General features: G+C 41.5%; 3 protein-coding genes and 2 long non-coding RNA genes across 6 annotated transcripts in view; 2 read left to right on the top strand and 3 right to left on the bottom strand.

Moving 5' to 3' along the window:
• The window catches only part of CEMIP (cell migration inducing hyaluronidase 1), a 101107-nt gene extending 90008 nt beyond the window's left edge, over window positions 1-11099 (top strand). For both annotated transcript variants that reach the window (XM_021537589.3, XM_021537588.2), the window contains exons 22-29: window positions 1000-1215; window positions 2124-2335; window positions 2770-2955; window positions 3637-3841; window positions 4583-4669; window positions 4970-5127; window positions 6572-6672; window positions 7939-11099. In XM_021537589.3, the coding sequence (XP_021393264.1) occupies window positions 1000-1215; window positions 2124-2335; window positions 2770-2955; window positions 3637-3841; window positions 4583-4669; window positions 4970-5127; window positions 6572-6672; window positions 7939-8066 (1293 nt within the window). In that variant the 3' untranslated portion in view covers window positions 8067-11099. The remainder of the gene's footprint in view (window positions 1-999; window positions 1216-2123; window positions 2336-2769; window positions 2956-3636; window positions 3842-4582; window positions 4670-4969; window positions 5128-6571; window positions 6673-7938) is intronic.
• A 7141-nt stretch (window positions 11100-18240) lies between these two features.
• Window positions 18241-24159, bottom strand: MESD (mesoderm development LRP chaperone). The gene is made up of 3 exons (XM_021537587.3): window positions 23960-24159; window positions 19327-19559; window positions 18241-18615 (listed from the first exon to the last, which is right to left on the bottom strand). The coding sequence occupies exons 1-3, from the start codon at window positions 24113-24115 to the stop codon at window positions 18351-18353; spliced, it is 654 nt and encodes a 217-aa protein (XP_021393262.1). The 5' UTR covers window positions 24116-24159; the 3' UTR covers window positions 18241-18350.
• Window positions 24160-34495: 10336 nt separating this feature from the next.
• Window positions 34496-36812, top strand: TLNRD1 (talin rod domain containing 1). Its single transcript, XM_021537586.3, has one exon. The coding sequence runs from the start codon at window positions 34974-34976 to the stop codon at window positions 36039-36041; it is 1068 nt and encodes a 355-aa protein (XP_021393261.1). The 5' UTR covers window positions 34496-34973; the 3' UTR covers window positions 36042-36812.
• An 8457-nt stretch (window positions 36813-45269) lies between these two features.
• On the bottom strand, window positions 45270-70963 carry LOC144245862 (uncharacterized). The gene is made up of 5 exons (XR_013340670.1): window positions 70945-70963; window positions 70609-70688; window positions 55281-55406; window positions 48008-48099; window positions 45270-45663 (listed from the first exon to the last, which is right to left on the bottom strand). It is a non-coding gene; the product is annotated as an uncharacterized LOC144245862 (long non-coding RNA).
• On the bottom strand, window positions 55404-68751 carry LOC110474282 (uncharacterized). Its single transcript, XR_004148742.1, has 3 exons — window positions 68718-68751; window positions 60937-60991; window positions 55404-55415 (listed from the first exon to the last, which is right to left on the bottom strand). It is a non-coding gene; the product is annotated as an uncharacterized LOC110474282 (long non-coding RNA).
• Window positions 70964-71537: the final 574 nt, after the last annotated feature.

Genomic DNA, 71537 nt, shown 5'->3' with positions numbered 1-71537 from the left:
AAAAATAATTTCCAGTTCTGTACGACTCAGAAACTGAAGAATCAGCCCCCCTTTATTTTCAACAGTGGTATAATATTAAAGCAGCAGAAGGAAGTGTGTTCTGAAAGGCCTGACTGACCTAGAAGCAGAAAATACTGATTTTGGGGAACAGCCAGTGAAGCTGAGCTGATGCAGGATAATTCCGTAGCCCTGCACACCAGGGTAATTCCAGACTCCAGTTCTGCAGACATAAATGAGAGCAGAGTCCAGCCAAAAGGGGTTTGCCAAATTTTGAATTACAGTATGAACCTCTGGGTGCTGGTCTGAACCCGTCCTGGGGCCTGTTCTTTTGAGTTATTTTTGTATTTGCCTGCAAAAATACATGCTAACTGTTTCACTGAGGTTCACCTTTAGCAGCTGTTAAATCCAGCTGCCAAACATTACAAACAAATAAATAAATAAAGTGGTTGAACTGAAATGATTTGTGTTGCCTAATTTTCAAAAAATTAGCAGGCTTGCTCACAGGTCACGAAAAGTGCTGAGCAGTGCCAAATATGATGGGAAAGGCAAAATTCCCCTACAAGTGTTGGTTGGTCACTCTCACATTGCACAAGGCAGGCTGGTGACATGACATTTATTTATGCTGGATAAAAATATCAGTCACAAGTTGCCTGAGCAGCCATTTCCCAGGGCTGACTGTTTCCCACATTGGTATGACTTCATGTTAGCAAACAATGAGTGAAGTGGCTCTCGTGTAATTGCTCCGTCTCCTGAACCTTCCTCCAGAATTTTCAAACAAATCTTCCCACTGATGAAGCTGAAACTGTGGGGTTTTTTTAACCTTTCCCCCATGGTCAGCAGGGAAATGTGTGTCTGCTCTGCCTGACAAGTCAAACACACCTTTTAAGCCAGAAAATGGGTAATTTGAGCCACTGTAGTGACCAAGGGCATCCTTTTCTTGTACTCTTAAGTGACAAATTCCTTTCTGGAGATGTAAATTTGTTCCACTGTTTTGTTTAGATTACTTCAAGAGTCTTCTTTGGAGAACCTGGCCCGTGGTTCAATGATCTGGATATGGATGGTGACAAAACATCAGTTTTTCATGATGTGGATGGTTCTGTGTCAGAATATCCAGGCTCATACCTGATCAAAGAGGATAACTGGTTGATCAAGCACCCTGACTGCATTGATGTACCTGACTGGAGAGGCTCCATCTGCAGCGGGCACTTTGCACAGGTAAGGCTGCTCACCTTGCAGTATCATTATCACTTTGGTTTCTTTCAAATTTCTTGGTACTTTAAAGCTTGATCTGTAGAAATGATCTTTCTTCGGAGTGCTCAGTGTTTATTTATCAGCATGTCTGCACAGGTGGCTTTGAACATGAGGAATACTGTGGTGTATTTTCTGAAACCTTGGCCTTGGCTGCTGACAGCTCCAACTTCTGCCTGAAGCCTCCTGAGAGCTCCGTGGGCATTCATATATTAATATTCATAAATCCATGGGCTGTCAGCTAGTTATTTCCCCCTGATTTATGGAGGGAAGTGTTGCCCATAGTGTTATGGGAAATGTGCTGATGAGTTGAAATTAGATTTCAGCTTCCGTGGTCTTTCATCCTGTGTGTGACCACCAAACCATTCTTCCCACCACAGGAGCCCTGAGTGCTGCTGCTGTGTGTCCTCACTTTCCTCTGCTGAAGGGCCTGGCTTTGTCTTGTGTGTTGCAACAGTTGGGGTTATTTATGTGTAGTGCCACTAAGCCAATTTCTAACCACTGAGCTGGGTTTCAGGCTTCTGAAATCCAGACAGAGGGATCCTTCATCAGTACAAGTCAGATGTCTGAAGTAGATACTGTCCTGCTGCTGCAGGATGCTGTGGAATATCTCAGCCCTCTAGCAAATGCACTTGAGCTCAGTGGATGAGGAAATGAGCTTTTTTTTTTTTTTTTTTTTTTTTTTCTGAAAACATTTAGCTTTGTTGAAATGGAAGTCTAAGAAATTGAACATAAGTGCACAGCCCACAGGTTCCTGCCCAGCACACAGGACTTGCTCCGGCACACATCTATTGAGTATCTGAACCTTTCAATGTAGTTCATTGAGCCCTTGGTGATCTTTTTTTTTGGTTGTTTTTTGGTTTTTTCCCATCTAGATATACATCCAAGCCTACAAGCCAGCCAACCTTAAAATGAAAATAATAAAAAATGACTACCACAATCACCCACTCTACTTGGAAGGGGCTTTGAGCAAAAGCACTCATTACCAGCAGTATCAGCCAGTTATAACTCTGAGGAAAGGCTACACCATCCACTGGGACAAGACAGCCCCTGAAGAGCTGGCCATATGGCTCATCAACTTCAACAAGTGAGTGAACTGAAGCCCAGCATTCCAGCACAGTCATGTAGCTGCACATTTTTAATGGGTGAGGTCATCACCTCACGAGCTCTTCCAGAATGAACATGCCTGTTACAGGAAGTCTACTGAGTTCATCTTTTCATGAGCCATCTCAGGTTCTTGCTTCCTCCCCCAGAAAGCTCTCTAAGATAACACAGTTCATTTTTGGAAGTTCAGAGCTAATTCATTCCTGGTGCATGGAAGTCAGGTGTAGAAGTCAGGAGCAGACCTGCCCTACTTTGCTTAACTGTTATGTCTAATTTATGTTGCATTAATCCAATCTAAACCATGAAAATTTTAGCTGGACAGGAAAAAACTTATTGTAAATTATTTAGTTTGGCTTCTAGCATGCCAGGAAAATAATAGTTATAACTTGTTACAATGTGGGTCTTTGCTATTTTTAGGAATGACTGGATCCAAGTAGGGTTTTGCTATCCTAAGGGGACGACATTTTCCATTCTCTCAGACATCCACAACCGTCTCTTGAAGAAAACATACAAAACTGGGACCTTCTACAGAACCTCCCAAATGGAGAAACTGGAGCACAGATACCCTACCAAAGGGTACTACTACTGGGATGAGGACACTGGGTAAGATTGGCCTTGCTGGTTTGGACATTGCTTGGGGAATGCTGTGAGCTGTTTGCGTGATGCCACTAGCGGGGATTGCAACCAAACCAGGAAGGTTTTCTGGAAGTGTGACCAGTGTTTCATTTTCCTGGGATTCCCAGGCCTGCCAGTCATTCACAACCTCTGCTGCACTGCCAATTATGCTGGGAAATGCTTTTCCAAGTGAATACAAATTAGAAAAGAAAGTAAAAAAAAAAAAAGACAAAAGCAAAGTGCCGACCACGAAACTTAACTGAAGACATGCACAGCCCTTATTGTTTTGAACAACAACTATTTATAAATCATGGCAGGGATGCACAGGAACTAAGTGCAAAGCCTGTTATTTTAAAGGATTAAAATAATGTGAAAGAAAGAAAGACCTAAAGTACAAAGCCTGTATTTCTACATATATGTATCACTATAGAATAGTGCTCAGAAGGTGTTAAGGTGCTATCTGATTTCTCTGTTTTACTTTCCATGAGATCCCTAAACCATTTCTGAGATCTCCCTTTTATTTGCATGTTGGATGTTGGACACTATAAAACACGGTGCCAAGGCTGCAGTGAAAATTATTACAAAGCATAGGAAAGAATCCACAAAAATAGAATGTTTTTGCACAAAGAAGTTTGAAGCATGCTGTTTGTTTTTTTTTCCTGCCTGCAGGCTGCTCTTTCTGAAACTCAAAGCTCAAAATGAGAAGGAAAGGTTTGCTTTCTGCTCTGTAAAGGGCTGTGAGAGAATAAGAATCAAAGCTGTGATCCCAAAGACAGCTGGTGTCAGCGACTGTGAAGCCACAGCCTACCCCAAGTACATTGAGACACCAATAGTGGAAGTGCCAATGCCAAAGAAACTCTCCAGTGCACAACTGGTAAAGCAGCTGATTTCTTATCACAGAATCATTGCTCATGTAAATATGGCACATACTATGCCCACAGATAGAGAAAAACTTTGTGTCAGGGTTAGTATATGGTGTGCCTCATTTTCTGAAATGGTTCAGGCAGGTGAAATCACATGAGACAGATTCTTGCAATGTGTGAGAGCCATTGCAAGCTGTATACTCATTCTTTTGGGGCTCTGATGTGACGTGCTGTTCCTGAAAGCACAGGGTGAAAACTTATGAGCTGGAAGACAAGTTGGTCCAGTGAACGTGATTTTGAACCCTCCAGCTCTTCCAGGCTGTAAGAACAGCAGTGACAGACAGGGGACTGAATGGTAGAGCTAAATTATTCTCATTTATATAATGTATAACAGTATCCAGTCTGGTTCTGGGGGAGGAAGAGGGGTATTTATCTGTTATTTGGGTTTTTTCACTCATCGCCCTTGAAACAGGAAAACACAGCAAGGCCTTGGAGAATTATGTGTCAGTTCTGCAGTGTTAGAATCACTGTGCCATTCAGTGAAACAGCCTAACTGGTGACAGGATGAGCAGAGAGGTTACCATTGTGCCCAATTCCATTAGCAATTTAATTTGGCAAGTCAGTGCTTATCATGTAGCTTCCTTGTTGATTGAATCTCAGGGTTTGAAATGTTTTCATTGGAAATGCAGCATTCATGTAATGGACATTCTTACTAGAAAATCTGGGTTTTTTTTTTTTTGTTTTGCAAACAGAAGACCAAGGACCACCTAATTGAAGTGAAAATAGAAACTTACAAGAAACAGTACTTCCACCTGAAGGATGACTTTGCATACATTGAGGTGAGCAAATCCTCTCAAAGAACTTAATGGACTGCAATTCTACACCACTTGCTTTATCTTCATGGTAAACTTGCTTACAAAGTTACCATGGAGAGTTAAATTTGGGTCATTTCTGCTTTGTACTTTGCGGTGGGGGGAAAGGCTGTATCTTCTCCTGACAGGCAGGATAGCAGGACCTCAGAATTCTGTCCTTTGAAGCAAACAGCAGTCCCGTGACCCAAGACTATCAGTGCTTCTTACAGGTGGTTGTTTGCAATTGTGGTACTGCGAGAGATGAAGAATATTTTTTCCCTTGCCCAGGTTGATGGTGTCAGGTTTTTCCTCACTGAAGAGGGTATCCAGCTGGTTGTGATTGATGGACATCATGGAAAAGTTGTTGATCGAGTAACATTCAAAAACTCCATTCTACAAGGAATCCCAGCACAGATAGAGAACTATGTCAACAACATCAAAGATCAGTGAGTAAATAACCTGTTCTCACTAAGGTGCAATGTACAAGAATGCTGCATAACACTCATCTTTTTCTTGGATTTTATCACCCAACATGGGCCAGACAGAGAGCAGAGCAGTACACCCAAAGTATTTTTGTGTCTGATGACTCCAGAAGAGCCCAAATGTGTGCAGGACATGCAGCCAGCAGCAAGAATCAGTGCCTTTGATCAGGCATTGATTGAATCCCAGATAATTTGCAGGGCTGCATGTGATTAATAAACTGCAGGGCTGCATTTATATTGTGGGTTGTAAACAAACTGCAGACTTGAATTCTCAAAGCACAGATCCATGCAAATGCACACAGCTTGTGTTTTTTTACTGCATGTATGTTTTCTCAAATTGCAGAAAATTCCACTAATAAAATACAATCCCCTGCCCAGACCTAAAGGCTGGATTATTTTGTATTTTAAGTATTGGCAGCCAGGAATGCAGAGTTTTGGAAATAAGTAATAAGCAGCCAAAATATGTTCCTACATCTTGGAGGACAGTGGCTTCTTCTGATAGAAGGAGAATTGGAACCACATCAGAAACCCCATTAAGCAAAGGGGATGTTCTCACATTAGCTTGTGGAGTGCTCATGAGAAGTGAATATATTTAATTGTTATTAAATCTGTTTGGATTTAAAATCTGATGTGTAACATTTAATACAAATATGAGTGCTTTGTTGACAAATCATCTGAAATAGCTGTGGGCAGATTGACAGGATATTGTTGTGGCAGTTACTCTAGAGAATTGAGGGAAGTTTGAGCAGAGTGCCATGCAGGTGCAGGCAGATGTGTTTCTGTTGTCTTAAATAATTCTAGAGGTTTCAAAAATCACATCACATAGGGAAGCATGGTAATTTCTCTCTTTTCTGTCATATAAAAAAATAAGTAGACTTTTGAGAGAGGCCATCATCCTGTTTTACAGAAATCTCAATCCTGGCTAAATCCAGTTCCTGATCAGGAATAGTAGTAATAACATTAACACACTTTTTAAAGAGAAGCACACTGAAAGGAACCAAAAAGTCAGGCCAACAAAAATCTCAGAGAAGTGAATTTATTCAGGTTTAGTCTGCTAATAAAAGAACAAGAAATTACTTGAGAATTGCTAAGGGCATCCCAGGGAGGAGATGAGTCTCTCTAAGCAAAGCAGGATGGAACTGCAGGTTGGAAACATTTAAATCATCCTAGAAAACCATGATGAAAAATTAAAAAAATGTGGCTTTTTGTCTGCTTTCTAATGGGGTTTGCATGAATGGAAAAATAATGTATGACCAAACTGTTGGAAAGCATTGAAAAGCACTAAAGCTGAAGGCACTGTAGTTTGTGGGTGTGTGAACACCCAGGCAGGAGTTACCAGTGCTCAGGACAAACAAGCAAGGAATGTGTTCTGACTCTTCACCCATTTACACACCTCTGTTTCCTGCAGCTCCATAGTGCTGCTGACATCTAAAGGAAGATTCATTTCAAGAGGACCATGGACTAAAGTACTGGAGAAACTTGGAGCAGGAGAGGGTTTTAGGTTAAAAGGTAACCAGTTTTTAAAAACTCATTTATAATCTCCCATTATTCCAGTAAAGGGATTGTTTTTCTGCATCTAAACTTTGCCTCACTCATTTTTATCAGCATGTGCTCAAACATCCTGGAACCAGTAATTTATTTATTCAGAAAGGTTGTATCCACTGCAGCTTTGGGTAACATACTCCATTTAAAACTGTAAATATAAAAACCATGCTGGCAGTTTTTCTTAGAAGTAAATAATTCAGGGGATTTGATTTTGCAGATTAAATTTAGATGAAAAGACATTTTAATATTAGAAATATTGAGACTTTTCACCCACTAAATGCCCCAAACCAGGATTTTTTACCTGTCTAAACTTGTTTTTAGCTGGTTTTCTCTTGAAACATTCTGACTTGATGGCACTTGATGGCATTCTGACTTGATATTGCATTAGGATACAGCTCCATGTGCACATTGCTGCTTGGCATGATTCCATCTGTGTGTGTGTGTTACACACATGGCTCCTGTGCACCCGCACCCCTCCAGCCATGAGGTGTAGCCATGCACACAGGTGGGTTTGATTTATTAAAAAAAAGGATATTGATCTAGTGCCGATATCCAACTGTGACGGACAAAAACACTCTAACAGTTTAAAGTTAGAAAGTGAATGTTTATTGTGTGTGGGATAGCTCCCAAATCCACACTGCACCTTCAGGTGATTACAGAGCCCTTTTATCCATACAAGTATTGAATACCCAAAATAAAAATACATATTCATAATTTTGGTACATCCCATTCCTTGTTTTGTATGCTAATCATTTCAAAAGCTATTAAGCATGCGTAGTTTGTTCCTTGAAATGGGTTGGTGTCCCTTTCATGGGGAGGGGTCCCAAAATGAGGAAGTAAATGAAGTCTTCCTTCTTCTGACGTTTCTACCTTTTCAATGCAAACATGACAAATGAACTCTTGGTAGAACTCCCATTCCTTGTCTTCAATTGGTTTCAGAACAGAGGAGGTCCACAATTGTCTTATGTTCCTGAAAGCTATTTGTCAGTTTCTATATTCTTCGTTATAAACCCAGCTAACTAAACATTGTGCTGACAAGCAATCAATTATTAGTTAACTACTAACTCTTAACTTCATCAAGGCCTACTCATTTATTTGAATTAACTTGAGTAAGGCTTATCTGTAACTAAAATCTTAGCTCCTCTAAAATCTCTAAATTCCTTAAAATTTACATTTCACGTTTCTGGTGCAGTTCTGGCACGCTCCAAATACATTTGCTCTGATTTGCAGAAAAAGTGGCTTTTGTCGGCTTCAAAGGCAGCTTCCGCCCCGTGTGGGTGAAGCTGGTCACTAACGAGGACTCGGCTAAAATCTACCAAGCGCTGCCAATCCCTGTGGTGAAGAAAATGAAGTTGTGAGGACACCCTGCTGTGCCGGCTGGCCGCCAGCCCTGCCCCGTGGGACGGACGGACGGACGGACGGACGGACTGCTGACCGCCCTGCGCAGGCCTCGCCTGCTGTGCCACCAGTGTAGCATTTTGTTGTGGTTGCTGTTGAAAAAGAAACGTCAGCGTGGGCAGCTCGGTGGCCGAGCCCTGCCGTGAGCGGCGCTCGGGCTGCGCCGGGCCGGCGGGACGGAGCCAGGCCGAGCTGCTCCTGCAGGAGCTGCTTCTGCTCCTGGGACAGGCTGGTGGCACTGCTGCCTCCTGAAGGGCAGCTCTTGGTCTGAAGACCATCAAGGATTGTTGCATCCACCATCCTCTAAGTTGACTTTTCCTTTTCCATAGTGTAAGTAGCTGCTCACGTAGACATGGGATGCCAGTTCAAAGACTGGTTGACAGTCTGGTGTAGAAAGAGTGGATTTGAGTGATTACCTGGGTGCTGGGAAGTGTAAATGGACAGTAAGCATTTTCCCTAAAGCTTCTGTGAGGTCTGATCAAGCTCTTTGGGGTGTGTGTTGTACATGCAGCCCACGGCACATAGCTGGGGAAGAAATGACAGAAGAAGTGGACAAAACATGCCAGCAGAGACTGATGGAACCACCTATTCCTGCTTCCTCAGAAAACTGTGTTTTTCCTATGGATCAAGGAGTTTTAATAGTGGCTGTGCAAATAGGAAATTTTCCTTCAACAAGCAGCTGCAGGCCTAGAAGGAGAGCAATGTCAATTAGCACATGTATTTTCTGAGCCGTCCCCATTCAGCCTTTCCCTCTGTATAACAACCTGCAGGATCAATTTATGGTTGCCAGATAATGCCATCCCAATTCAAGGCTTCCAATTTTTGACTAGGAATACTGGGACTTACCTTATTCAGCATCAAATAGGGTGAGCTGCCCTTGCCTTTCCCAGGACATCAGAGGGAGCAGGATGAGACTGCTCTGCTGTGTGTTGCTTTCTGATCCTGTCTTCAGGCTTAAGATAGTATGTTTTGGTCCTCCTGTAAGTGTTACATGAGACCTGGATGAGGTCTTTCCAGGTAGCTGAAGAATTAAAGTGAGAGTCCCAATGCACTTGTTGGATGTCTTGTACCTCCTTTCCTCCTGCTTCAGACAAAGACCTGGGTGATGGTGGCAGAGCAGAGTGAGTCAGGACTTTACAGGGGCATCTCTTGAACTGGGATGTTACCATTATCTTGTAAAACACTGAGAGTATTTCTAGTGTTCAGTGATATTTCTGTCAGTTGCTCCAAAGTACCACACAGGCATTTCTGGAGGCTGTGGCTGTTCTAAGAAATCTAAGGGCAGGGGGGAAGTGTGAAAGACGTCATGACAATCATTAAAGAATGTCAGTCTTGCCAGTAAGACTTGGGTTCATTTCCCCACTTTATGTCTGCCTGTCTCCCCTGCCACATAAATTATTTCAATTGCTGATGGCTACTTTGTTTATGCAATTAAGTTTTTTTTCCCCACAGTATCAAAAATGTTACCTTGAAGTTAGACTAAAAAGCAAGTTTGTCATTCCAAAGGCTGTGCAGATACTGGTTTAGATCAGTTGCTCTGAATGTCAAAGCAAGCATGAACAGAATTTAGATATACTGTAGGTTACATTCCACTCAAGCCTCTCCTGGGTTTTGAAACTGGAAATGTTCTTTTCAGACTTACTACAAAATTGTTTTGAATTCACTGAATGTCATGTGTATTGTATTTAACAAAAAAAAAAAAAAAAAAAAGATAAAAAAAGGAAGAACCAAACGTTCCCTCCCAGCTTCCCAACAAAAGTCTGCTTATCAATTCTCCTTAGGCATTTGTGCCATTTGCAGAGTGAATGGGCAACATGTGTAAAAGGTAAATAAGATGGGTTGTTTATTCCCCAAAATTGTTATGATAGTTTGGGGATTTCAAAAATTATGTTTGAACCATGATCATCCAAAAAGTTTATCTGATGTCCTGTGATGGCCAAAACGATGCCAGATCCATGAAGTCAAAGGAAGAGAGTGACAGGAATTCCCCAGGGTCTGTCAGCTTGGGTTGTTTAAACCTTTTCCCTGCCCTGAGCCAGTGCTGTTGATTGCAGCAGTTTTGGTGGAACACATTTGATTCCAGGAGATGGACAAAGCAGGAGCATTTCCTTCATGAGCACTTAGCAGATGGTGGGCAGGAAAGCCAGGGCTGGGACATGCCTGGAGTGGGATTTGGCTTTGTACAAGCCTCAGTGCCAGGGTTGGCCCCTGCAGTGCTCCACTGGCCACAGGCATTTCCATTCTCCTGCTCCAAGTGTGTAAACACCCAGGAGCATCCCTCCAGGTGGGTCTGTCCCCTAGACTGCTTTGTTCAGCTTCTAGCAGCGTGTTGCCTTTGTGCTGAAGTGTTGCTTCTGATTTTACTGTTTGGGGAATTCTCAGGGTGAAAGCGTAAGACTTGGGAATTCCCCAGATCTCATGCTCTGCCCACCCTGTACAGCCCTGCACGAGCTGCAGTCACCCTCTCTGTAAGGTTTTATTCCTGCAGATGTTTCCAGGTTTGCCTACACAGTTGCCATTGGAGTGGGTTTTTTTTGGTTGCATTATGTTTGTCTCTTTGTTTGGTCGGATGTTTGGGTGTTATTGCCTCTGTTCAATTGCTTGTTTTACCTGTCGCCGAAACAGCTGGTCCTTTTTCGGAGTTAGATGTTTGTACATTTTCTTAGAGATTTTCCAATGAAAAAAAAAGATATATTTTCTATTAATTTATTACAATGGCACTAAGACAACTAAATTGCAGACTTATGAAGCATTTTTACTGGAGTTGAGCATTGTCCAGTTTGTTAAGGAGGTTGGCAATGTGTCTTTTCTGATAATCTGCTTTGCACTTGAAAGCTCTCTGTGTCCACAGACCATGGTGGTGCATTGACTGTCGGGTTTATGATGACAAGAGCTCTTGGGACTTTGTTTCCAAAAGATTGTGGCTTACAACTGAAATAACACGTAGTTGTTTGGAGTACACAATGTTTATCAAAATAAATATTCAGTGCAAATTTCTTATTTTATTTTTGTCTCCCTGCTTATTTCAAAAGACAAACCCAAGGGGCCGAGCAGCCCCTGTCTACATTTGTTGGCCAGAGCATCTTTCACTGCCTGGTCACAGCTGCAGGACCTGAGAGAGGAGGATGGGAAGGGAAGGAGGTGGGAATGGAAGGGGGACATTGCAGCCATGGGAAAGGCCTGGATTTGGGGCAGGTGGGGCACTATGGGGCGACAGGCCAGGAAAATGGAAATGCACCCAACTCGAGGGGCTCAAAGGGAGATGGGAAGAGGGATCCCCCACCCCAACTCCCGCCAGCACGCCGGCAGACATCACTGCTGTGCCATTGCTGCTCTGTGTCTCTGAGCATGTGAATCTGGGTGGATCTGTTACCCAAGATAAAAATACGACATAATTCAATATGCTTGATAAAATAGAACATATTTTAATATTTAGATTATATATTATCAAGATAATATCAATTATTAAAGGAGTATTATAGACTAGAAGAGAATGGAATAGTTTCTCTTGGAAAACACGTCTAAGGTCACTGAGTCCAACAGTCATAAGCAAGCATTCCAAAGTTCACTGTCCAGAAATGCCACATTATAATATATTATAATACATTATACTTTATTTTATATGTTTGATATTATATTATATTATAATTTATGTTTGATATAATGTAATGTAATATAATAGAAACTATATATAATATGATATATACTATATCATATTATATATAATTATATATAATATAATAATTAATAATTATATTACATAATATATATTATAATATATATTCTAATATGTCCTATTATATATTATATAACATGACATGTAATATAATGTAATGACATGACATGAGATGACATGACATGTAATATAATGTAATAAAATATATTAAAATATATATTATAATATATTATATATTATATTGTAATTATACGATAATACATAATTATAGAATATAATTATTAATAATTGTATTATATATAAGTATATAGAATATGAGGTATATAATATAATACAATATAATAAATACAATGAAATAAATATAATATGATATGGTATAATATAATATAATATGATATGATATGATATGATATGATATGATATGATATGATATATAATATAATATAATATAATATAATATAATATAATATAATATAATATAATATAATATAATATAATATAATATAATATAATATAATATAATATAATATAATATAATATAATAAACACCTTCTATTACATTCTATCTAATTTTTGGCCGGCCCAGGCCGTCGCCTGTCCGCGCGCGCCCTCTGGTGGCCGCGGCCGGGCTCGGCGCCGCGATCCCCGCGCCGGGGCCGGCGGCGCTGTCCCAGCTCCTGCTGCCGCCTGGGATAAGGGAACAGGGACAGGATTCAACAGGAAACTGCTCACGAGGAAACCCCCTACAAATACTTCTCTCTCTTCCTCTGCCAGAGGCTGTAATGTGAGATCACAACGGAACTGCCAGCCCCGCCATAACCCCATCTCCTCTCCTGCTGTGTTGGTGTAGGATGAGTAGAACAAGATAATGTTTCTTAAAGCACCTGAAAGCAAAGGGCCTGCCAGTGATAGCAACACCTAAGGAAATGAATGCAGCTCATTTATTTCTGCTTTCCTGTAGAAAGCTCAAGTGCCACAGCTCTGTCTCTTGGACAGCTCTGATTACAAATCTAAAGCGGATTTTCTCATCCCAGAAAGTGAGACTGTCCTGGTTTAGCATGACTGCCAGAAATAGCAACATGGCTGAAATAATTTCAGGCCTTAGCTGGGTTATGTGAGCTCTGAGCAATATGGCTTAAATGGTGATGCTATGTGGGAACACATACAACTCATAGAGGCTGAGAGGAGTGGTGATAAAAAGGAAAGTGGTCTTGCCCTCATTAGGTTACACAGCTCGTTAGTTCACAACAAACTACCTGCTACCCACGTTAAAGGCAAGACAGTTGTTTTTTCAAGATCTTGTGCTCAACTGCTGTCTTAAATGCCAAAGCATTTCCATGTCTGTGCTTTCATTAAGATCCTGGCAACTGCATCCTATTATAAGTGCAATTATCTAAAGTCCACACAGTGATTAACATGCTGTACAGTGCCTGAAAGACAGCAGCTGACTATCAAGGGCTGGCAAAGCACAGGGTATGGCTGGATACAACTGGCAGGATGAATAATAAAACACTCTTGTATAAAAGTCTCACATAATTTCAAATATATGCTATTCTGGACACTTCTGAAATATCATTTTAGATGAGGGGATGAAAATTGACTAATTTCTAATTTTTTTTTTTTTTGCAAAAAGAAGTTGAATGAAATGGAAGGACAAGTTAAAAAAATCCCAAATATACAAGATGGCCTGCAGGCATGAATCTCAGAGATAATAGCAATGGTCAGATAAATACGCCTATTAAACCTTTTTGCTTGTTTTTATATTGACTCAGCAAGTGCTTAACCATGACCTTGCTTTATACACCCTTGCACTACATTTATTCCTGTATAATTCAGTCTTTCTCACTACAGAGAAAATTTTATATAAGTTACAGCAAGATCCAGGTCACTTCATGGTGCTGTTCAATCCTTGCACCTTGCAAGCAAATTCCAGGGCCTTGCTGCTCACCTCTTTCTAATGCACACAGAGCCCTGATGACATGTAACTCTGCCACTAATTAGGCAGCTGAGCTGATTTAAATATTAATGATTTAATGAGTGCTCAGTGCCTCACACAGAACTGGTGGGCAGGGTGCCAACACCAAAGTCCAGGCTCTGTTCAGACACAACTGATAATTACCTTTAAAAGCAGCAGATGTTACAGGCAGTAAAGATGGGCCCACAGGTTTGTTTGGGTTTTTTTTGGTTTTTTTTTTGAGGTACCAATAAATTATCTAAGGAAAAAAAGAATTAGATAATTAGAAATAAAATAATCTGTGAACTAGAGCATTGCAGTCGCTCTTCTGTAAAAAACAAGGCTGTCTTCAGTCCCACTGCAACACAGACACAGCAATTCTGGAGTAAGAAAAAAGGTTCTGTTTCTGAGAAGTTGTAGCCTTTGTCCAATAGGAGGGGGAAAAGGTTGAAGCTCCTTTAACTGTCCCATTTTCCCCTCCCAAAATACCAATGTCTATGTAATAATATTAACAACAATAACATGTAATACCAACTTAAAAATAATTATTACCATTATTGCTGTTAATTTAAATGATGGTTAACAGATCTGGTTCTGGTGTCACAGAGACAAGTGATATAATGCCACTGATAACCCAGCCAGTATCAACACTGGTCTGTTAAGTAGCATCACACCAAAAAGGGACAAAGCACGTCCCATCCGTCCCTGCCTAAAGCCTGGCACTGTGCAGTGCCTGATTGTTGTGTGCTACAGCAGCTTTTTAAAAGCTGATCAAAAACTGCTCTGCACAGAGCTCTCCTGCTCTGGAGCCACAGTGTCCAACCCCTCCACCACCTGACTACTGCAGGAGACAAAACCCCATCACCAAAAAATCTAAGTGGAGATTTTCCTCCTTGTCCTTCCCAGCAATTTGATACTACCTGAATTCAGTGGGATTTGTCTGTTAAAAGGACACAGTATAAAAGATAAAAAGTGATATTCCAGAATAGTTAATGTTATCCCAGAGTAAGAATTATCAAATAGCAGGGTACCAATGGACCTAGTGGGATGGGCAATCTTAATAAATAAAAACATGACAGTACCAACAAATTAGGCATTTTAAAACCAGAGGCATCCCCTCTATTCAGGCACAGGCTCTTTGAATTTCTCTAAGTATCCAATGCAATTAAAAGAAAAACCCTCTGGAAAAGGCAGTGTTACTCCCCGATTAAAAAAGGAAATGAGCCACAGATGAAAGAATGGAAATAATTTATAAGCCTTACCAGAAACACATCAAGAACAGTAGCCAAATATCAGATAAAAGTAAGTTGTTCCATATCTTTACAAAATGGTGTTTTAATTTATGATTTCCTTTTTGTGACAAAATTGAAAGAGTTCAGGAACAGTGACAGAAAATAGATTCTCTTTGAAGTCAAGGCTGACCTGACTGTTCAGAGAAATGCTCTGACAACTCTAAGTTAAGATCAGAAAACCTGTTGTAGTTTGTGTCAGAAGTTTAAAGAAAAACTCAAACTTTAAATCAACAAAACTCAGAATATCTTTTTCCAGTATTTTATTACATAAAAAGTTGATTGTCCATTGGAAATTTTTCGCAAAGTGCAACCACATCCTGTGTAGCATCACTGGCAAACTGTTTTTTCTGAGTAGGACAGCTGTGTTAAAAATTTAACAGTAGCTCAGAAAAGTTAGTTATAGCACTAGAACAGAGCAGCCACTATAGTGGGAGGAGAAAGGCAGCAGATGTTTTTCTGTTGTGAAAACAGATCATTTTCCATGTACCTCTGTATAGAATTGAAAAAAAAAGGAAATAATAAGAGCTATAATTACTACCCTACTGGTTGAAATTAGTTTTAAAGGAGGTATCTCAATGTTCTGTATGTGGAACCAAAAAATCTGCTATTGAAAGCTTGATAAGCCTCCAAAGGAGACTCCATCTGTCTTCTGAGTCTGAGGTACTCATAGAACATTCCTGGTCTAATTTTTTGAGGATATTTATATATATATATATATATATATATATATATATATATATATATATATATGCGTGTGATAGGGTTTGGGCTTCTTAAAAAATCACCAAATACATAGTTATGTAACACTGTCCCAGGATAAGTGTAACTGTCTCCAAGACTTTACCAGTTTTAAAAGGCAATTCAGGTTATTCTTGAGTAATGAACTGTGATAGCAAAAAAAGATTGGTTGGGGTATTTTTATACCCCAGAAAGACTGACTGCCATATTACACTTACTGGTATATTTCAGTATTTGTTTAGTGTAAAGCATGAAAAAGGGGGAAGAAAAATGGAAGAGTAAAATAAACTTATTTTGTGAAGGCATCATTTTGTGTTTTATATAAAAATCAACTGCCAAGTCATCACACAGATTAAAAACTTAAAAAGACCCAAACAAAGAACAACAACAAAAATAACAAACCCCAAAGACTTTGAAAATTGATTAAGCTATGTGGCACAAGACTCACCTGCATTTGGCATGGGCAACTGACCCAGAAACAACCAAACAACCAACAAATGTCAATTGGCTGGTTCAGTTTCAACAAAGCTCCTTTTAAATACAAAGGGGAAAGACCCAATCTACTGTTAATGTAGATTTATGAATGACTGAAGTATCTATACTCAAAAGCTGGGCTATAGCTATAGTGTAGTAATTCTTTCTCCAACAGTCTCAAACCCAACCTGATCAAAAAGGAAATAACATTAGGAGGAATACAAAACTGCACTTCCATGTCTTTCTGATCAAAATCTGAATTGTCACCTCTATGCCATAACTTTGGAAAGCAAAAACTCATTAATATTTCATTTTTATAGTTTAAACTGACCTCTGTTGTTCCCTTGAGATGAGAAGCAATATTGTTTACAAAAGGTGGTGCTAACCCAGAATATGTGACCAAATGATATATTACTTATGTACAAAAATTGGATTGCACATCAACTATCCAACTATCTACTGAGACTCTTCTCAACTCCGCTGCACATCTGCATTAGTAGTAGAATATAAAAAGTAATAGTTAATCCTGAAGAAACAAATTTTAATTTTCCACTGAAACAGGTACAGGCCTGTTTAATGAAGTGTAGCTGCAAAAGTTTCTTTACTCTAAATTCATACTAATATAATTAAAATTAAATAAAATGAATCAACTGGAACCTTCATCAACATCATTTAGTCCTGACATATAGAAACCAAAGATGAGTTAGTCTGCCTCTTGAATACATAACCAAATGCAGATCTATTTAAAATGTTTTACTACTCTTCAAAACAGTAAGTTTAGTGACATCTTTTATTTTGAAACAAGGACTCAGTTACAGTTTCATACTTTTGATACCGTAGTATTCCACAAGATCAACCATTATGGTTCAATTAGGACCTTTTATCCAAAACACTTGGATTTTAGCACCTTAAAGAAAAAGGAACACCATACTAGTATTGAATGAAGACAGTTGATACTGTGCTCATCCTCTGCAAAATGATGTGGACCACCCTACTTGGTGCCTTTTGTCCCTAACTGATAGTAAGGCAGAAGGGAAACAATTCTAAGCAAAGCAATAACAAAAAAGCAAAGTAATAACAAAACCTCCCCAATTATACAAAGTATTGGCTCCCTTATGTCCAACTTCTTAGTATTCAAATTAAATGGTAATTTACAATAAACCAAGTCAATCAGGAATCTGTACCAAGGAAAAAAACAAAAACTAACCAGATCAGCATCATAACTCAAAGTTGAACTCTGTGCTCTAATGAGTGCATTTTCAAATATTTAAACAAACCATTAAATCAGTAAACGAAATTAACTTCAGAGTTAAATGCTTTTTCTTTCAGCTCACTGCCTGAGTAACAGGGCACGAGGAACAGCTGCTTCCACAGGCACAGTCCTTTAGCAGCAGGAGCAACCTGAATGCCCTGGATTCATCTTCACTTTTCACCCTGACACTGCTCGTGCAGGTGCTCCAATTCCATTCACTTCTGACATGTCCCTCCTGTACAGATCTGCAGTCCATGAGCAGAGTTCCTACCTAGTGTCCATCACACTCCTAAGCACAGATTTCCGGGGACACAACAGATTGAGTTTATTTTAAATAAACAGGCAGTCTCACCAAACACGTCCTATACCCTGTAATTTCAGGCATCTTTGGCCACTATTCTTTGCTACTTTGGGCAGTTTTGTGCCAACTATGTCTATCAAACCATCTTCCAAGAGAAACTTTTCACACTGCACTTGGCTCTCAGCAGCTGTGAACCCATGATTTGCACAACTAAGATGGACACAGCTACTGCAGATAAACATCAGTGCATTCTGAGACCATAATTATTCTTTTCCACTTAAATTTAGTTTGTGATGTTAGACACACAGATTTGTATGGTAGTTTTAAACAACAACAAAGGCATAAAGAATTACAAACTAAAGCAGTCAATTGCTGCCATGAAGCATTACCTTTCCTGTAACTAAACAAATGGTCAACAGCAATGAGTGAACTCGTGAATTTCAACATAAATTTAAGCTTCAGTAGTCTCTGCTTCCTTCCTCCCCAAAACCCAGGACTCATCAGCAGATTCCCTTCAAGGAGCAGCAGAGCAGGATTCAGTCTGGGCACCGTGGCTGTCATAGCTCCTCTCTCTGGTTGGTTGCTCGGTTGTCCTCTTTGACACCGTTGGATTTCTTCTCTGTGTCTTTTTTCTTCTTTGCTTTGTCAGGTTTTGTTTTGTTTTTCACTTTCTCATTTCCATCTGCTCCTTTGCCAGGATAAACCTGACCTTCCAAAGTAACATCTGCACACCTTTCCTGATTTATCAGGAAGTCTTTGATCTCCCAGGCATAGCCACCATCCCGCAGCATGAAGATAGCCCGATTGGAGCCAACAATAAACCTAGAAGAAAAAAAATCCATATTTTTTTCAGTTAACTCTGTGCTTTTCAAACACTCCAGCATTTGCTCAGAGAGCCTCCATGTCTGAGGCACATGTTTAAGAGCAAAAAGCTGGTCTAGTTGTTGCCTGGGGGTGGGGACAAGAGAACAATCTTCTATGACATTTAAGAAAAAATGTATTAAGTATATCAGCAAGTAATCAAGGAAGTTAAGAATAAGGAAACAAATTTAGAACTAATTTGGCACTATGTAAAATCCACTAACGAGCATTGTATTTGCTTTATCCAGTTATTGCAACCCTTCTCAGCCTCAATAAAGAGCACAACATTCTCTGTTTCAAAATTATGCTCTCTCTCAGAGAGAAAAAGAGTCACATTTTTTAACAGGGGAACAAAAAGCCTTTTGTGGTGACAAGTCTTCAGAGTCTGATGCTTTCCATCAAGCACATAGAGGCAAACTACTGCAGCTAGAACTGATAAACAGCTGAACCATAGTGAGATGAAAAGAATCAGGGCTATACACACATAGTGCACAGGCACTGAAGAGGTTTCTGCACCACACCACAAGTTTTGTCACAACTGACAAAGAAACAGAAATAGTAATGGATGATCGAGATAGAGAACAGCAAAGGATGACCAGCTGAGAAGGTTTCCAGGAGGAAAGAAAGTGTTCTGCAAAGGCAAGAACTTCATCCTCGTGCACAACAGCTCACCTCTGCACGTCGTAGTTTGCGTTGAAAAGACTGCCCTGCCACAAGCTGGTGATCTCTTCTGTCTCCTTTTCTGTTGGATTTCCTGACACTGTGACAAACATCATCAAAGTCTTCCCCTTCTTTGTCAGCTTCAGGATGCTTTCAGGTTTGCCTGGATCTATTTTTGAGAAATCTATTGGTGCTGGAGGCCTCTTGTGTTCAGGGAGATCTCCCTCTTCAATGTCATCATCTTTCTGTTTTGAGAAGGACAAGGAAGCTTTAAACTCAACTGTTCCACAATACATTTTGAGGTTTTTTTTTTAATTTATCTTTGTTTAGAGAATAACTGTGCTTTAATAAAGTATCTTTTAGCTGAATGATGCAGATTGTGAAATCAAAAGCGACTGCTGTTTCAAGATACTTCACCAAGAGTGCTCTTTCCATTTATAACCCTCCTCTGAAAATGATGTACATTTTCATACTGACAGGTGAAATCTCATTCTATCATATATTAAGAAATATTTCAGCCTTAAGGCTCATTGAATACAATTCCACCTATGAAACTCATAAAATGATTTTTTTTGTTCACAGTTTGAAAAATATTTATTATGCATGCAAGATGAAATGGGAAAGTTGCAATAAAAAGCCTCATACACACATATATGAAAACACATTAATCTGATACTGCTTTCAGAGGTCAAAACTCATTTCTGGGAATCATGTGATTGCTTGAGAATTTAAGTTCCCTTACTTTGTGTCTTGAAACAATTAAACACGCAAGAATTCAGATCTTCTGAGTGCTTATGCCACAGGAAGACTTTGATTAAAGGTTTCATGACTTTTCTAATGCCCAGATGCAGCTCACAGCCTGACAACATAATCACCCAGAGTAAGTCACTCCCACAGAAAAGAAAAATATTAACCTCTCGATGCCTCTGCTGGGGCTGACAGCCATTTAAATATTTGGAAAGGCACAATCTGCTGCCCCTTAAAACAGCTCACAACTGTGAGCTGAATATGCTGACAACTTACATTAAACCAGAACTTGATTTCTGTAACAGTAAAGTTCATGGACTACAGAACAAAAGCTGTAGTAGCCTTAGATTTTATCCTTTCTTTCCTTATTCATTTTGTCTTTGTTTCAATTTTGCAAGTCTGAAACACACTTTCAAGTAGTTCACATGCCTTGAAATTTCTGAAATTAATGAACCGGGAGGAGAGGAGAGTACAAGAAAGTCCCTGCCACCACTAAGTGGGAAACTTATCTTACAGGAGGCCAGAGAATGGTCAAATTGGTAAAGTACAGTGAAAATATAAAATCTCAAAATCTCATGTGATTGACTAAAAAACATTCTCCACAATTAAAAGAAGCTTAAGACTGGTTTGACTAGAGCAAAGCCAGCTTATTTCACAGTTCTGAAAAAGGCAGAAAGAAACATTTCCAAATACTCTGTATGAAATATAGAAACTGACTTGGGATTTAGTGACAACATGAGCTACTAATATGTATTATCTATTTTTTTTCCTAACTATGTAACTAAATGCTCCTGAAGTTGTGTTCTTTCACTTTGAATGGGAGTATTATCAGAAGATGCCAAGAGCTCCCCTAGATGGCATTTATTTTCTTATTTCCTGTACAAAATGTCATGCAGCTGTGCTTCAAGCTATCTAAAAGGAAAAAAGTGAAGGAAAAGTGTAAGCTTTTGCTTTGAAAAGTCTAGCTGACTGTCCTGGTTTAGGGTAGATTTGGGAGGAAACTTCCAAAGCAGATTCAAGTGGCCCCTCTCTCTACTGGTTCGAGAAAATATTTCCTTGGAGAGAAGTGGAAAAAAACCTGTTTATTTAAGATGCAAAGTACTCACAAGCATGAAGAATGAATAGTATTAAACAATAAAACCTCTCACTGTTCTGAAGAGATGGCAAGTTCAGAATATCCTTTTTGTGGGGTGTAGCTCAGCTCACTCAGTATCTTATCAGTCCCTCCTGCACTGGAATTGAATGGAATTTTCATTGAATTTCTACTAGGAATTATTTTCTTCAATTGTTTTTTCTTGTTAGAACAAACCACGCCAACTTACTTTCTTACTTACTTTACATAGTTCATATCTGAACTATGTTCAGATATGGATCTCAAAGTTACTTGATTCCCTTGGGTAGGTGCAGTAGTCCCTCCTGGCATGTCCCAGGCCCTGGTGGGCCACGGGCGTGAGCTCCTGTGTTTTCCTGGGTTTTAGTCCACAGCAAGGCCAATCAGGTTGAAGAAAAAGAAAATCCACAGTCCAAGGAACTTCTCTGCCTCAGCTAGCTAAAAACTAACTAAAAGCAAAGGAGAGCTCTCTCCTGCTGTCTGTGAGAAGGAAGGCTGAAGCTCTTATCTCTGTTTTTGACTACAACCCCCCAGACATTCCACTGCTTCTCCTTCTCCTCCTCCTTCAGTCTCAGGCCTAGTTTTAAGGGTGCAAAACTTATTTCTGGGCTAAACATACAAAGAGGGATACAACTCAGCATCATGAAGTCACCCCAGGACACAGACTCACTCACTTAAACAGTAACATGAGGTTCCAGAGGAAAAGCATTACATAGACACAGGAAAAACTGCACATTCCTTCACTTGCTCCTCCCCTCAGCTCCCATTTTCAGAAATCTCTCATAAATACCCTGCATTCTGATTTTTAAAAACATTAGTAATATATACTACTTAACTGCTTTACCTATTCAATGATCAGAATCAAGCCTGATAAACCCTGAGCTTGTAACAGTAATGAACTATTTAAAGCACTTGACATTTCAATAACTTAGAGACCTCCAGCCCAGATTTCTCAGTTCTGTGTCCAGCTCCCCAGGAGTCCAGGCTTCAGGAGAGTCCCTTTCCATGAAGAAAATCCCTCAGTGGCTTTCTCCAAGCTCTAGTTGTGCAACTGAGCTGCTGAAGCACCTCTTTGCCCTGTTGCTCATCCCTGTTTTCCACCAGACCACTCTCCTGGATCACCAGGCAGTCATGCACATGGTGCAAGGGGCAGCACAAGACCCTGAGCAGAGAGGTGGCTGCTCCTGCTGGGAAAGCTGCTGGAGCCACACACTCAGGCTTGTGACCAAACCCAAGCATGTCATAACCACCAGCCTCCAATGGTTTTAGACTAATTGCCAGGGAAATAAAAAAATCTTTGGAGCAATTTCATTCGGTTGAAAGTAATGACATTTGATTCTGTACAGATCTATGCCCTGTGCCCCTCATTCCCAAGCACAGTTCCTGCTCTTGCCTGAATTCAGTGGCCCCTTTGTTTCTCATCCCACTCCACCAAGTGCACTCGTGCCCTTTCTCCTCCAGCCACCACCCCCTCAACCCTTTCATGTTCCCTATGTGTCCTGACTCCCACCAGGCAAAATACCCTGCAGCTGACCATGCCAGGAGAGCAAACAACCCCAATTGTTGAGCCCTGCTCTGTGTGCCCCTCCCCAGGCACACCCAGCCCCAGCAGTGACTCCCCAGCTGCTCTGCCACATCTGCATTTGTGCAGCACACCCTGACCTGGATCAGGGTCCTGCTCCAGCTGAAAACAAAAAACCCACCAGAGCCTCCTGACCTGCTCACTAGGGCTGGAGCAGACTATACAGTCAAGAGTCACAACAGCATTAACTTGAGTCTCCCTTTCAGCCATCTCATTAAAAAGAGATGCTCACCTTTTAAGGTTTTTTTTTTTTTCCTACAAGGCCAAATTTGGTTTAAGTTGGGCAATATAAAGCCTTGCATTTTTGGAAGCTGGGTCTGCTGGGTCCTTGGCTGATGCCACCAAAAGAAAAGTGAACTTTCAGCCTTTTATTAATTTTTTATAAAATTGTAACTCAATTTTCTAAGAGCCTCCCTTCCTAAAAGGATATATGGAGTAACAATCCATGGGACGAACAAATCCATAACCTGCCAACCAGGACTAAGGCAGGCATCCATACTTCCAGTTATTTTACCTATAATTCACATATAAAACACACTTCTCCACCTTGACTTACAGCTGCAACTGGTATTACATAAAACACAGGTTTTTCTCTCCATTATTTCTTTCAGGGTTTTTTGCAAAATATTCTAGGGAAAAACCTCACAGGAAAGAATAAATGACAGGGAGGAGTGCTCTGGCATTCATCAGAAGATGATAAAACATAGCATAGTGAAAAGAACTCAACAGTGGCATGACAACCACATGGAGAAGAGAGTGATGGGAAACCACCGAGGAAAGTTAAGGGGTAAGAATGAAGGCAACGAGAGAGAGCTAGAAATAGAAGCTGTTACTATGAAGAAAGGAAAGAAACACCAAACCAAAACAACCTATCTACCCTGTAAACGTGAAATTAATATTCCTTCTGGTATCCACCCCTTGGTCACATAATGTGTATCGCTCAAGGAGCTCGAAAACACCAGACTTTTCAGGCAGACGAGGCTGCCGGCAGCTGCGGCTCTGGGAAGGCGGGACAGGGCCCGCCGGGCAGGGCAGGCTGCGGCCGCTCGCCGCGCCTTCGAAACCCCCACCCACGGGCCGGGGCGAGGAGCGCGGCCCCGGCCACGCTCCAGCAGCTCGGGGCTCCCTCCCCGAGGATTCCCGGGGATTCCCCCGGCCCGGCCCGGCCCCGCCACTCCCGCCGCCGGCCCCGGCGCCTCCCGCACCTCCCACTGCTCCAGCAGCCGGGCCATGTCCGCGTCGTTGTAGTCCCGAATGTCCTTCTTCTTGGGCGGCCCTTCCCGCCGCTTGCCCTCGGAGCCGCCGGCCGCGCTCACACACAGCGCCAGCGCCAGCAGCGCCCAGCCCGCGGCCGCCGCCATCTTCTGCCGGGCCGGGGGAGGAGCCGGGATGGGCCGGGCCGGGCCGGGAGGAGGAGACGGAAAGGGAGCGGGGCGGGATGGGTCGGGCCGGAGGAGGAGCTGGAAGGGCGGATCTTGCTGGGCTGGGCGCGGCCCCGGCCGGGTCCCCGGAGCGACCGAGGCTGACGGGCACGGCCGGGGTTGCCGGGCATTGCCGGGGTTATCGGGCATTGCCGGGGTTATCGGGCATTGCCGGGGTTACCGGGGTTGCCGGGCATTGCCGGGGTTGCCGGGCATTGCCGGGCATTGCCGGGGTTACCGGAGTTGCCGGGGTTGCCGGGCATTGCCGGGGTTGCCGGGCATTGCCGGGGTTGCGGGGCATTGCCGGGGTTACCGGGCATTGCCGGGGTTGCCGGGCATTGCCGGGCATTGCCGGGCATTGCCGGGGTTACCGGGGTTACCGGGGTTGCCGGGGTTGCCGGGGTTGCCGGGGTTGCCGGGGTTGCCGGGGTTGCCGGGCGCTGCCGCCGCCCCGCACCAAGCCCCGCTGCGGGCAGCGCAGCCCCCGGTGCGGTCCTGCAGGGCCCGGGCAGGCAGTGAACGCTGGGCATTGAGAGGATAAACCGAATAAATCAGTGATGGGCCCAGCGCCTGGCGTCTGAACTGTGCGGTTGCTTCGTGGTGTTTTTAAAAAACAGGATGAAAAGTGTCTGGGTTTGCTGATCTGTGGGATGGGAACTGGGCCCATTGCATGAGTCTTCTGATTTTGACTACTGTCTTAGCAATATTAGGTTTCTAAAAGAAAAGTATTGAAGTTAAGGCTGTTTGATACTAAATACAACTCCAGGACATTTGACCACCACAAAAAAAAAAAAAAAAAAAAAAAAAAAAAAAAAAAAAAAAAAAACCAAAACCAAAACAAAAAAAAAACCACAAAAAAACCCACAAAAAACCAAAAACCAAACCCAAAAAAAACCCCCAAAAAACCCCACAAAAAACCAAAAACCAAACCCAAAAAAAACCCCCAAAAAACCCCACAAAAAACCAAAAACCAAACCCAAAAAAAACCCCAAAAAAACCCCAAAAACCCCAAAAACAACAACAAAACCCCCACAGGTTTTCCTTTGTACAGGCTGTATTTCCATTATCTAAACCAAATTACATGCATGGATGTCTGCACAGCCTTATTTCACTCCAACCTTAATTTTTTTTCCTCATGGTAGCATTTTAATTACAAATAACACAATCTTCTACCTTTCACCTTCGATTGCAGCAAGTTTAAACTTGGGAATTCAAGGAAGCATCACTGTTATTGCTGCTGGTAGATATTAATTGCAGTCAGGCTGATTAGTGAACACACTGCTTTTCCAGTTCAGCACTGAAGGCAGACCAGGTTCAGAGCAGAGCAATGAATTCTATTGACAGAACTCTTCAACCCCAATTCTGTTACCTTATCACAGAATGTGATTATGAATATGATTGCTTCTGTAGTCATAGAATAGTTCGGGTTGGAAGTGACTTTAAAGATGATCAGTTTCAACCCCAGATGATCTAGTTCTGGCCCCATAATGAAAAGAACCCACTGCTTTTATGGGCAAGGTGTGGAAACAGCAAAAGCAGTGAGGAGGCAGGGGTGTGGGTTTGGGAGGCTCTCCCAAGCCTGGCCGGCTCGAAGCCAGCAGACACTGCAGGGCCCCGGGGTGCTGAACGCCAGGCACACACGGCACCTGAAGGAGCAGCTTGCCAAGCACACGTACCGTGAGAAACAGCAGAGGAGGATGTGGGATCCAAGATTCAGCACCCCCATAAACAACCAGCCTGTGCTGCAGCCTCCAAGCGTTTTATAACATTTCAGACACGCTGCCAGTGCCTGAGGAACAGGAAGCAGCCCAGAGCTATTCGTGGAGCTTGTTAAATGTACATAGCTGAAGCAGGGTTTAGACAAGTACTTCTCACAGAGCTGTCCAATACCAGAGCCAATAATGAGCACATTTGTTCGGTGATCTCTCGTTAAATATAATGAATATCAGGTATACTGTATCAAACTGCCGTGATTAATGAGGTTTTACTAAAATAGGTTTCTGCTAACTTTTGTTATTATTGGATCGTGCATACATTCACTGGAAAAAAATAAAGATTCTATCTTGGAATGCTGGATTTGCAGTGTAAAGTATTTTCATTGAATTTCTACTAAGAAATATTTTCTTCAATTCTGTTTTTTTCTTGTTAGAACAAACCAAGCCAACTTTCTTTAATATCTGACATACATCCAGATATGGATCTCAAAAGTAACTTGATTCCCTTTGGTAGGTGAACAAGTTGTTCAGTATACCCAGGACTACACCAACAACAATATACGTTTCCTTGTTGTGCCAATAAAAGCTTTAATTTGAAAAGGAGGTAGTTTTCATGCTTGGCTCTGACTGCTACTACCTCTGTTCAGGCAAAATTCTGTGTCTGAGAAGACTCGTTCAAGTGTGCTGCTGGTGAGGTCAGCTGCAGGACAAACACCTGCTCAGGCCCTGTTCTCTGCTGTTCCTCTTTCCCATGCAAGAAACAAACGCAATGCAGCACTTACCACCGACAGGAGCAAATTAAATTGCATTCTCTTTTTATTGAAGCACATTGTGTTTTGATCAGAGCATCCACTGAATCATGCCAATATGCTTTTTATAGCTTAAGCGTTTTCACATTTCTCAACAGTCTTCATAGTCCTTGCAGCTAACACTATTAGGATTGCAACACAGAATGTCTCAGATAATAATACATGGCTACTTTCATTGTAGATTGCAAGAATAAGGTGGCAAATGCTTTACCTTGTAGCTAAAAGTCCCATCTAGTCATGCCAGGGAAGGTCTCAAGTAGTGACTGTCATTTTTGCTTCTGCAACACTCAAGCTTTATTAGCATTACCTTTGATTATAAAATTATTTCTTATCAGAAAGGCAAATCTATCTTCCCTTGTAAACTCTTTTCATTACTGAGTAGGGCTGGGTTAAGCTGTAATATGAGAGGATTCAGGATATTCTAAATTTCTGTTAATGAAGTTTGAGATTCTCCCTTATTTTTCCATTTTTGGAACTTATTTGTGCAAAATGTATTTTCCATACCATTCTTTCTTATAAGATGGGAGAAGAATGTGAATTTTTAACTGCCAAAACCTCTCTCAAGTCTTAGCTGGTGGTGCAGTTTTATATGCAATTTTCTATTTTAAAGTGGATTCTTGTTCATCACATTTTGCTTTTCATTGCACATATAGTACAGGAGAATCTTAAAGCTTTTCCTTGACAATCCTTGGAATTAAACCTTAGAAAGAACAGAGAACTTGACTTCATTAAGGAAATGGCAGTGCCTGCCCTCTTGGAAGGACATACAGACAATTAAGACAGAAGATGAGCCCTAAGCATGCAGAAAGGAGAATGCACATGCAAGGGCTGCCTGCTATCAACATTTGCTGTGTCTGGAAGAATCAATTCATTTCAATAACTCTACTGACACAAAAAGATGATAACAGAAGCCCAGATGAATTAAGTGTTGTGCAAGGCAGTCTTGTAGTGGTAATTTTGGATGTCAAAAATTACTGTGATCTGAATCTTATACAACCTGACAGGCTTTTGCACCTACTGGCTTAGAGCAGGACCAGGTAATATTGTTTTAACCAATATTACCAGATAACCAGATAATATTGTTTTAACCAATACAGAAGACTTGCTGAGTAAGAGACCCAGACAACTTCAGGCAGGTTTTGAGATGTCCCAGCATTCAGCATATTCTTCCCTGTTTGAAAACACTATCATGCATTTTACAAAATGTCAGGATGAGTTATTGCAGGAAAACATTCAAAATTATTGTTTTCATAGGTCAAATTATCTCAAGTACCTTAAATGTTCCCCTGCAGAGAGAATCTAATGCCCGAGCTCTCATGCACAGACAGTGCATGTGTTAATCCAACCCTCTGAATTTACTCACAGGCAGAATTAAATTTGAAGAATCAGACCTGAACATGTTATCTTTAAAAACAAGAAAATGTCTAAGAAAAAAAGCAGCACAGCAAGCAGAATATGCTGTCATCTAGAGCATGAACATTTGAATGATTCAGAATAATTTTAGTCCTCAATTCAATTTCATGCATAAGACAAGAACACTTACTTGCCATCTATTAAGGGAACACATATTTTTGTTCCACAGCTAGTCAAATCTTGAATTCCTGGATCCAATTTAAAGAACTAAGTCTTAATTCAAAATTTTCCCAGATCATGGATTAACTATGGTGATTTGGATGTGAAATTCTAATTCACGTACTAACCTTGAAATTCAGATTCAGACTTGTGCATAAAATAAATCTTCACCCTGAATTTGTGTTATCCCGTGCAGATGCATTTTATAAATTAAAATTTATTGATGGGATGGAGATGTTTGATAAATGACACCACAGCTTTGTGTCATTACCTACCTGCTCAGGGTTGGGGAGGAGGTATGGTGCCTGCCTCTCTAGTCAGCTGCATTAGAGCTACACAGTGTGATCCTTAAATTCAGAAATACCACAGAATGTTCCTATTAGTACTCATCTTATTGCAAGATTAGCTACAAATCTGTGCTGGTTAAAACTATGTACTGGCTACACAATTTAAAGCTACCCTATTAAAAAAAGAACTACATTAAATCAATGTCAAAGAAGATTTACACAGTTCCCACAGGAATTCCATTTATAGTCTAATTTTTCACAACCTAAATTAAATTAATTTTGTAGTCCCAATTTCATTTTAGGTTTACAGGTCAGTTTTGGCACCTACATCTAATGTAAGTAATACATTACATGAACTTCAGATGAATTAGAGGTGCTCGGCTAAAATTGTTAATGATCAGCAGCCCTGCTCACAAAACACAGAGGCACAATGAGAGCAGTGTAGGACCAGAGACTCCTGTGAAAACATCTATTACATTTCTCTCACGATGCTTTAAAAGAGGGCAGGGAGGGGAGAAACCCAAACCCTTCTGTAGAGTATTACAGCTGCAGGACAGAACATAAAACCAGAAGTGCAATTCAGGAAGGGTGGGCCCTTGCACATTTTGTTCAAATACCATGTTCTCCTTTGATCGCAAAAAAACCCAGACATAAGAGTCTAAGGGAGGGTCCTGGATTTCTGTTTATGCTGGACCACTCTAACCAACAGCATTTGCCATTCTTCCATTGAGTGCTCCTGAGTTTCAGGGCTACAAACCTGCCTCTGGCCTCCTCACCTGCTCCAGGGAGGGAGAATGGACACAAGGAGCCACACGGCACCTGGGCAGCCTCGAGACACACGAGGTGCAGCAGGGATGTGTGTGTGTAGATGGCAGGCAAGAACAAGAAGCAGAAAGCCATTATTGGCTGTATTTACATAAAATATGGCATTTTTTTTTGTAATTAAATAAAAATTTTGTCTGTCCATTCAGTGCAAGAGGAGTTTTGTAGCTGCATTTTCCTTTTCATAAAAATGTGTCTCTTTTCCATGCTGATGTATTAAATATCCATGGTAACACTAGGGGACAACAAATTGATTATATACAGCAAGTGGTGACAACAGTGCAATAAATAATGAATAAAAGGACAACAAAAGAAAAACCTCTTTTGCTGTATTTGCTGTATTACCTTTCAGTTGAGAAACAGGAACTGACCAGCATCCCACTACTGGGATATTTACATTAATGTAAACATAATGAATTTGTTCTTATCTTTGATACTGTGTTTTTGACTATGCCTTATGAAAAAAAGAACAAACACAAACCACCACATCAGGACACCAAGGTTAATTAAACATGTATGTGAAAGCCCACCCACTATCCTAAAACCTATTTATTTATAGACAAAAGAAACAAAATTTGTGACTATGTTTGCACTTTGCTGTCTCAAGTGCCTGTTAACTGTTCCTCCAGATCTGTTTCTGGCTACAAGCAGATCAGTTCTCAGGTTGCATCCCAGTGCATCACCCATGGCTACCACTGCAGACCCAAGACAGGCCCAGACCTCACAGTTTTAGTCTCTCATGAAGTAATGGCTGTAAGTACTGACCACAAAACACTTACTCAGCACAAAAACATTTAAGACAAAATAGATCTTAAGAACAATAAGCTGGTCTTTCTTGGAAATTTGCCTTTCCTTCTGTGTGACTTACACTGCTGCAGAGAGGAAGGCTCATCTTCAGCCACCCTCTTCTGCAAACTCTGCCTTGCTGTTGCAGTATTCCTTCCATCAGTTCCTGCCAGCTTTATCCTCCTTTGATTTTTAGTTTACAGCCTGATCCAGCTGCATCCCTCAAAACTGGAGCTATCATTCCTCTAATTACCACCTCATGGGTTTAGTCACATACAGCTGACACAGGGGAACCACTGAATTGCCTTTTATTCCTTCATCAGCTAGCTCCCTATTAGGTTAGATCAATACATCTATACAGGAAAGTAATATAAAGAAGTACAACCCACCATATAGTAACTTCCTCTCACCCACCTGGCCACATACAGTGCTCATGAAATTATTAAACTTGGTATTTTTCAGCTATTACTCAACAGCGGCTACACTGGCAAAAATCAATTCCTCCTTCACAATAAAATATTTTACTAAGCAATAAAAGGGCCAAGTTCTTTCAGATATTCAGGAAAGAAGACTTCAGCCTCCAGCTTCTGTTGTACTAAGCACAATGCAAAATAAAGATCAATCTGACAAAAGAAGAGCTCATACAAGTAAGCCAATCTTCTGTACACTACTAAGCCACATTAAAAAGCCTTTTAATCCCTTGTATCTGACAATGCCTGCTGGTTTGAACCCCAGAGAGTTAATTCATTCAGACTCTGGCAGTGAAATCTTTTTAAAGCCAAGCATGGCCACCTGAATTTCACATTGTCCAAGTTTTCATACCAATTCAGTGAGCTGCCCAAGTCCTGTGGATCACCTTTGCACTCAGCAGCCATGAAACAAGTGGGTGTGAACACATTTTCCTTGTAAGAGATGTGCAGAAGATGAACCAAGGAAATACCCACGCCAAACATCACTGGGTACAAGTCTCCTGCTCAATCACAGAGATGTGATTGGTACTGGCACTTCAAAGCACGAACCTTGCTCAGGTTACCAGCCCAAGAGAATCCATCTCCAAGACTGTCTTTTGGAATGAGACTGAATGTTCATAGAAAACACAGACTAGGAGGGAATCCAGCTAGGCAGCAACCCTACAGTCTGTAGGATGGATCTAACACGGACCTGCTCCAGGAAAAGCCACTTGCATGGTAAAAATTACTAATGAATGACTAATGATGTATTTTCTACATTACTTTTTAAAAAAAGAAAAAGTCAAGTCACTCTTCCCCAAACATTTAATATGCAGAAAAGCTAAACACCCAGGGCTACTATGGGAGGAGAATGGCATTTGGCAAGACTTCTTTGGACACTGTTCACATGCAACACCTACTACAGGACAAACATTATCAGTTTTCCCCCTTGCTAATACCAAGGCAGATAAGGACTGGATCAGTCTTGTGGATGGGTTATAAGAGCTAGAAAAATATTTACTTTTTATTGTAGCATTTACTAAGAGCTTTGGTCAGGAACTGCCACGGGTAAGGCCCAGCTGGGTTTCTGTGGAAGGAGACTGGTGGAGGAGGCACTGCAGGACCTGTCCAAACCAAGGATCTCTCCCCTTTGTCCTTGGGGAATGGCACAAATCACACAGAGCATCATGGCAGGCAGCAGCATCTAAAAATGGAAAAGATTATTAGGTCATGTAACACCTCTTCTAGCCAGGGATGAGACCTACGTTTTCTAAAATGAAATCTTTCAAACCCTAATTAAATGTAGTCAATCCTCATTAAAGGTAAACTAGGTTAATATTTATGAGAGACATTCCTTGTGCTGCACAATATCTCACCTCATTTAAGGATGTATCTGGAAATACTTTGAAATACAGTTCAGCTGGCTTCTTCTGCCCATTGATTTTTATTTTCAGAGTACTCTGAAATCATTCTTATTTATACTCTTGAAAACAAGTTGCTGGTAGTAAGCCAAAATTGTTTAGGCCTAAATCATGACCTTTCTTGAAACTGCTATAATCTGACTCAAATAAACAGAATTTCCCTCACACTGTTGTGAGGAGGGATGGGTGGAGAACTGCCCTATTTTTGACACACCCAGAGACCAGTATCTACCCCTTTCCTCAAGCCTGGCTTTATGGCAAGGGCTTCCCCTGCCCCCAAATATGTACATCCTGTTAAGCCCCCGCTTTCACCTCTGTGCTCATCCTGCTCACATCCTGTTCTACAAGGAGAAGGGCAAGGGTTCTTCTAGCTAATGGCTAAGAATATGTACAAATAAAGTTGCCTGAACCTCTTTAAATGTATGGAATCCATTTGGTAGGCTCTATTTGTGCCAGGATATCATTGGATCTGACCTGCAAGTGAGGAATCTGGTCCAATTTCCATTTATTTTAAGGTCACTTATACCCGTGCAGCAGTAGGAAAGTAGCAGGATGTTAACTGTGAATTGGGACAAATGTACTTCTCGAGTTCTGCAACCTGCTAAATGCATTGGAAATGCCTAGAATTAGGTGGCTGACTTAAAAAGAGAATCCTGATTGAAAGGAGAAAAATAATGCTATTACTTAGCTGCAGCTTAAGCTACAGCAAAATACGTAACAAATGTAAGATGTGGTTTCAACATGGGCTTTGATTAATCAGAATTATATTGACGCAGGTACTGTGCAACAGGACAGAATCTGATGTGTGCCTCAGGTTTACCAAGCGTAACATCTTGCTTTGGACAAAAACCATCTCGAAAAGTTCTCGGTGTGCTGCAGAATGGAAACAGATCCGAGGAATCTTTGTAGAGCTTTCAGTACACAGCAGTGTCAGTAGGTTTACATTTTCCCTGCTAAAGTCTAATAAACAGTATCCAGTGTTTAAAAACTGCGACAGAAACGGGAGAGCAACACACCAAATTCGTCTTCATTGGTTTAAAATCTGGGTCAAGGCCTGTGCTGAGAGCACTGTTCCTGGGTAAGGAAGCCGCAGCCATCCCCCATCCCGCGTTTTCAGCACTCCCGACGGCCAGCCCGGCTCGGGTACCCGGAGCCCCGCGGGATGCGGGATGCGGGATGCGGAGCGGCGGGACCGCGCTCCGGCCGCGCCGACTCGGGCGCTGTCACTCGGTGCCGGCTGGCACAGGAACGGCTCCTGCCACCCGGCCCGGGCCGGGCCAGCCCTGCGGGCCGGGAGCTCCGAGCGCAACACTCACCTGGCGGGCTGCCCGGGGCAGGGGCCGGCCGGGGAGCGGCAGCCGGGCCGCCTCTGCCCCGGCGCTGGGGCGGCGGCTCCTCGCCCCCCGGTACCCGCCTGCTCCGCGCGCCGCCGCGCACCCGGGCCGCGCTGTCCCGGCGGCCGCTGTCCGGCTGCCGCTCGCCTTCCTCCCTCCGGCATCCCCCGCCGCTCGCTCGTTCGCGGGGCCGCTCCGGAGCCCCGCGCGGCGGGCGGTGCCGGCGCTGCTGCCCCCTCCGCCTGGGAGGAGCGAGCGGCGGCGGGCGCGGAGCGGCGGCGGGGGGAGGGCAGGATTTAAACGAAGGGCGGTGACACCGCACAAAAGATTTCGATAGGCTCAAGTGAGGTTACAGCAAAGGCAGCGGGGCGGGGGAGCTTCCCCCGGAGCCGTGCAGCGTCTGGCTGGCAGCGCCGTCGCAGCCGCCGCTTCCCAGTAGTTTGTCTGAAAGCCTGAGAAAGAGAATTTAAACGAAGATTTCCTACCCCTCTTTTTTCCTTTTTTTTTTTTTTTTTTTTTTTTTCCCTCCCTGGGAGTTGGCCGCTCAGCCAGGGAAGATGGCAGGAGGAGCGCAAGGCCGGGCGGGTCGCAGCATCCGCGGCTGCAGCCCGCGGCCACCACCCTTGTTTGCGGGAAGAGCCTAACTTGGTGCGGCGGCGGCCACCGCGGGAGCCGGCGAGGAGGGCCCGGGGCGCAGGGGATGGACGGCGGCGGCGGGGAGCGAGCGCGCAGCGGCCGCGTGAATGATCGCGGCAGGAAGGAGTGAGGCAGCGGCAAAGGAAGGGGAACGGATCCGCCCGCCCGCCCCAGCACCCGGATCCGGTGCAGCTTTTCTTTAATTTTATTTTTTTTACCCCCTCCTCTGTTTCTTCTTTTTTTAAATTATTTTTTTCCCCTTCCCCCCGCGTCCCGGCTCCCCGCCGTGCCCCTCTCCCCTCCCGGGCCGGCTCCCCGCGGGTGCGCGGCGGGGCCGTGCGGGGCGGGCGGGCCACACCCTCCGCGGCGCTTCCTGCGAGCCGGGGCCGCGGCGGGCGCCGGGGGCGGCACATGGTGCGCAGCCGCCGCCCCTCCGGCCCCTGCGAGCTGCGCCCGGCGGGCGCTCCCCGAGCGGAGGCGCCGGGGGCGCGGTAGCAACTTGGAGGGCTGCGCCCCTGCCCCAACTCCGCGCGGCGGCGGAGCGTCCCCGAGGCATTGCGTCTGGTAAAGGGAACTTCGCGCAGGATCCCGCAGCCGGGGAGCAGGACGAGACGGTGGAAGGAAGGCGAGCCAGCGTGCGAGAAGGAAAGGGAAAAAGAAAATTACGTATTTTTAGCTAAAGGATGCCAGACCGGGGCCCGGCGGCGTCCGGCGAGCGCCGCCCCGCCGCGGGAGCGCCGTAGGAGCGGAGGCTGGCGCCGGAGCGGGGCGGGCGCCCCGGCCGAGCTCGCTCCCCGAGCGGCGGCAGCCCCGGCGCCCAGAGCCTTTTCTTGCCTCCCGGCGATTAATGGAATGATGTTGCGGAAAAGGCAGAGCGATCCTGCCGGGCTCAGTCGGGACTGCTCGGGCGGCGGCGGCGGCGGCAGCAGCGGGGTAGCGAGCGGCATGCGAGTGCCCCCCCGGCGCTATGGCTAGCGGTGGCTCCGGCAAGTCCAGCAGCGAGGTCTCCGGCGGCGGCATCCCCAGCAGCAGCTCCCTGCAGAGGAAGAAGCTCATCTCTATCTGCGACCACTGCAAGATCAAGATGCAACTGGTGGCCGATCTGCTTCTGCTGTCGAGCGAGACCAGGCCGGTGAACACCGAGAGTCTGTCTGTCTTCGGTGAGTCCTTTGAGAAGTGCAGGGACACGATCATTGCCAGGACCAAAGGACTCTCCATCTTGACCCATGACGTCCAGAGCCAGCTCAACATGGGACGCTTCGGGGAGGTGGGAGAAAGCCTGATGGAGATGGGGGAGCTGGTGGTGTCCCTGACCGAGTGCTCTGCCCACGCTGCCTACCTGGCTGCAGTGGAGACTCCAGGGGCCCAGCCTGCCATGCCTGGCTTGGTGGATCGCTACAAGGTGACCCGGTGTAGGCATGAGGTGGAGCACGGCTGCGGGGTCTTGAAGACCACCCCTTTGGCAGATATGAGCCCTCAGCTCCTGCTGGAGGTTTCTCAGAACATGTCCAAGAACTTGAAATTCCTGACAGACGCCTGCGTGCTGGCCAGTGAGAAATCCAAGGATAAATTTGCTAAGGAGCAGTTCAAACTCAGTGTCAAATGTATGAGCACCAGCGCCTCTGCCCTCTTGGCCTGCGTCAAGGAGGTCAAGACCTCGCCCAGCGAGCTGACCAGGAACCGGTGCGTCTTGTTCAGTGGGCCTTTGGTGCAGTCTGTCTATGCTCTGGTGGGCTTTGCCACTGAGCCCCAGTTTTTGGGTAAAGCTGCCACCATTAATCCAGAGGGCAAAGCTGTGCAAACTGCCATCCTAGGAGGAGCCATGAGTGTGGTATCTGCTTGTGTGCTCCTGACACAATGCCTCAGGGATATAGCCCAACACCCCGAAAGTAGCACCAAAATGAGCGATTACAGGGAACGGTTGAGGAACTCAGCTTGCGCCGTCTCGGATGGTTGCAACCTGCTATCTCAGGCACTAAGAGAAAGATCTTCACCCAGGACTTTACCGCCAGTGAACTCCAATTCTGTGAATTAACCCCCATATCTTCTGTTTAGATCCCAGTCGTTGCTAAAGGAAAATAATATCCCACCTCCTCACCCCTTTTTTGTATACCAAAGAATTTGCTTGGATGAGCCCAATCCTTTGATTTCATGTGGTGAAGAAGCAGAACATATTCAAACTATATGTACTAATAAAGCTAGCCAGTTTTGGCTTCTTTCTATTTTACTTTAAAGTTAAGCAAGTGTCTGCAGATAAATTTTCCTTTATTCAACAAGGTCTTCACACAAGTGGTAAAACTGTTTCAAAGTTTTTTTATATTTGGGGAGGTGGGGGTATCTTAGAAAAAGGAGAAAAAAAAAAGAGCTTTAATCGCGCTGGGTGCGGTTTTTAAAGTTTGTCTTGTCTTGTCTTCCGAAATTTCCCTTCTAAATTTTGCTGTTCGGTTGTGCAGGAAAAAGGTTACCTCAGTTCTTACTCATTTAAAAAAATGAAAAAAACCTAACAACACATAGATGATGGATGTAGCTACTATTTTGTTTGTTTTTGTTTTGTATGACTTTTTTTATTTTGCATCAAGTGTTAGGTTAGAATTGCATTTGGTGTGTAGGAGTGGAAGGACTGGAGGCTGTGATTATGTTTTCCATGTGTTGATTTCCAAACTGGGGGAAAAGCTACTGTGAGTGTTTAAACAAACAAACAAAATTACACTATAACAAAAGTGATTTTTAATTTTTTTCCAATGTCAGTTTTTATCTTGCATGTACTGGAGTATTTATTTCATCTATTAAAATGTTATGTTTCTCAGATGCTTTTCTGTGAATCTTTTAATACTTGACTAATTGAACAACTAGGCCTGTTTGTATTGTATGTCATTTCCCCCAGGGAATGGGTGGTACAAACGTAACTGTAAGTTCTAGACAGCAGCATACAGGCTTCAATTCAGTTCTTTTATTTTCATAAATACTGTCCCGCTCCCAGTACTACCCCTAGAACACAGAGCTACTCCAGTTGTGTCTGAGGGCAGCTGGGCAGTGCTGCCTGCACTGGGATTGCTGTGCACTGGGACTGCTCTGCAGAGCGCTGGTGACTGCTGCAGCAGGGCACAGCCTGGCTTTGTCTGTGTCAGCATTTGGTGTTACCTTTTGAGAAGGTTTTGTATTTTAATTCTGGCAGGTGTTGTAGGCCATCTGTGTGTTAAATCTATGAGTTTCAGTATGATTTCGTAGAAAACTTTGCTGGTTAGCCTGGTGTGTGCCATATGTCTTCTTGGGATTGTGAAGGTTTGTTGGAGCGTGCTTTAATTCCTCAGAGGTTTGTGTTGGAGCTCCTCAGTGGAGATTTGTGTCACAGCAGTATGAGTTTGATGTTGGAGATTACAGGAGACCATGGCTAACTTTTGAGGTGCTGATCTCCAGTTGAATGCCTTGAGAGGTGTGAGTGGAGCTCAGTGCATACTGCAGTAGTTCCCAGAGCTGCAATGCTGAATGGTGTCAGCCTGGCCCTGTGAGATTTGCTGCCTTCTATATATTCTGGTAAATAGAAAAGCAAGTCTTCTGGAAAGGAGGTTTTTTTTTTCTCTGTCTTGCTCCATCTTATAATTGTGGGGTTTTTTTTATAGGTCTGCAGATCAAACTACGTTGAAAGCTATTGGAGGAGGCACCTTAAAAATGTTGTTACTATGGCTTAAACCTTTACAAATACTGTCCTATTTATTCCTTTGAAGAAGGAAACCTTTGGGCTTTGGGTATGGAATGGACTTGGAGTAGCAAAAGTCTTTGTTTTATAGCATTATTGTTTCTCTTGCATATGATGCTTTTACTTAAGTGGAGTGAAACATTACTGGGTAGTGGACAGACACATCTGTTGGAGGAGATAGAAGTTATATCCATGTCTTCAGGGTTAGAGAGAAATAATTCCTTAAGTACGGTGGACCTCTGTGTTAGGTTTTGCTTGTATTTAAATGGAAATTTTCTGACTTCAGTGAATTGTATGAACAATTCTTTGCCATAATCAGCCCGGGCTGCACTCCTGCAGGGTGTGATGTTCTCGCCATGCAGTGCGTGCTGCAGAGGCACAGGTGCCCACAGCTATGTGGTGAAGTATAAAAGTCCTCTCACTGTTCTTTAATAAATAAATCTATGCACACAGTGTTCTAACTTTGAGATGCCTCCACAGGTATTTCCTACAGGCTCTCACGTGTGCACACACAAACATTGTCCCATCTGTGTGGCAGGAGGGACTCGCAGGAGGCCAAGGCCATCTGCAGGGAGGTGCTGTGGCTCTGTGCTGGGTGCAGTATCTGCTCGCTGTCCTTTGTGTCTCCGTGGGAGCTGAGGCACCTCCCAAATGCCTGTTCCTCCTTTTCTTTTCCGCAGAGGCTGTGGGGGAAGGAGGAAAAGGGGCGTTCAGGATGTGCTATCTCCTGCTGCAGACAGGAGGTGAGGAACCCGCCCCACCCTTCCTTTGCACAGCTCCTGATGGGGCAGGATTCGTGCAGGACGTGCAGGGCTGGGGCTGGGAGCTGCAGGGATGGGACTGGGAGCTGCAGGACTGGGGCTGGGAGCTGCAGGGATGGGACTGGGAGCTGCAGGGCTGGGGCTGGGAGCTGGAGGGCTGGGAGCTGCAGGGATGGGACTGGGAGCTGCAGGGATGGGACTGGGAGCTGCAGGGATGGGGCTGGGAGCTGCAGGGATGGGGCTGGGAGCTGCAGGGATGGGGCTGGGAGCTGCAGGGATGGGACTGGGAGCTGCAGGGCTGGGGCTGGGAGCTGCAGGGCTGGGGCTGGGAGCTGCAGGGCTGGGGCTGGGAGCTGCAGGGCTGGGAGCTGCAGGGATGGGACTGGGAGCTGCAGGGCTGGGAGCTGCAGGGATGGGACTGGGAGCTGCAGGACTGGGAGCTGCAGGGATGGGGCTGGGAGCTGCAGGGATGGGGCTGGGAGCTGCAGGGCTGGGGCTGGGAGCTGCAGGGCACAGGTACAGCGAGCATCCTTTAGCTCCAGGCCTTCTCAGTTGCTGGGACCTCCACTGGTGTGGCCTCCTCCTGCCAGATACAAACCAGAGCATTCTGAAGGGCAGCTAAAAGTAATGTCCCATTGGCTCTTTTCATGTTTCTACTTACTAGTTTTTGGTGCTGCTGAACTAATTAGATCCTTTTTGATTCATTTATACATTATTGAGGTTATATGGATCACAGCACAGCCTCCTTATTACCTCTGCATATGAAAGGCACTGTATTATTAACGATGATAATGCTGATTTTTGTTGTGGCGAGATCTTGTTTGAAGTGGTTTAGTGCAATTTTTGTTTTAACAAGATTACTGTAGCGTCTTCCTCCCCTTTCTTAATATTTTTAAGTGAAGTACATGCATACATATATAAATAAGTACGTATCTTCTTTTTTAATACTGAAAGAAACCAGACTGCCTTAGTTGCATTTGAGCTCTGTGAGTTCAGGAAGAAATCAGTTTTATAAATGAAGTGGGAAATGTAGCCAGGCCATGATTTTTTAACAGGCTGATAAAAAAAAATACATATACACAAATAGTAAATTCACCAAAGTAACTTCCTGTAACATTTTAAAACAATAGTATTTTTAACAGTTCAAAATGTTCAATCGTTTCTTTTGAGAGTACAGCTTGCACAAAGGGAGGCACACACTGCACCCTGGCCTCAGCTCAACACTGTATCTGTCAAAATCTGTTCTACTCAAGTAATTAGCACAGCAAAGTTGAAAAAAAAAGTTTTGATGGCAACAAGCACAACTTGCACATTGTGGCATTTTTCTGACCTGAGAAAAGTGGGGTCCCACTACTGACTGTGAATACATGTATCTATTTTAAATGCTGTAGTGCCACATTTATAAAGATTTAATGTATATTGTGATAATTTATTTGGACTTTATTCCTATAGACTATTAATTCTGACACATGACATTAGTTCAGTAGGTATATTCATGTTGTTTGCTTACTTTGTGCTATCTGGGCCAGAAAACATACAAAATGGACAAGTTCTCAGGGTGCACTTGCAGGGCCCATTGAGGTCAGTGATTATCACTTGGCACTGTACTTATGCCCCTGTTCCCAAATCTTCCACACCATTTAAGTTAGCAGGTACTGTGAGTATTGCATCATAGGCTTACACAAGCATGAGATGTTTTCTGATATGGAGTCTTGAGGGGAAAAAAAAGTTTTAGGGTGCTTACATCGCATATGTCATAGACTAATAGTGCATTTAATAAAATGGTTAACTTATTTCTAAAGACATTATGCAATGCACATTTGTAGCCAAATCAACCACAAGAGAAGTAAGCTTGTTTTTTAAATGTAATAATTTTTAACAGGGAAGAAGCTGCCACCTTTGTATTGTCTGTAAATTTGATACTATCTTGTGGTTGCTGCTTCAGCAAAGGGAAGGTCATTATTGATGTAACAATACAGCAGCTGAGTTTGAGTTTGAGATCAGAGCAATGTGTTTTCTGATTCTAAAAAATGTAAGTTCTGTAAGGCAACCAGTAAACCAGCAGCAAAATGCTATTGGAAAGCAAGTACACTATTTAAGGGAACTTGCAAATGTAAAGCCATGTTATTTTTCAAAACTAAGAAAGAAAAAAAAAAAGACCCTGGGTCAGATAATTCCCTTCACTTTTTACCACAGGAAATGATCAAAGTAGCAGAAAATCTGCTCTTTTTGGCCAAACTTCTGTCAGAGACAGAAGGGGTCCAGCCAACACATGGTGTATGGAGCTTTGCAGTAACAGGGGATGTGGCTGATGGGAAAGGAGGTGGGACCAGAGAAAATCTGTAGGGCAATACCTCTTATTAAACCCACAGGAATTTTCCTATTCTAGATAAAACAGTGGCTGATCCAATAAAGCAAATCTCAGCTCAGCCTTTCTTCTGGGGCTGTCAGAAGGCTGGGAGTGAGGATGTGGGGCTGGCAGTGTTTGGGATGCTCTGTGCTCAGCAGCTGTGCTGCTGTAGGGAACCAGAGGTCTCTGGGGTGGCCCTAAGAGATGGAAGAAGTACAGGCACAACGTGTACCTGCCAGAACGGTTTGGTGGGAAACGAAGGGTTGGGTTTTATCTTTGCTTTCTTCCCTATCGGGCCCTCTCCAGACTTCACAAGCAGAAGCAGATGGTAGGGGCCAGTACATTTTACTTCTTTGTTCTTGCTGCCTGTAAAAGGTGCCAGATGGGCAATGATAAAGATAGAAATTCTCTTCCTGTAGCCCAGGGATAGCGGAAAACGCAGAGCTTCAAGGCTGCCCTATCCTCACAGGATCACCATAACATGTTTTTTTGCGCCCACTGTTTCACTCTTTGATTTTTTGCCAAGAAACTGACAGAAAATCCCAATGGCAACTTGACAGGGGCATTGAGGACCAGTTAAATATTTCCCATATGACACCAAACCACCACCAGGTTTGGATCGCTCACAAATGATCCAAAAAGTGGATGGGCTAGCTATGAAGTGCAAGGCCAGATCCTACATATGAATAACTCAGAAAATTAAATGCTGTATACTCTGAGGTGTTTACTTACTTGGGAATTAGAATTATCATATTTTTTATATGTAAGACTAGTTCAAAAGTGTATTTAATTTACATAATTAGCAGCAGTACTTAGAACCATCTTCTTAATGAAGACAGACATCTGTGGACATAAAGGGCCTTTTCCTTGACTTTAATTAAATACTGCTGTTTTCCAAACTATGTTCAAATGTTAAGGGTTGTTTTTTATGTGGCAAAGTAAGGAATTACTATTGATTTTCATTAATCTGAATATTTTCCTAGAGTTGGTTTTATTGTGCTTGAGTCCTTTGAACCTAAGAGGGTTCTTTATTTTGTTTTTTTAAATCCATGCAGAGTATGATGCTATATTTCAACAAGTCAAAAGCAGCATTTCAAGATTAATGCAGAGATTCCTGGGGTCTTTTGTCAGCTGGCCAGGCTCTTGTTCCTGTTCTAACGTAATTCTTTATAATTTCCTTTTATGTTAATAAAGACTTCTTGTGGCTGTAAAAGTTGAAGTTGTCTCACTCCATAGACAGCCTGGTTCTTATGTAGATACTATTTAGATTATTTAGAAATCCTGCTGGTTGCCAGATGGAGCTCTTCTGGTTTTATGTTAAATACTTGGAGAGCTAAATAGTTTGATTTTCCTCTCCTCCCTCCCTCAATAAAATAAATACTTGAAAAGAGATTACTAACAACTTGCTTAAATTCAATTTTAAAATCAAATTATTTTCAGCTGAAGTGACTGGAAGTACAAGATGGCTCAGAGTAGCTGGGTTTTGGTCTGACTTATCTACCAAGATCTTAAACCAGCAGTTTTTCTCCAGTTTTGTTTGGGCAGCAGGAACATGAACTTTAGTCTGGGGATAGAGAACACAGCCCTGGAGCCTGCTGGGCACTGGCACTGATGAACTTCTGTTTCCCACTGATGCACACCGGGTGTTCCGCCAGGTCACGCAGAAGGTGCTTGGGAAGCACTGGGAGTCAATGTCCCACTAATCATAATTCTGTTGTTGTCAACTTATAAAATGTCAAGAGAGCAATTCTGGCCCTCAGGGTTATGGCCTTAAGTACAGAGTAAGAAATTGCCTTTTCCTAGTCAATTTTTTTCAGTATGTATTGATTCTGTCTGGTTCACATTACATATAGGAAGTCTCTCAATTGGCTGTTCAGGTGCACTTTGGCCCCTGTTTGCATTCTGACCATGCACACAATGAAAAAGTGAGAAAAGTCATCTTGATCTATATGTGCAGAGTGACAAATTATAGGCCCTGCAGCACTTCTGAATTGGTGTGCAGTTAATGTTCTGGTCTTATTTAAATGCTTCAAATTTAGTCAATGTTTAAAAATTTACTTTCTGTTTAAAAATTTACTACGAAATCAATCTGTTCTGGCTATATTAGATTCATAGTTCAAAAACTTTATCCTCTTTCATCATCTTAAAGTAGTCATTGGTCTAAAACTTCAATTTCTGGGTCTGGCTTAAAATAAAAAAAAAAAGAAACTGAGCCCTGTATTTCAGTTTTAGTATTTTTGAAAGTTTTAAAGCTAGTGAATTAAAGCTAGTTTTAAATTACAGAGCATGGAAAAACAATGGTGTATTCTTTTTCATGCTGAAGTGAGGTATTGTTTCTTTGTTCATAATTAAAAACTCACTTTTTAGAAACTCTGATAGGTCCTAGGCATTGCAAGAAAGTCTGTAAGTGAAATTGCCTGCATGAAATTTCCCTAATACTGAGTTTAGACATGGATTCATTCAGGATCAGTAATCTTGTTTTGTCTCGTGACTGGCATTACAGGAGTTTGTCCCAACAGGCTGTAAATGGAGCTGGTAACATGTGAGTGGGCTGAAGAGCAGTTGTTGAAGTGAGTACTACGTGCTCCAGAGACACCAGCACTATCTCTGAAACTCCACATAGTGCTGCTGCCTGGGCACTGCAGGTTGTGATGCTCTTAAGAAATTACAGAGAAATATAGGACTGAAAAAAGCTATGAGCAAGAGAGGCTCAAAGGGATGACACAACTTGGGCTTCTTAAGGACAGAAAAAGGGAAAATATTTGGTCAGAACTATTGGAGTATTTGGGGGCTTAACTCCCACTCTTTTGCAGTGGCAGGTGTATGTCTGGATGTTTTGTGGACCTGGTCATTTCTGATGAACTTTGAATGCCTGTGGGTTTAAAATTAATTTTGCATGTTGGGTAGACTCTTACTGAAACTCTAGGAAGGTAGGGAAGTTGAAATACCAGCATGGGCCATAATTGTGTTCTGCCATCCTGACCCTTCTGTGTGGGTTACAAGCTCTTGCCATCCTTGCAGGCACCCTGCAAGGCAACAGAGGTCCAGCTCTACCTCATGTGTCTTTATGGCTGCCAGATGCCAGCACTGCGCATCTTACTTTCACACCAGAATCACAGATTTCATCTCTGTCCCTCCACCCTCTGCTCCTGGTGTGACACCCAGATGTGGAAAAGAGATTTCTTTGTGCACATTATCCCTGTAGAGGCCACGTGTATGAGGATAGATCCTGGCAACCAAGGGCCAGATGGCGTTAGAAATGTCCCTGTTCTCTCTGGGTGAGAATTGCAACCACCTCCATGCCATGTTCATCCTTTCAACATGTGTCTTGAACAGTTGCCCCAGATCTGTGTTCTCTGGATCTGCATTTCACACATCTTGTCAGAGCTCTAATGCTCCTCAGAAGGAAGGGTAATCTGCTTTAGATATTTAAGAGGTGATTTGAGTTGTGGGGGGGCAGGGGAGCTGGATAGTAGGTTAGTGACCAGATTAAAGTTATAACCCTTAAGGTATTCCTTTGGGCTTTTGTATAGCATTTTCTGCTTCTATCTTACCTAATTATGCTGTTTGCTGACCTTGTGTATTGAGCTGATTTGCAGCTTTGAGTTCAGCAAGACAGAGGAGACATCTGAATTTACACTGCTCTGTAATATCTATGTATTAAAGAATCTCCTACAACTTTCTGATATTGGACCCTGAGGCTTCTTTTCTTATCTTGCCATGAGTGTTTTGTTTATGCAAATTACCTTAGGCTTCTCTCCAGCTGAATAAAATAACCCCAAAGAGAAAGGAAACCCTATTTGGTGTATTTATCCAGTTCCTTACCTATCTTCCTTTTATGGACAGTTTCAAGATAATTAGATGAAAATTACTTTTTTTTTGAGAAAGTAATTTTACTCCTAAATATCAAAGTCATAGCCTGAAACTTGTGAGCATTTTCTTTTGTATGTGATTAAACCCACATATGTTCATGGGGTAGAACAGAGGAAGAGCTATGCTTTTCTGTCTTGGTATGTAAGACAACAAAAGACCAAATGTTCTTCTTTGGTTCACTTTCATGACTGTACTCTAGTACACAGAAATGTCTGGCTGCATCAACAGTGCTGGTTTGGACACTGAGTGTCCTTTGATTATAGGCCCAGCACTTTGCAGACACTTGTACTAGGGGAAAAATATGGTAAAGGACTGTGTTAGTATATTATATTGTTCTGTATTAGGTTTGGTTTTCTTTAAAACAAGAAAGCTCAAATCAGAATTATGTGCCAATTCTTTATAAGATCCTACTCATTTGGCAAAGGAATTGCATTAATTACCTCTTGTTTTCTGTACTGTGTCATTACAGAAGAGAGAGCACATGCTGCACTTCTGAATGAAATAATTCAGTCACATCTTTAAAGCCTTTGCTGTATTTTTCCCTTTTCCTTTGAAAATAATGGTGGTTTGCAGAAGACTTTCCCTGGATGATAAATATACTTTGCAGATGTACAGTGGTGATCAGGAAGAAGCTTGAGTAAAACAGACTTCTAAAATCTAGTAAATCTATATGATAGAAATGTTAAAAAAGAGTCAAAGTACTTTTTAAAAGCTTTTCCCAAAGGTGTATTACCTTAGCCATAATTTTTCCTGGGTTGCTGTTACAGTAGTTTACTGTTACTGTGGACATCTCCTCCCCACGAGTGATTTTAGAAGATGGACAGGTTTCACTTATGGAAGATGCAGTTGCTCACTGGGTTTGGGTCCTTTTAAGACTGTGATCTCTGAGATTTTGCAGGTTCTTTCATGTGAGACTGCGTTTCACTGAAGTGATCTGGAGTTTCCATTAATTACTGATGTCCAAGGAAAATCACTCCTGTCAAGAGAACAGAGCATAAAGAATGTAGGAAAATGCTGTAAGTTGGACACTTCTCTTTCAATAACTCTGAACTAGCCTTCCTACCTCAGGACTATTAATTCCAAAATTTAAAGAATTTCAGCTGCCAAAAAAATTTATAACCTACATGATTCACTAAAGCCTTCCTTCCCATTTTGCTCTTTTCAAAGTCTATTTATCAAAAATAACAGGTTAAATGTTGGGGGGGGGGGGTTATGCCAAAAATAGCAGGTTTTTTTCTATCAATGGGGAAAAAGCAAGTGCTTTAATTTACAGAGTGGGCTACAAAACAGTATTTCTTTTACTCATTTAGATGCTCAGTAACTAAGTTATTCTACTTCTCACATAGTTCTAAAATAGATTTTTACTGTTGATTTGCATTGACATCCTACAGCTTTATTTTAGACAAGTGCTCAGCTTGCTTATGTGCTTCAGTCATAGTGACGATATACATTTTGTCCTCAGAACCAAAAAATCCTGGTTAGTGGCAGAGTGAAATGAAGTTAAATTTATTTCTAAAGGACAAAGCTAGCACTGTGTCAAAGTCAGATTAATGATAATTTCAACCTAGTAATTTTAAATGCTACTGTATCTGTAGTAGTGTTTGAGGACTCCTGTAAGCCTGAAGCGTATTATTTTAAAACTCCTTAATTCCACCACTCCAGAAAGTACAGAATTCTCAGACCATTTTCTGGGGGGGAATTACAGACCTTTAGAATGTGCTTAGCAAAATGTTCCTAGTTAGGTCTAGTTTGCAGAGTGAGTCCCACCTGCCAATATGGAACTGGGATGTACAGGTTTAACATGTTCTGAGAGAGGCCATTGTAATGTTGGTGAAGAAATGCACTACCTGAGGTTTGGGTATTTTGACTTTTCAAAGAAACATAGAATTTTTTTATTATTTATAAGCAACCTTTTATATTAATTTTTTGAGATGAAAGCCCTAGAAGTGTCTGACTAAATGGCTCATCCCTCTGTAGTTCTTGTCAAATAGTTCCATTGCTTATCTATTTATTTAATTAATTTTTAAATACACAGCACAGTACCCTGTGCAAATATGAAGCATTGATGTTGGCAGCAAATCAGCTTCTGTTTTCAGAGAGGACACAGTTTATATCATGATTCTCTTCACTGGATAAATCCCTTGTGTCTAACATCTCCAGATAGACAGCAGATCTACCAAATTACTACTAAATACTCATTAAATACTAAGGAATTTTTAAATTGCTAACAATCTGCATCAGAACTAGCAGCTAGTTGAGGGACTATATAAGCAGGGGACTATATGGAAATATATTTGGTAATTAGGTAAATGCTTGCCATCATTGTGCCCTGCCAGTGATTTTGGGTGTCTGCGTGTTAGGACTGGGAAAGAAGGTGGAAACTTGTTTGGTCAAACAGTACAGCTCAGTTCTCAGGGAATAAAAAAGCCCTTGCAGAGTTGGCTTGGATGAGCTGATAAACAGGGAGCTGTAGCTTGTGATAACTGAGGGGTTTGTAGAGCACATGGAGTCACAGGAACTGTTAAGGGCAGTTGGGCCAAGTCTGCTCACAGAGAACCTTTCTTCTTCATCAGAACAAAAGCTCTGTTGTCTGTCCCAGGCTGTCGTGTATCTTCACCTTTGAGGACTGTGCCTTTTCTAGAAGCACAGATAAAAAACAATGCATCTGTTTCCCATTAGATATGTCCCAACAATCATCACTTTTTGTGGCCGTCTTGGTCCTGAGCATGGCACCGTGTAATACTGTCCAGTGATGATTTTTTCCACCTTGCTTTTTACACTGTCACTCATGTATTCCTTAGTACACATCATCTGACTAGAAGCCATAATTCACCTCTATTTCTATTTCTTCTCTAATGCTTCCAAAGACCTCTTGTACGGACTTACAAAAACAGCTGGAGCTGCCACATCACTCCATTTTAAGCTCTGAATTGTGTTAGCCATTACACTGGTTCTGCATGCTGCTTGGGTGGAGACATCAGTTAAAATTCCCAACACGGCCAGGAATTCCAGCTTTGTGTAAGTGGTGGTGACTTCCTAATTTTTAACTACATTACATTAAAAAATAACATTTTTCCCAGAGCAATTTACAAAGAGGGGGAAAATGGAAATACTGTTTGAGGATGACCTTGCACCCTGGTGATCTGGGGGTGACGTTGGCTGACATCTGTTATTGCTCAGCTTCCCTGCAGTAGTCAAGTGCTTTGTCACTGCTACTGAACAGAAAACTCCTGAGCTCACTGAACAGTTTGTGAGGGGTTTGGGAAATAGCAGAAGGAATTATGAATGCAACTGCAGAACAAAATATTCCTCAAGTTTACCTGAAACAAACATGGGTCCTTTCTGAGCAGATTGGAATGTGTCGGTTCTAACAATTTCTTCAATCTGAAGTGCTATTCCTGACCCCACGATCCTGAGAAAGAGAAAAGGAGAGATAAAAAAAGAAGGGAATTACTTTGCAGCACTCCAGCATGGGAGCAGAAAAAGTGTTGTTTTGATTGTCTCCAAAAGAGAGGCAGTGCTGTAATTCTGTTTCGTTTTCGTCCACAGAACTTGGAAAGATTTTTCCTAGAAATGTGTAATGGGACTGTCAGAAAACAGACCCCTCCCCTTCCCAGTAGTTTCCTGCTGAAGTCATTTAAGGCCTCTCACAGCTTTCATCTGTGTAGGCACTGAGAGCTCATGAGCCAAGATTTTTTTTTTTTTTTTTTCAAAGGGAATAATAGCAAAACTGAAGCGTTTTTGAAAAGTCGTTAGGAACAAAAGTTGGAAGTTTCTCTGCATGTGAAGCTGGCTCTCCACTTAATCACTTTCTCATTTCCGTTCTGTTTCCGCCAGCCCCACTGAAGTGGCTGTAGGTGTTTTTCTTGTTTTAGGTATTGCTAAAAGCATTTATGAGAGCTGCCCAAAGGGGCGGAGAGGGAAGTTGTTTCTTACTTCACTTCTGGGACTGTCTGTTCAGAGCTTTGCACAGGAGGTGACTTGGAAAGGCTTGTGAATTCCATCTACTGTGCCCTCAGACCTGATGATCGCAGTAGGCTGAGCACACAAAACCTGCTCTGCAGGCAGCAGCCCTTATGCAGTAGCTATTTAGGAAAAAAACACCCTTTGTGGAACTGGCAGATAGCCTACATTTGCAAAGATGGGAATTTTTGTTGGTTATATATACAGTGTTTAACACAATGATCAAGGCAATGTGATCTTAGAAGAAACCATTAGTAATCTGAATAAATGGATGCTACTCAGCTTGCATTTTCTGGTTGGACTGAATTCAAGCCTCCCATTCTGAAATGGATAGCTTGTCTCTCAGACAAATCTGTAGCGTGGATTTGTTCCTTAGATGAATGATACACATTTCATCCGGTTTCTTTCAAGCTGAATTCTGCCTGGCACAAGAATGATAAATGTTTTTTTCTTTCTTCTTCTGTTTAGAAGACCATGTTGTATTGTGAAAGATGAACTTCATTCCCAAGAGAGATGAACTGCATTCAGAGGTGGATTTACTGGTACATGTTTGTAATGCTTCAGCAGTGCCATATGCACCTCATCAGACAGACATACGCTGGGGTAGTCTTGAGCCTTAGTCATACTGCAGGCATCAGCTCTTCTGTAAAGCTTTAATTGGAAGTTATGTGTCCTTAAAGCCTAGAGGAGTCTTCTCTCTAGGGAGTGAATTCCCCTATCTTGTTTTACTATTAGTCTTTGGGGGTAGTACAATGTACAAGTATAATATACAAGTATTTCAGCCTTGGAGCATGAAGAGCTTCCTGATGTTAGCTGGCTATTATAAATTACACATACATTGAAAAGAAGAAAATTCTAGTATTTAAGTAGGCCACCAGCATGCTGTTAATGCAATCCACTGCATTCATATGACATTTAAAGTGTGTATTTGCATTTGCTATGAAACTGTGCATACCTAATGTGTAATTTTTTGGGCTTTCTTTGATCCAGTGGATAAAGAAGCTCTGTGAGTTTAGTACAGCCTAAAGAACAAATCTACTGCTTTGAATTAAATTCTTGATCAGGCCCCAGGATCATATTTGGGACTGCTGAACTAATCAGTACACTTGAAGAAAAACTAAATTTCACTCCCAGCATTTGACCCTTATGCTGCAGTACTGGCAAGCCCTGAGCATTACCTGTCCCAGACTCCTCCCCACATCCCATCTGTCCTTGTGATGAGACCATAAATTTGAGGCCAGCCAGACAAGATGTTCTGTGGCCTTTTTGATAAGGACTGATGAGATCTGAAGTGACAATATTGCACTTGTAGATATTCTGGATACAGGTTGCCTGCAAGGGCCACCTGGAAAGGAGAAATTAGGTTGTGGCTCAAGACCTGTTTCTAGGAGTGGCCTTCTCAGGTACAATTTAAGCAAATCTGCTTAATTTGCTATGGTTCTATTTGTCCTGAAAGCTTATCCAGACTTTCCCAAGGCTTTAGATCTTTACCTGCTTGCTAAGATATTCTTGTTTGTCTCTCTTATTACTGGAATTATTCTTGTTGCTTAATTACAGTGTTGGCAAAAGTTGTCGTACTGAAAACAAGATTTGAACTGAATCCAAAGACTGTGGAGTTGGTGCAGCTGTATGATGGGGAGGAACTGGCATATGCTTTCTAAGATTTGAAATCATTAACCATATATTCAAGGAAATTGCATTTGAAATGTTCTTATTTCAGGTGGTAACTGATAATTTTAGACAAGTGCAGCTTTTGATGCCAACTAATTTGTGAGTTAGCAATGGTAATTAGAGATGCCTGGTCTACTTTACTGTGATATGTACATACACTGGTAAAGACTGATAATGGGAAAGTTGTCACTCAGAAGCCATTCTGCCAAAATGTCTGCCTGCTGTTTGGCGCCTTGTGTGACAAATGGCGCCAGTCACCACAAGTCACTGGGGGTGACCTAATGACCAGTCACCACTAGTCACCACCTAGTCTCAGGGCAGCAGCATTTTGATAAAGAATTCCTTTCTGTGAAAGCCCTTCTAAGAATCAGCAGAAGAGCTGGCTCAGTAACTGAGGCATACAATGCACAGGGGTGACAAAAAACTGTACAAGCAATGCAAGCCTTCCTTGTGAAGAACAGAACAGTCAGAGTTGCTGGCAGGAAGTGCTAAGAGTGTCAGTGGCTGCCTAGGTTAGGAGAGGATTGGGTGTGTTCAGTGAGGGGGATAGTGTTTGTTTAGGTTTTTCCTCCTGGGACTACTTTAGTATTTCAAGCACGTTTGGGAACTTTCTTTTCCTCCAGTGGTCTGAGATGTGAACTGGACAGTGTGTACAGATCTGAGAGAATAAGACTTAGCAATGCTTCAGAAAAAGCAGTTGCATATCCTACAATGACAGCTTTGTTTCTGGGTGCCTGTGTAGACTCAGTTTTTGTTTGCTGACTTTTCTTTCAGCTTAAAATACACAAGAAGATGCCTGTTGGGGCTGAAAAACCCTGAAGATAGACAAAACTGTAGAGTAAAATGGAGCTGAATCCAGCCTTGTCTGGGAAGTCCCTATGTGTGTTGTATCAGAGGGAACAGCTGGGGTCTGCTACTGACACCATTATGAAAGTCACATTACTTTCCACCTGACTGTGTGCTGAGTGTGTATGCCCTGTCCAGCAAAATGGAGAGCTGATGCTTGTTTCCTTTTTACTCAGTGTCTGTGGGAAGGTAATTTAGAGCAGCATTTGCCTGAGTCACTTTGTCACAAGCCTATTCAAAAGGCATTTGCTGTATGTAAACTGTTCCAAGATGAGGAGTAGACACAAAGGGACATGTACAAGTTACTATTCAGAGATCTTGAAACATAAAAACACATAGCTTTGAAGGAAAAGGCCAAGACCCTGATAATAACTGGCCAGAGTAATGGAAATTGTTAAAATAATGATTTGGAGCAGACACAACCATTTCCAAAATCATTACATTCATCAAGCTGAAAAATGAGCCTGGTGGTAGCAGTACATCCAGATGGCCAAGGACTCCACGGAATATTAGTAATCCATCCATTTTCCTGGTTGGAATCTTGTCCACACACCAGCTCAGGGGGACACTGCAGAGGGGTTCCCAAAACCCCAGGCACTTGGGGGAGCTGCAGGGGACTTGGGCTCCCCAGCAGTTGCTGAGGATACCGCAGGTGCAAGGGAGCTCGTATGCAAACCTGGGGTGCTGATGTTAACTTGGCTTGTCCAGAGCCATTCCAGACTCTTCATTCCTGTGCCTGTGTGTGCTGCCAGTGTGGCTGGGTGTGTGCCAGCAATTAGGGACCCCAGGAGGTTTCTGGAAACTGATGTACAAGCTTGTGCAGCTCTCCTTGCAATACAACTTTTCCCAGCAGAGTACAATGGCTGTAACATGGGAGGGAGCTTTGCTCTATGCATGCTAAGCACCCTTATCTCTCAAGTGGCCTAACTAACATAATTAGATTAAACTGAGAGGAATTGGGCCTAATCTCATTTCTGCCTTAGATTCTGCCACTGCTTTTCAGACCCAGAGAAAGGACTTTGAGTCCAAAAGCCTGCCTGTTCTTTCCAATTATATTAACTGGCCTAAAAAAAGATTCTTTTGTTTATGTTCTTTTTCTACAAACTCTGTTTCATTCTTGCTATGATACAATTGTTAGTTCTATCCTGGAATGATTGGCATGTATGTAAATTGGAATAAAAGGCTCTGATCTGAACTGTTAACTAAGTTTAAAAAAAAAAGCAAAGCTATGCACTAGTGTAAGAAAACTGTCATTAAAGAGGCAGTAATACAATCAAAAGTCAAATGATTACCATAATATTAAGTAATTATGGTTACCATATGGTTACCATAATATTAAGTAGTTCTCCCCACAATTCACCTATCCTTTTAATTAGGACAAAACTTTCTCCATAAAGCATCTACTTTATTTTTAGACAAAACTGTGGCTATTTAATGTCTAGCTCATTTTAAAAACTACTAGCAAGGCGGAGCAAACAGACAGTGGCATTTCAACAAAACCCACTCTTTGTTTTTTTTATTGTTAACCTTTTCTGTGATACTAATATTACGTTATGATTTCTTTTTTACATTGACCAACATCCTCATAAACAACTGCAAAGACTTGATGTGGTAACAGTGAACACTAGAATAATTGAAACTATCCTGAATGTCCCCATGCAATACATCAGCACTATGAAGTGAGGTGTGTGTCACCTGCATTAGCAAAGTAAATCTGCAGGACAGGGACATCCTCTCTCTCCTCCTATTTAAGCAAACATTTAAAAGACAACAAACCTCCTCTCCAGTATGGAACCCAAATGTGTTACAGAATGATTCACATCAAATAAATAAATGCTTTGCAGTTGCAATCACTCCCTATTGAGTTGAAGTGGTATTATGCTGTTCTAATCTCATCAGTTCCAGAAAGCACGCACAAATGAAAAGAAGTGATTTTAGCACTGTAGGAGGGGGAATAGCAGCTTGTGCAGAGCATCCAGCCAAAGGAAGAGGAATAATTTTACAATGACTGACCTCAATTCTATGCCAGTTTACAAATTCCACTACAATTAATTTCATTATAATTTCTCCACTTCGTTCTTGAAAAATTAACCCTGCATGGTAACTCATCATTCTTTAACATATCCACAGTTTCCAAACTTTTTGCCACAGAATTTAAAACACTTATAACCCTTTCCTAGTTTCATCTGATTGCCACTCCTACCCACCTTCACAGGGAAATTCATCTTCTGCTGCTATCTGCAACAACAATTAGCTCTAGAGGGTATCAACAAACATAGGCAATAACCTTTTGAAATGGTCCTTTTAGGCTCAAATACACATGCAGGAACACTCCCTACCTAATTCTGAAACACAACCACCTCTTTGGTGAGCAGCATAAGTAATATGACAGCTTGTAGCAACACTAAATAATCATCTACTTAGCCTAGAGCAAAAATTGAAGCAGTGGGATTGTATAGCATTTGAATCAGCATTTGTTGGGGAAACATTTTTCTTGTCACACAGAAACCTCATTGACTGCAAACATCCAGAAATTTCATAGTGCACTACCTAAAGCTGGTAAATTCAGCTATAATTACTTCAGTAGTCTTGTATCTTGTTGATAGTACCTGTGCAATTTTGGAAAGATTTTTTCTTACAAACACCAGACTTCTTTGGGAAAATTTTTCATTTGTACAACAGGAAGCTCTAGTCCTGCAAAATGATAATATCCTGATGAGATTATAGCCAGAGACGGTGCAATCACAGTCATGACACTGATTTGTCATGTACAGCTAAATGTTCTGCTTGAATGAATCCCTCCCTCTCTAGACTCAGCTCTGTACTGCAAACACTTGGTTTGAGGACTGAATTTGTTCTTTGCTTTAGTACTTCAATACTCCCAGAGAGCTGAGGTCTGATGCTCCTCTTCACGTGGAATAGTATCTAATTTCCCAAGGTGTCCATTGATTTGAACAGGATCATTTGGTATTAGACATACCATGGAGATGTTACAGATAGCATTTCTGAGGTTTGTATATGCTGAAAAACAGTTCTGTCAAGGACTTTGCTCATTAAAAGAGCAGTGAAAAGCAAAACTTGGTGACACCTGAGTGCATTTAAATTAGTATGCTTAATAAGTATACTCAAACAACAGCAAAAAATACGTAGGTCATTTTCTTATGCTATTGGTAATAACCCAAAGGTGTATTTCTAGCTTCATTTAAAGTTCAGTTTTTGATTGGTTTAGGAATGTCCTTAATACAGAAAAACAAACAAAAAAAGTCTCTAATATCCCAGTGGTGCTTATTACAGATGCAGACTTGTCAAATTGCCACTACAGTGCAGAAAGTTACACAAATCAAAAGCCTTCATACACTGGAAATTTTAACAATTTGGCAGGCAGAATATACAACTCATATAGTTAAGAAGAGAGAGTAGGCACCAAAAGAATGGAAATCTTGTTGGTTTGAGGGCTTGTTATTACAAGAACATTGTCTTGAAACATTATTCATAGATACCGGCAGGTTATCTTAATTCAGTCCTACCACCATAGCTGCCTTCTTCTTGGAAAAAATAAATGCTAAGCCATTACAATTAACTAAAAAAATTTGTTGTTAATTTGGAAACTGCACAAAACTAATTGCAATTGTAAAATTTCAGATCAAACTGTTTAATTCTGTAACAAAAAAAAAATATATATATATATAATTAGCAGTGTTGAAAAGTCTAACCAAATCTATTTTGATAGTAGCCAACTGCTCACTAGTAAATATGCTCCACCTCTCTAACTAGGAAGCATCAGATGAATTCTTGCAATTCTCTTTGTAACTCTGATCCAAGTCCTTCTGAAGCCAGTGGAATGATTTATATTAAAACAGCTTATTAGATCTGAATTTTACGTGTTTGTCTCACTGAGATGAGTCCTTATTTCATCTTGATATTTTAGAGCTTCCAAACTCAACTGTACAGTTTGTCAAGAGCTGGTTTTTCTCTTGAAACTGAGATAATATATTAAAAAGAGCAGTATTGTATAGTAACAGACATTTGTTACTGGTCCATGGCAAGATACCAAATGGTATCAATGCTAAGAATATAATTTCAATAAATTTTGAAAGAAAAAGTCATACTGACTGCACAAAATGTCCTTAGGTGACACCCATAATGAAGAAGTCACTTTTGATAGGCAGTTCTTGCTCTTGCAGGTGTACTCTCATAAGGCTGGGAATGTCTTTATTTTTGGGGGTTTCCATGGTAATGCTGGCAGTCCTAAATGGAAACAAAAATATTTAAAAGGAGATGTTAAAAAAAAACATTATTCCAATGTGACTGAAGTTTGTATTTTTCTAAGAGTGGGAAGCAGAAATGTTGTATATGGGTTTAAAAATACTATATAAATTAAATCCCAAAACAGATTCAGACACATTTTTACAAACTCTTGGGTTTGGCATAATGAAAGATTATTTAGAGGCAGCCTTTTGAGACTCTGCAAAACCAAAGTAACTCTTTTCATTTAAAAATGATTTTTCTGAACCAGGCAGCCATTTTCTACAACCTGAATTTCCATACAATCAAAATCATCTCTTCAAGGGTGCAAATGCTTGCTCCAAAAGTACGTAACACAGAAGTCCAAGCAGATTCCATAGATTTTTAGAAACGGCGTTTAGGCACTTTGAATGATTGAAGCAAAACTTAGGCTGCCACCTTAAAAAGAAGCCTGTGACACTGGAGAGAGTTTTAGATTTACTTTTTGCTTCTGCTAGTGAAACCTTGTGAGTGACAGGGCAGAGCTCAGCGAGTGCTCCCTGCCAAGCCCTCCATCCTCCAGCCCCTGGGAGGCTGCAGGAGGAGGCTCTGAGCTGTGACCAGTTCTGCAGTGTCCCCTCCAGAGGAGAGCTGGGGTGAGATGTTCCAGCAGGAGGAGGCTCTGGAGCTGTGACCAGTTCTGCAGTGTCCCCTCCACAGGAGAGCCAACAGCAGACCTGGAAGGGCAGTCCTGGCATGGCCTCAGCAAGGCTGTGGAGGTGGCACAGATCCCCAAAGACCTCAGGAGGGACCAGGGAAGCCTCCTCCTCTCTCCTGCTCTGCCCCAGCAGGCTGGGAAGGAACATGTGTGAGCCTTTGCCTGTGCTCCCTTTGCCTGGAAGGTTCACACTCAGCTGGCCCAGCACTCGGGCAGTACAGGGACCTGCTGGCACTGCTATTTATACACCCTGCTTGAAAAAGAACACTTGAAAGTGCCTCTGTTATAAAGTCTTACTTGTAAAAAAAAAGCAATTCCACATCTGTGAAACCTTCCAAAAATTGCTTTCCTCAGTGTAGAAGCCGGATATATATTTGTTGAATTAGGCTCTTGATTAGGTAGGACACAAAGGGCTTTCTCCCCCTGCAATACTTCCTGCCCAACAACAGAGTTCCCCCTGCTAACCCTGTGAACATTTCATGGGGAACATTTTTTTTTGTGTGTTATTAATATTTAATTCCACTGTAGAAATCAGCATCTGAGCCCTTTTCTTCTCCCTTCCCCCTCTCACATTTTAATTTCAGGGATTTTTTCAGGCCAAAAGACCCCTTACTTGGTCTGGTCTTTTCATTAAAATAAATTCTTCCAATGACCCCCCAATCATTTGCCCTTCCTGTCCATTCTTGGTTATGCCAAAACTGTTAGTTCACAACAGGAAACTAATAGCTTGTGCTATCAAGAGACATTTCCTTCACAGCACAAAATGTCTGAATAATAATTTCAAGAAAGGCTTCACCCATTTCCTGTGAGTGGAGGGAAGTTTGCCTATCCCAGTCCCTCAGAGCTCTTTGTTTCCATCCCTTCATGATGTAATGCTTTCTACATAGGGAGGATGGATCATTTTACCTTACCAGCACTGAATTCAATGTCCTGTGTAAAGTTTTGATACAGCTCTCCAGCAATAAAACATGTAACATTTACAAATAATAAAAAGTTAAGCTCTAGTTTATACTTGTGGAGTCTCTCTCAAAAAACAAACTCAGCTTTTGGTGTCTGGAAAATAGCTATAATGAAAACACAGAGGCTAAATACCCTCTGGTTTATAAAATGTTTATAAAATGTGTTACTTGCAGGCTATTTAGCACTACAGCTCTAACTACTGAGTATCCTCCCAGCAGGTAGGAGAGCTTACCTGGGATCATTTACAAAAATAATGCAGATAGATAAACTTAATCATCAATTAAGCCTTGCTTAGTTTCATCCCTATATAGCAAAACATGCATTGACCAAATAATGAAGAGTGACATTTTAAAGTGATATGATACATCAAAGCTTATTATAAGGGCAATGCTAAATTGCAAAAAGGGGAATACCAAGCAATAAATGTTAGCTCTTCAGTGCTGAAATATTTAGGATGCATATTTTTAGGCAACAACTGTGTCAAGCTATTCTTTATCTAAAAATGTAGGCATAGAAAAATGCTATATGGGAGCTACTTTTCCCCATTGAGCCCTACTGTGGTGCTTCCAAAAACTCATTTTTGTTAAATTATGCAAAGTGGAATCAGAATATATATTTTATTTAATTTTCTACTTTTTTTTTTTTTAAACAAGCTTTTTTAGGGCTTGCAATTATGACTTTTTGTCACATCATATGATTTTTTTCCACTGTTGGGGGAAGCAAGAAAGCTTAGAAGGAGAATTTGTCAAGGAGTTTGAGCAGCTTAAAAATAGCTCTGTCACACTTGTTTTTATAGTGCAGTCTTAATTACAGCATTTTCTGTTATACAAAAACCGTAATAAATCTCCCATTATTCTGAAGACAATAAAATTTTTATTACATTTGTGTCTTCTCTGTGATTTGAAATGTTCAAATCAACATGAATTTCTCCATCTCTTATTTTAATTAATTTATTCCCATCATAAGACTGAATCAAGTTACTGTTTTCATTCCCCCCTTAACCAGCACTGCCTGCATGTCCTGCTGCCTGTCTCCTCAGCTGGGATGCTGCAGGAGGCAGGCACCTTCCTCCTCACAGATTCTAGTCATGTTTCTGTTAGGTAAATAAACTGATTTAACACCTCTGCGCAAGGAGCTGTGTTTAAGAGCAGGAGCTTTGTGTTTCAACATCTCTTGCTTGAAAGGCTGGAATGGAATTTTCTTGCTGCAGACTGGCAGAGCCTTTGCATTTTGTGTTTTCCAGTCCATTTCCAAAAGTGCATCTGTCAGTTATGTACCTCAGCAGCAAATTTCACCCACACTGACCACCTTCAGTCCTTCTCATCAGTGACTGTAAGACGTGAGACAATGTCATTCTCTTTCTATTTGTTTCAGAGGTACTATAAAGATGAATTCTGGTTCATTTCACTTTGGGGCTGAGGAAAACATTTCCCTCTCAATGCCTTGTTTCTGAAGGAAAAAAAATCTGTAACATATCATTCAGTCCTTTACCCAATTGTTCAACCTTAAACATGAATGTCTTTTTGAAAACCTCCTTTGAGGCTGATACCTCAAGACTATTGCTGCATTTTGCTCTTCTTTCTTTCCCTTCCCAATTTTTGAATCCCCTTTCATCTGGCCATTTAAGTATGATTAAGTTACATTTAGTGGTGTACTAAAACCTCAAGTGGTTGTTCATTCAGCAGTTTGTAAAGCCAAATCTGGAAACTTTCTTTGTTCTGGCCATCTGCCTCCAAAGCGGAATGGCAGGTGAGCTGGGGAAAAAGCAATGCAAACACCAGTGCCCAAAGCCACCAGCTCCTGTAAGAATGGACATGCTGAATATGTCTGACTGTGCCTAATGGCAAGAAAAGCTAGTGGCAGTGTTATTCTATTGACTATTAGAAAATACCAATGTCAAGGTATAAGCATGCATACCTAAAACAACAAAACATCAAGCCAATCATGAGAAGAGGCTTCCTGTCAATCCCATGTTTTAATACTACAAAAAGATCTTTTATAGCAGCTGTTGGAACACAATGTCCTTTTCAGCTTGTAAAACTACATTTGCAGAGCACTCTGAAAAAGTCTGTGGGTAATACCACAAACTGTCAAGAAGTGACATCTTTCTTCCTATTATTAACTTGTATAATACTGTATGTACTCGAGTAAACTCCACTAAAAATCCTACATGAACAGGAGTTTGTGCAGAGTATTTCTGTTTTGCTATGGAATATCACATCAGTTAAAAGACATGAGAAAATGAATGCTCAATCCTAATTCTCTAGTTGGCGAGCTGAGACTTGGAAAAACTAGGAAACTTGATAAAGGCTGCACAGAGAAAGAAGCAGCTCACAGTCTGTTAGCCATTACAGGGGCTGCAACTGCACATGCCAACTTTTGGGATGCATCACACAGTGCTAATGTGCAGAAGGTTCTAGAATTCTCTATAGAATACATGTCAAAATTGTCAGAGCTGTCTAGTGGCCTCACTGCAGCAGCATTGATGCTGTCTGACATGGCTGCAGGGGAAGGGAGCAGAGGTGCTTCAGAACAACCCCAGCAAACAAGGCAATGCCAGTAGCTGGGAATGATCAAATGTCCCTGCTGAACTCACAGAGCTCCAAAAGGAGCTAATAGCTGACATTTTAACACTGGAATTTTCAGGCAAGTAAAATCATAATTTTATCAGAATAGTGATATCAACATTGTATCATGTATAAATCTTGGCTTAAAAGTCCTGCTAGACAACAGAGCAGTCCTGGAAACTAGATACCTTTAAAAACCATGTCCCTTAAATAGGTTAAACCCCTCTAACACCTTTCACAGCAACATTTCTTCTGCTTGGACCTCAGGCTCTCATTATGTTTGACATTTTATTTCCAGTATAGAGTTGTCTTTTCTTTGTTTTTGCTCACTCATGGGGCATACTGGCCAGCCTACAAAAAAGTAATTTGAATGTTTTAAACTAGACTAATATATTTTGACTGTATCCTCTCTGACACAGAAGACTGTAATGCAGCCAGCTGTTCATTGTTACTATGTTAAATAAAGTAGAACTCCCTTGTGGCATTCCATATGCTAACAAATGATGTAATGAAATTCTGGTCATGTGAAAATTCTAACATTATCCCACCCAGCATCCCCCAAGAGCACTCGGAGGCAAACAGACTTGTCTGAAAAGCCCCATTAACACATCCTCCTTACAATACAGAATTGCAATTAGTTTAACCTGATGTGCTGCTTGTGTTTTGTTTTTCTTTTTTCCTGTGTGCTGTGTGCTTCAGTAGTACAAGTACACTTTTCTCTGTATTGGTGAAAAGGTGCACAAGACAAAGACAGAAAACTTTGTTAACATGGTGTTAACTTTGTTAACTTCTGTAAACACAGGGTGTGAGGAGCTGATTGCAAGAAATGTGATCTACAAGTGGCAGGTGGGACTGCTCAGGTGGGCAAAGATAGAGAAGGAGGGAGAGAAAGCCATGCAGGAAGAGAAGGAAGGTGAATCCTCTAAGAGACCTTGGTGAAGTCAATTTAAGAAGTTTGTTCTTCCTCCCTTCCTCCCTCCCTGCCTTGATAAATGTTGTACCATTTCAGTGATCCGGTTTCTAACACAAGCCCACACACAGTTGTAGGATCACAGCTAAAGAAATAAAGAAATGTTGAGTGGGAGTAAGACCAAATGCCAACTGTTAAAGTTTTACATCAACACTGAAACCAGCTTTCATAGAGCTGTGCCTGAAAGTGTGAAAAAAGAAGCAAGGATAAGAATGAAGGAAAAGAAATAGATGAGCTTTACCTTGGAAAATGTGGCTAAAATTTAGAAAGAGAAACCTCAATAGAAATTTTAACCTTGATTTAGGTGATTCTGGGTCACCACTTACTCACATGAACCAGGGTGGTGAGAGGTACAGCTCAAATGGACTGGAGGCAGCTGAGGAAGCTGACAAAAGCAAGCACAGTGTTTTTACCAGGGGAATTTTCAGACAAGATAAACCAAATAATAACAAACTAAATTTAAACTTTTAGAAGTTGCAGGTGAATGACTTTACTTTGAAGTCAATATGTGGGGTACCCTCCAGCCAGTCACATGTTGCACAGGAGACCTGGTTATGGAACTGAGTCCCTTAAATCAGCCAGTCAGCTATGGAAACTGGGCACTGCAATACAGCTCTGAATTCCCTGGAGATGTACAAAGCAACAGTCCTATGAAGTCCATACTTCTATTATGATATTATGATTTGAAACATGTATCTCTTGCCTTCTTCAGAGCCCATACAACCCACTGTTGGTGGGCAGCAGATGCTGTCTGGAAAGCAGTGAGGTGCAAAGGGGAAGGTTCTGGGCTAGCAGAACCTAGCTAAGGAGAAAAGGACAGAGAGCAGCCATTCCCAGTAAGCACTGGGGCTTCCAGGGCAATCCTTGAATGATTCTGGGCTTTTTGATCATCAGAAGAGACTCTCCAGAGCAAGAACAGGAGCATTGCATCATGCCTGACTGTTGGATGGCAGTATCTTTCATTAGAAATGAAGATATTGGAAGATCCACAACTCTTCCCATTGCATGATCATAATTCAGCACTCCTAGCAACAGTGAGGGCTGATTTCTCTGGGGGAAGGATGTGAGTTTGCCTCTGTGATTTTGTCAGTTTGTTAGAATGAAAGGCAAAAATAAGCTGAAGCATTTACTGAGACTATAAAGTTTGAAATTAGAAGAAACCCTGAGCATGTATGAAGACAGCAAAGCTTTGTGCCCCACATGGCAGAACTGTTTGAGAGTTACCTCCATTCTCCTGCAGCAGGCAGTGGGGCTGTACAGCCCAGAACAAGGCCACACAGAAGTAGCAGCACATGACAATTAGTCTGATGCAAAGCCCCACTGGCACAGCTGTACTGGTTCAGGCTCTGGAGGAAACTTGCTTGTAGCCAAAACAGGTATCTCTACTGAGCAATGCAGACATACCCCAAGAACCACTGTAAACAAGTTAAAGCAGCCTGGATGCATCTCTGACAGCACTGGGATATGTTTCTTTCTATGATTCACAAAGGACAGACAGGAACAATAAGTCAGGAAACACCAGTCCCACATAAGCTTGGCCTGATTAAGGTTTTCAGAGGAGTGATATAGGCTCGTCTGAACTTAAGCCTGACTATGCTGCAGTTTTGTCTTGTTGTTTATCTGTTCTTTCCTAGAGAAATCAAGGCAAAAATGTCAGCAGGCTTTCACTAGTAAGCATGGGGGGAGGAAGAACACCATATGGCAATTCCAAAATGTGTTCACATGCCTTTCACATGTTTACATTTCTTGACCATGGTCTGAGTCCAACCTCAAGGTAACCTTGAACCTTGAAAACTAAATACAATCCTGCTAGTGCAGCTGGAACAGGTGAGAGAGCCAGATAACACTGAGAGAGCTTAATCTAGAGTCTTGAGAAAAGGAAAAAAAAATTACTCTTTAAAATCTGTGCTGCTAGAACCACCCTTCTTGCTACACTGACAACTTTTTATTCTGGAAATAGCAGTGCAGTATGCTCACCACCACACATCATGGATCTGAATGAAAAATCCAAGAGTTTTATTGCTTAAATAGTGCACAGAATAAGGACACCTTAAGGACAGAGGCAGACTGCTGACTCACCCACCCTTGCTTCCAGCTGAGCCATAGCCTTGAGGAACTGTGCAGCAGAAAAGCCATTATACAGATCTGCTGCTAGTCTGTATTCTGCCTGAAGAAAATTAAGTAGATATTCCCTTCCTGGAGCTGGATGGTGTCTGTGAGCAGGGCGAAAGCTCTGCAGCTCCCCCAGAGCTCCCAGGAGAGCTGCTGACCCAATAGGAGCACCTGGGGGAGCACTATATTTAAATTCCCACCAGGGGATAGGATTGAGAAGCTGTGGGCTGTGATCCAGGGTCTGAGCATTTCTGAAGCATTTTTATTCCTGCAACATAATCCGTGATGTAAATTAATTGGCACTGAAACACCTAAAACAATTGACTGTTGAATTATAAAATACATGCTAAATAATATTTATTTTCTTTTTAAATTCACTGTAAGAAGAAAAACAAACAAAACTCATCTCCCCATTTCCCCTGAAATACAGATAACATTTTGTGAAGTGTTTTGGCAGAAGACACAGGTTGTTGTATTTATTGGTGACATCATAATGAATTAAAGTAAAAAGAGAAAAATAAAGCTATTACAAGAAGGTCAAATTCCAGTTATTTGTCTGGAGTAAGGTTCAGTTTTGAAGTAATTTTTTGAAAGCAATTTTATAGTTATAATTTATAATGAGGTTTATTTGAAACTGAATTTGCTAATCATTGGTTTGATACTCTTGACACTGCAAATGTGTTGCTTTCCTTGGTGTGATAATGCTGTTTATCATCTTTCTTTTGCTACTCTTTCAAAAGAATATTTTAAATTTCAGTCAGAGGCTCTGACTTTTATATTCATGGAAGATTTTGCTGTTCCATTATCTTAACACTGGAAAAAAAAACCATCTCTGGATGAATCACAACAATTGAAGTTGGTAAGGATGAAAAATAGGATGCTGCCTGCTGAACACTACCCATTCAGGATTGCTATGCATAGGCTGGGAGTGTTTCCAGAGAACTGACCATAAATTCCACCTCATCTAAGTTGTTGGTCAGTTTGTTTGGAGTTTTTTTAGTTACTTTTTTTTTCTGTGACTTTTCTGTTATCATTTATAGAACAACTCTTGGGAAGTAATGAGTTTAAATATTTTCAGAATTTGAAGCTTTTCATCCCCTGACTTTGAAGCCCATATGAATTCTAAAAGGCAAAAAAAGTGAAAATAATGCTTTGCCTTCCACCTGTAGGCCACTGAGCTGAATCATGCTGCCTTGCAAGTGTTGTTCAGCAGAATACTTGAGTGGTGCTTACACCTTCAATATTTCCTAACTTAGAGTTGTTAACAATATCCAAATGCCTCTTCTGTCCAGCCCTACACAGCCCAAGTTGTCTGGCAGGGCTTAAAAAGAGAGTGAGAATTGAGAGAGGCAGCAGCTCTAACACAGATGTTTACTATTCAATTAATTAACTCTGTCAGCATTAGTCACTGGCACATTCAACTCAGAGAATGAAAACATGCAGGGGGGGAACAACACAACAGAAAAAAGAATCACTAAGAAAGGAACCCATTTCAATATGAATTGTGCAGAAAATACAATAAAGATTTCAATCCAAAACCTGTGTGCTCTGCCCACAACTCAAAACTGACAAAACCACCCTGCAATATTGTGGTTTCCATGTTTTTTCTGAAACCCAACACACACAGAGGCATTGCCATGGAGCAAGTCTGTGAACACTGAGGGTGAACAGTCCTCCTCACCCTCCTCAGTGTATCTTCCTTCCTGCAAGGCTTCACCCCTACACAATTTCCCTCTTTTCCCATTCCTGCCCAACTCACAGGAACCTATGACCACCTATGAATTAGCCAGCATCCTCTTCCACCCACCTCTTTTCAGAGGCCTGGTGAAATACATGGGTCTACAGGGAGGAACTGCTTCCCTGTTGGGTGTTTTACTCTCTGGACCAAATTGTTCTGAGCTGCTGCTTTTTAAACTGTGAGAAAATAGCTAATGCAATACAATGGCTACCTCCACCCTAAAGCCTGTGGCTTTCCAAAACCACAAACTGACTACATGGTAGCCAAGTTCCCTATTTTTAATATATATTTATGTATATATATATATATGTATTTATAGTGATAAATTTATATGTGCATTACAGTATATTTATACTCACTTAATGGATAACGAATGATTCTACTGTTTTATACACAGAAGATGTTGGTGTAGGCCACTTTGGATGCAGAATAATTTGGATATAGAGCTCCGTGAATTTTGTTGAGGAAAAAACATCAAAAATATCTCTGTTACATAGTTAAACACACTTCTGAACTCTGCCTAACCAATTACTTTTGTACATTGGCTTGAAAGTACAGCTGCAAGCTGTACAAAGGAAATGACGACGGGATATAAAGGACTAGGGAATATTCAGTATTTACTAAACAAAGATCTTACTTTGAGCATGTGTTCAATCATACCATAAGTATTTGACAAATACAGCTCTCTGTGCCTGGATAGTTCAGATAGTCATTGCTGTAATTTTGCAGTACAAATACAATAACTCTCTTTGCATTAAAGGTACATGCAATAGCTGACTTTGTCCTTCCCTCTTAAACTATTAATTCAAGCCAGAAAGGCTCTGGCAAGCCAAAGGCATTGATAAATATCAGAACAAAACCTGGAACCCTGAAAGACCATGAACATTTTGAGAAATTAATTTCATACCTTAGTTGTTCAAAGGAATATTCTTCAAAGGAAGAATTTCCAAGCTCAGACTTGAAGACAGGTTAAAATCACACCAAATTGTTGAAAGGGATTTTACAACTTCATCTGACTTCTTGGGTGACTAGAGAGCAGTTCTGATAATTTTTAATATTACCAGATGAGAGTTGCTCCTTTAACACAAAGTGTTACGTCTTCTCCTTGGGAACTGAAGAAAAGGGCTATTGTAAAACATGATTATTTATGAACTGTGTTATGGTGTTTGCCAGATGACTGTGCAAGGGGCCCCTGTCTAATCAGGCTGTACAGAGTTTAGGCATTGTAGCTACAGACTGCCACATTTTGGGAGCCTTTAGTCTGCAGAGGCAACAGAGGCAAAAGGTCGGAGCTATCACCCCTGCTGGAGATGGCCAACAGTGATTAAATTACTTGTCCAGCTTCAGAGACTGGGATCTACCATAAGGCAGGAAACAAGCTCAGATGTCCTGAGGCCCATGGTTGCATCCCTGATGTGCTGTGACTCACAGCTAATTCATGGTTGATTAACAATAATTAGGATTTCAGTTTTGAGGGATCACTCATCTCCTCTGCCCTTCACATTTTCTATGACTGCTTAAGTGGTCACATTTTACTGGCACTCTTTTTTGTAGAAATTATTTTTGAGGCCCAGATATTGAAGCATCTGCAGACATCTTGGTTCACAAAAGATGATAAAAGACAGGAGAGAAAACTGATAATTCCCTGCCACTCATCTGAGCCACTGCAAGCAAGCAGCAATCCCAGTTCTGATAAGATTTATATGAAAAGACCTTTTATTTGTCAGCTATAAATTTGGGGAAACTCTGATCTCTTTGCAGTAGTCTTTGACTAAAATAAGAGCTATAGACCTCTAATAGATTATTTGCTAATTCCTTCAAAATAGACTCTCTTGGAGAGAGTCTGGTGGTCCTACATTTCTGATGGATTTGCTTCTGCTTGCAGATTTTCTGGTCTCATTTTATCAGGATCCTCTGCTATCATTGCATTTCCTGAATGTTCCCATCATTGATTTACTTTTTTCTCAGGTGCTGCTTATGCAGCAATTTGAGCAAAGTGTTAAGCAAATTGGATCAGTGTAAAAATAGATTTTTTTTTCTTCCTAGCAGCTAACATGGTTATGAAATTGAAGAGAATCACAGAGACAAAAGAATAGTAGTAAGTCAAGCTCTTTGCACCCTTTGAACATCTTTGTAAGGCACCTTGTTCTCCTTTTACCTTCACACTTCAATGATGAACTCTGAGAGATCTCCCTTTTTCAAGTAAAGCCTGACTCCTGTCTAAGATAGTTAAGTTTTACACCCCTGCACTTCCCATTCATTTCAGAATCACTTTTCTGAGCCTTCCCTGGGCTGGCTGCAGGTCTTCCTTCCTCCCCTACCCCCACACAACTGGAAATTGCAGGAGCAAAAAGTTGTAATATTTAGTTTCCCTGCATATATTTAGTGCTGTTTATCTCTGGAAGGGGTTTGATCTTTTCCTGCTTTGATTAGAAGATGACCCAGATGGGGAGGTACAGTTATTTTGTGCCATCAGCAGAATTATAATTTGTTCAAGCTGACAACCCACTAGATTCTCACTAGGTGAGGATTTATTGTAGGAGACTTTAAGATATAGAAAGCAACAAAAATAGCTGTATGGTATGTGGCTAGCAAGCCTTACCAGAGTAATTTGCTTCAGGTGTGCTTGACATTTCTGTGCAAGGAGCCCAATCACTGCTCTGTAGTTAACTTTCTCTTTTGTGATCTCATTTTTCCTTCTAACTGTGAAAAGGAATGAGTTTTGCTCAATCCTACCAGCTTGTTCCAAAGTCAGGGTACACTACATTCAGTATTGAACAACACAACAACATGTCAGGAAAAATAAATGAAATGGCTTTGTGTTGTCAGTTTGGGAAGAAATGAGATGAAATATTTTTTCCATGTGCTGAATGAGCCCAGACAAAATCTGTCTAGATACTAGACTCCTACAACCTGCTTGTAGCATTTTTGGAGGAATGACCAGTCTATTTTATGGCAGACGCTCAACCATGCTATACACTCTGAAAAATACTCCCTTTTCTCAGAATAAAATTCCTTCATAGTTAGATAAAACAGAATGGAAGTTATTTGGTAGAGTCTTCTGGAATAGCAGAACACATTAGCTGTGATTCTATACAGCACTCATATTTTTTTCTTCATTTCTAATTCCTCTTGAATCAGAACTAAATTAATAAATCCCAATAAAAGGAGAATTCAAAAAATCAAGAGCTTGTTCCAGGTGACCTCATATGTTGGAGAGCAAGTTTTGGGTAACTGTTGGTTACTGGAAGTCTATTCTGGCTGGAAATATATGTGATTTTTTTTTTTTCTCCAGGGCTAGGATGAAACTATCTTAGCTTCTACTAATATGATTTCAGGTAAATACTTATTATTTAAGCCTTAAATTTTCAGTTCACAGAAAGTTCAGATTGTTACTCTCTAAAAACAAAGAAAACTGAACCACAAATACACAACAAAAACCCCAACACTCCCCCCCAAACAAGAACACACACATACAAAAGAACACCTCAGAACCAAATGAATACAAAGTGCAGTTATTCCAGGGAGGATTATCCATGTGTAAAATGTGCATTTTTTCTCTCTTTGACCTTGCCACGTTCCTCTGAATTTCATATACTATTAAACAACTGATAAATAGGAGCAACTGTAACTTGCAGCCAGTAAGTCTCATTTTAAACACTTGAAAATATTATGTTGCCCAGCTTAAGGACAGCAAATTGAGCACAAAGAAGAAACTTTCTTGATAAGCTTTATGCCCAGAGTCTCACAGTGTCCTTGGGCAAAAACAATAATTTAAACTTTTTTTTTTTTTTTAACTGCCAAGAATACTTGAGTTTTCATTCACAACTTCTAAAATATAACCACATTGACACTTATAAAGCTGCTTATCCCATGGCTACATTCTACATACTAGAAAGCCTGTTTATTCACAGCAATTACTGAAAGCACCACCCATTCTCACTGTATCTCTCAGGCCACAATCACTGGTGTCAGATGTGTTTTTACTAACGAGACTGTGGAACTGGTGAGCAGAGAGCTTTCCCACCCTTCCCTTCTCCCAAGCATTCGACAAGCTGCAGTTTCAGGGTGGCCACACCCTGCTTGTTATTGTTAAATCGAAATATTAAAGGTGGGTTCTTTTATATTTTCCTTAGCCTTTCACCTCTGTTTAAAATAGAGTGCATTCAAGGGACATCTGTGTAACTGGCAACACCATCACATTAAGAGCTTTCTATAAATAGCATCACTACTAAATAAACAGCTGAAGCATAGCACTTACCAGCACAGCGAAGTCAGTATTGTGTTATTTATTCTTAGTAGATCTGATGGCTGATGAATAAAGTACACATTTGTTTTCATTTTGAAATAATATGGCCAAAGTGCAAATTAAATTAAAAAGTAAGAATCAGAAGATGCATTACCAAAACTCCTAAATTTCTTAGGACACACTGGCAAAATGACTGATATCTGCTTTCAAAAGGGGTTCCTGAATTTTCGCACTCATGGTTTTTAGAGGTCATTTTTGAAAATGGCATTTCTCATCTCTCTTATCTGTGTTTTTCAGCTGTAAAATGGGGTTAATAACACTTAATTAGTTCACAAAAGTATTATGATGGTGAAAACATTCAAGTGAGTAAAATGCATTAAGTTTCTCTGAGTCACTATAATACAGAAATTATTTCAATTTGAGATGTTTGGCATGTGAAGGAGCAAGGTAAATACCAAATAATTTTCTCCTGTTCTCACAACTGAAAAAAATCACAAAATTAATAAAACAGAGGCCAGAGTTTCAAAGACCTATGGCAAAATATATCCAAATATACATTCACAGATTTGTGTAGACATACCTCACACCAGTCCTAAATTTTTCTGCTATAGATTGTTCAAGGACTTGTCAAATCTGTGATTTTCTGGTGAAGTTCAGTAAATTACTTGTTCTCTAAATTACTACTTTTAAATATACTAAGTAAACCTAGTTTGATTTTTTTATGCTTTTCAAAGTAGACCCAAAATACTGACCAGTTTTCATAACTTTTTCTTTCCAAATCACTCAACATCCCTTAGAGTAAATTCACGCAGAAAAGCCAAAGAAAGAATAATCAGGAGTGAATACAGAACAAAATAAGAAATATATTTTTGCCACTGTGTAAAAATATTACTTACCTATACTCTATAATACCATGTGCAGCTCTGGTCAGTCTTCTTCTGAATCAATCATTGGGAATATTGCCATGTGTCATTAAATGGAAATGATATTTTTATTATTTTTCAGGACTGATTGACTAATATCTTAGGTATTTTTTATTGAAATGCATCATTAAATATTGAATGCTGAAATCAGTAAGGTTGGAGGAATACAACTGCCAAGTAAAACAAATCAGAATTAAATGTACATTTCCACTGCAGAGCTCCCATGAGGTGGTATATGAGCCTTAGGAGAGGAGTAGGCAGGTTAGGTCTCACAGAGACGTGTTTTCTTTGGCTGGCAAACAGCTAATCATTTTTTAACTTGGCTCTTGTTTCATATATCACATTCTATAGGACTGCCCTTATGTACCCCTCTTTTAAGTATTCTGAGTTTCCTTCATATAGAGCAAGGTCTTCTAATTCAATATCAGTTTTTCACTTAGAATAAGAAGGCAATCTGCTGTGTAGTATATTAAAGGGAAACCAAATATTTTTGGTGACAACTCAACACCTAAGGGTTCAAGCTGACCTTACACTAATGATTGTTATCCTATCCTGTATTCCCAAGCCATATGGATTTTTGATTACAGTGCAATCATAGACTTGCACAATAGACCAGTTCACTACAGTAAAACACCAGTAATGACACAATCAGATGTGTAATTTGTGCTGCTCAGCCATCAGTTAGAATCCATAGGAAGCTGCAGTACCCCAGAGAAGAAGGGTGAAGCAGACACTGTCTCTTCCAGCACAACCTCACAGGACTGAAGACAGCAAAGCTTGCACCCTCTCTTTTAAGTTAAGCTGATTGACTGTCAGCTTGTTCTCTGGCATGAATGCAAGAACTGATTAAGAGCAAAATGACCCTTTAGGAGCAAAATTTGATGGGTTACCTCAGGCTGGGAATACAGGCTCCAGCTGTGATTGACGTTTGCAAACTTCTCTGGGATGCTGCACTGTGGTGAGAAGCTGGTTCTCCTTACCTTCTCCCAGAATTGTGCATTTTCCAGCATGCAGGTCTTCTGAAGAACTTCAGTGGTGTAAATCTTTTCACAGTGGCCAGCTATGAAAAGAAGGTGCTAATCATTTTACAATTTAATTTTCCAATTACAAGTACCCTCTTATTCTTCTGAGCCCCTGCTGTGCCAGCCCTGGGCACCTGTACCCATTCAGGCTGAGGACAGGTCACTGTCCTAAGAGACGCACTGCTCACTTGGGAGGTCATTTGTTCAGATCCACAGTATTATTTTCTAAATTTCACCCACTCAACAAAAGTCAATACATCTACCCCAAAAATGCCCAGTTTGTTTGTGTAATACCTTTATCGCTCCAACCAGGTTTCACATGGTGTTTCAGTGGCTGATCTGGATTTGCAGGCCATGTCTTAATAGCTTTGCACCTACCACTCCTATGATGAAAACCAGTAATATGGCTGTAACTAAGCATGTCATATAAGCACCCTGATTAGATAAGCTGTGGATATCTAAAACACAACCCACACCCCAGATTTCGATTACAGCTATGTGCATGTTCTAAGGCAGATGCTGAAATACCTCAGATACATCCTGGTTAAATAAGTTAACACTTCTGGACTGTTGTGTAGTAGGTCAAGAGATTCCACAACATTTCTTGAGATACATTAAGTGTAAGGCTTTAGTCAATGGTATCACATGAGAGCAAAGATAAAAAAAAAATCAGCATTTTTAGGAGCTACTTTGTTAACTGCATATAACTCCTGCTACAGTGTCATGCCAACAAAAATTAATGTTAATTCAGTTGACAAGCTAAGAATCTTCACACAGTTTTCTTTAGCACAATATACAGTTCTTCAGACCACGTGCACTTTGATGGTGGGAATTTGATTTTCAGTGCACTGTTCAGGAGGCTGACTGCACAACCAGCACTCATAAAG

Source organism: Lonchura striata, chromosome 11, assembly GCF_046129695.1.
Source record: "Lonchura striata isolate bLonStr1 chromosome 11, bLonStr1.mat, whole genome shotgun sequence".
NCBI classification, from domain to species: domain Eukaryota; kingdom Metazoa; phylum Chordata; class Aves; order Passeriformes; family Estrildidae; genus Lonchura; species Lonchura striata.
This window is presented reverse-complemented; position numbering and strand designations above follow the sequence as displayed.

Excerpts from the sequence above, each read along its gene's own strand:
- MESD (XM_021537587.3), bottom strand. The coding sequence starts at position 24,115 with ATGGCGGCGGCCGCGGGCTGGGCGCTGCTGGCGCTGGCGCTGTGTGTG. Across the intron at positions 19,560-23,959 it reads GGCTGCTGGAGCAGTGGGAG|AAAGATGATGACATTGAAGA; the intron begins GTGCGGGAGGCG and ends TTCTCAAAACAG. Across the intron at positions 18,616-19,326 it reads GCAAACTACGACGTGCAGAG|GTTTATTGTTGGCTCCAATC; the intron begins GTGAGCTGTTGT and ends TTTTTCTTCTAG.
- TLNRD1 (XM_021537586.3), top strand. The coding sequence starts at position 34,974 with ATGGCTAGCGGTGGCTCCGGCAAGTCCAGCAGCGAGGTCTCCGGCGGC.